Source organism: Candoia aspera, chromosome 1 (assembly GCF_035149785.1).
Source record: "Candoia aspera isolate rCanAsp1 chromosome 1, rCanAsp1.hap2, whole genome shotgun sequence".
Taxonomy (NCBI): domain Eukaryota; kingdom Metazoa; phylum Chordata; class Lepidosauria; order Squamata; family Boidae; genus Candoia; species Candoia aspera.
The window spans coordinates 343,498,443-343,567,881 of record NC_086153.1 but is presented as its reverse complement, the minus strand read 5'-3'; the positions used below and the strand labels follow the sequence as shown (position 1 = coordinate 343,567,881).

Sequence of the window (69,439 nt, the reverse complement as noted above, 5' to 3'; positions counted from 1 at the left end):
CCACTTCCTCAGGCCCAACAGGTTCAAGCCGTTCCCAGATAACAGGGCAAGACTGCGCCCCAGGCATCTCCACTGGACTTGTACCAAAGCTGACATCTAACTGGGAACAAATTTGAGCAATTTTGTCCAACGGATCCTTTGAAAATTCTTCCACATGGCCCTGTAGGTGAACTTCCAAGTCCCCCTTCCCCAGGAGGGCTCGCTTCACCCTAAACAAGGCCACCAGGTGGCTACCCGCAGACACAGTAAGGGCAGAGAAGCATTCTCATGACACAGACGCTGTGTCATAAGAATGGGCACCAGAGGTTTGGCAGAGCATTCGTGGTGCCAAGACAGAGCTGGAGTCCCAGAGTGGTCCCAGAAAACAGGGCTCTGCTGGGAACTCCATCTCTGTGTGCATTGTGTGTTTCACACGCACAACCCTACAATTGCATGGATGGGAATGTGCTGTAAAAGGGGAGAAACATTTCCCTCCACCCAAAGGGGACAATGAACTGGGAAGCAACAGACTTCTGTGCGGGCCATCCCGACTGTGGGCTGCCCAGGGGGAGCACACGACCTGCTCAGCCACATGGAGCAAATGCAGCAAGATACCGAAAACATCAACCCTGGTCCAGCACTGTGTGACCTTTAGGCCAGCCCCAAAATCAGATGGACTGGGCACGTTTTGTGCCACCGCCTCATTCTCATGTTCCCCTTTGCCTCCTTTGCCCCCCCAGCTGCCAACCTTTGTGACCTTAACTGCCTAGCAGTGGGGCATAATTTTTACTACACCTTTGGCCGAGTCTTGGACGGAACCCCCTGCAGCCCAGCGTTGCCAGACCTCTGCATCAGTGGCCGGTGCTTGGTGAGCCACCTCATCCTTCGAAGCATGCCTCCCCGTTTTCGGTCAGTGGATGAATGGGCGTCACGGATCCTCCCACCCTCCCGCATTAGGTGGTCCTCGACCCTAGTTCTCAAAACAGAGCAAGATAAAAACACAAACTCTACACAAGCAAAGCTATTACAAACCTACAAGGCGCTGCAGCAACAGCAGCCTCGTTGAACAACTGGCTAAAGGAGAGCCACAAATATTGTGGCTTTATAGGGGCTCAGGGCTCAGGAGGAAGAGCAGCACAGCCATAAAACAAAACAAGGATTCTTAGCAGCGGCCTCCATGGGGGAAGCAGGACGACAACTCCTTTCTCTGGGGAGGGTCTTCCCTGCCAGGTGAGATGTCCTGCCCCATCTCAGTACATCCCTGTGTGGCACTAGCGATGAAGGGATGGTAGAGCAGGATTGAAACACTGAATGGCAGTGAACTTCCTCCACCCCCCCACCCCCCCAAGTGGAATCTCTTCTGGGCACCTCTAATCACTGCCCCTTTGTCCAATCCCTCAGAGAGCCGGTTGTGATGGGATCCTCGGCTCCGATGCGCTGGCCGATGCCTGTGGCGTTTGTGCGGGCAGGAATGAGTCCTGCGTCTTCGTCCAGGAAGCCTTCTGGGTGGCGTTTCCCGCCTCTGGTGATTGAATGCCCTGTCGTTCTCTTCCTCCATGGGTGAAGCTCTGGCTTTTGGCATTCATCACACCCCCACCCCACCTTGCTTCTTCTCCCCTGGCCCCTTCCTTCCTACCCCACTGCTTCTCTGCTGACAGCTGACCACACATGTGCAAGGGAGGAGCCCAGGCACTAGGTCGGGATCATTCCTTAAGCACATCTGCCCACGTGGAGAGAAATGTGCCACAGCTGGCCAAAGGGGCTGGTGCCTTCCCCACCATCCCACAGACTTCCCCAAAACATTTGCGTGGCTGCTTTTGGAAGTAAGATGTTTGGTCTTGATCCACGGGGGGGCATCTACAGGGGGGTCAATGACCTCAAAATGGTGGTCATCACCAGGCAAAGCCCCACCCTATTTTATGGGCCTGCAATGCATGCAGTAGGCTTTAAGGAGCCGGGCCTTGATTGCCCAGTGACATCCACCATTTTAACATCACTGACCTCCCCTGCAGACACCCCTGACTGGGGCTCTCCTGGAAGGCAATCTTTGCCCATTTGCCACTTAGCACAATTGGCAGGATACCTTCCGGTCTACAAGCGAGGCCTTCCCTCGGTGAGTCCCACCTCCAGGCTTGCTAGCTGAGCACCTTGCACTGTTCCTTTAACAAGCAGAAGCATTTCAGGATGGGCAGCAGGGCACATTGCCCTTTGCAGCTCCTTCTGCTCCCTGGCATCCATCCTGCCCACTGAGGGGGGCACTAAACAAATCTTGGTGGGCACTACAGTTTCAGTGTTCTTTGCATGCTAGATTAAAGCAGAAATACTCCTAGGTAATGGACCGATGCCTCTGGGCCTGCCTAGGATGACTGCGGCTTGGAGCCCAAAAGCCCTAAATAAATGGTTAAGAGCACCAATCGTGTAGGAAAGGCAGAAGAGACATACGGTGATTCTGTCAAGTTTACAGAAAGGGCAAGTACGGAATCGATCTGAATGAAGCGGGCCCAGTCACATCCATCCCGTGCCATCGTGCCATTCTAACAGCAACACGTGCACCACAGCACCACTGTGCAAATGACACAATTACACAGCTGCTGATGTCAGACCCAAGTACATAAGTCCCATTATTTGTGCAATGACTTGTGACACTTGTGTTGTGTTGTCATTGTCCCACCCCCTGCATATGTCTGGCCCAATCTCATAGAGTAGAGTTGACAAATGCATACCAGGAACTAAAGAGCTAATTTTGAATGAGGGGGCTAAAGTGTGTGCCAGAAAGTATGAACTGGGACGTTGGGAGTCTGTGCCTGAAGCAGGTGGTGACAGTTGCTGGTTATGCCCCAGTGAACTGTGGTAACAAAAGAACTAGAGATGCATTTTTGGAAATTGGGGCAACATTCTGAATGAAGGCAAGGGGCCGGGGGGGGATGTCCTTGTCTCCTTTGGTGAATGAAAGGAGGGGGGGAGACAAGAAGTACAGAAAACACTGATTGGGCCTTTCAGAGAATAATGAGAAAGGTGCCTGTTGAGCAAAACATTTGAAAGAAATATATGAATTACATATCTGTACACATGACAAAGGAGTGACTGTAAATCTAAAAACAACTTTGGTTATTTAGGATGAACGCTTGAGAGAGGATGCACAGGTGATGAGAGATTCTGAATGCAGGACAGACCTTATTTTTGGCCCTGCCAAGAGTGGAACTGGGGGAAAAGAGAAAGAAAAGAGAGTGAAAATTGAATGACTGCAGGAGGAGAAAGTACCAACCTTAACCTTCTGACAGACACAGACAGAAAATGGATGCAAGGAAACCAGCCCTTTCTTAGAGCTGCATTCATAGACATTCCTCCATTTCCTTGAACTGGCAGGAAAATATGCCAGCATTATTTGCGCCACCCTGATGGCCAAGTCTAATCCTCCAAGGTTTGCGAGTGATCCTCACCTTGCAGCTCTACTGAGGGACAGTTTAAGGGCAGCAATTGGTAGGCTCCCTGGCTTTACTTCAATGCCAGCAGCCAGCTGGAAAAGCCACCGACCTTAAAGTGTGCCAGGTCAGGCTTGAGTGAACATGGACAGGTGCCCGGGGTGGAGGCTTGAGCCACTTTCCATGTGGCCCAACGGCAGTTGCAGAGCAGAGGTGCTCTGCTCAGCACCGGTAACTCTATTTCTGAACACGGAGCTGCCGATCTTCTGGAAGACCTCCACTGACTCCAGGCTGGAGAGTGGAGCCGCAGTATGGGGGAGTCTGGGGGGGAGCTCTGTCCTGCTTCACTCTCCTGACCCCACTGGGCTGTATTGGTCAGAGGTTTCCTGACCCCATCCCAGTAGGGAAAATCGTGTCAGGCTCACCCGGTTCCTCCCAATACCCCAAGTAAATAAATGCTGCCAGGGAAGAGCAGTGCTGCCACAAAAGAGCACCCCTGGACAGCACCCAGAAGTAGTCCGTAGAGATGCAAGACACTGGTAGAGTAGGCAAAAGGGGACTGCCTCCCACCTTAAATAAAAAAACCTTGGCCGTGCTACCCACCCCCACCCCCATCAAAAGCAGCAGCTGAAAACTTTTAACAGGGTGTTTTAGACAGAACCAGCAACACATCCTTCCTCGCACAACGTGCCTGGAAGCCCAAGTCGTGCAGCCTTTTGAAAGACCAAAGCGCATGCCTTTAACAAGTCTCGTGGCCTTCCAGGAGGACTCTTGAGGCTTGCACCAGAAGGTGGAAAACCCCAGCGAAACCCCAGCATGGCGCACGGGGGTGGGGGGAGGTGCTGTCAGGAAAACCTCAAAGTAAATTGGAAGCCGTGAGAAAGAAGGGGTACCTAGCGCGTGTGCATGTTGAAACAAGGGAGGGTCAAGAAGAAAATGGTGCTGAACTATGAAAAGTGAACACAAAAATGGTAACAGGAGGAAAGAAGCATGTTGACGTGTCTGGATCATGAAAATACATGAGGATTGAATTGAGAAAACAAATTAGGATCCAGTTACACAACAAATACAGAAAGAAAGAGACTGTCTTTTAAGAGAAGGGGGATGATGGTTCGCAGGGTAGGAGGCTGGCAAAGATGAGAAGTTCAGAGGACGCAAGGCAAGGTATGAAGCTGGCTATGGCGTCGCTAGGGGTCGAAAACGACTCGATGGCACATAATCAAAAAATGGAAGTGGTGGAAACAAGCAAGGATAGAAAGGTGTGGAAACGCACACTGGATGACATTTGCATTAACGAATGTAGCTGCCCTTGCTGCCCAGAAACCATGCAAAAGTTTCTTGTGTGCAAGCACCACAAATGATTGTTTGTTACACTTTAGCAACATGCTCTTTCAGTGCAGAGGAAGGGAAGCATGGGGTAGCCCTCAGCAGCAGGAGGAGAGCTGCCAAGGACGCCCACGCTTGGAGGCCCTGAATCCACCAAAGGCAGCAGTCGGGGGTGGGGGGCGTCTCCAAACACGGGGGGGGGGGGAATCAGGTGCCGCAGGAGGCCCAGGAGGCCCCCTCCAGCACAGGTCCTGCTTCCCTGGGCCCCCCTCTTGCCCCCCCTCTTTGCCCCCATCCACCTCCACCTCCTCTCTGACCAGCTCCCCTCTGACTCTTCCAAACAGGTTTCTTTGGGTACAGCAATGTGACCCGGATCCCGGCTGGAGCAAGACACATCCGGGTGACTGACCGAAGCCGCAACTATCTCGGTAGGGCATGAGGTGCCACCTGGGCCTGCCTGCCCTTCCTCCCTGGCTGCCGCTCTCTGTGCCCTCAGAGGGGGAATCCACACCCAGCACTTTCCCCACCCTGGAGGGAGCCTCTCCCCCAAAGCCAGGGGCAGGACCTCAGGAGGAGCAAAAGAGGAGCACAGCCTTGAGGTGAAGGACGGGCAGGCAGGGGGCGGGGATGGTGCAGCAGGCAGGCAGTTCTGCCAGGCGATGATGATCGTGATGATCTAATTCCATGACAGGCCCGAAGCCCCAGTCCTGGGCACTCCCCACCCCCCACCCCCGTAAATATAACGTTAAACTTGCTAGAAGAGAAACGGGACTAATCAGACAAGCTGTATTTAAAGGACTTAAACATAATTGCCTCACATTAAGAAGCCACTGAACTATTTTATTTTTTTGGCCTGGCCCCACTCAGTCCTTTGACCTGGCTGCGCTTAGTTTTTAGAGCACCGCCCACAGCGCGTCACCATGGAGCAGCTCCAAGAGGACGCCTCGCTCAGAAGGTTTAAAAGGAGGGAGGGAACAATCGCAAAGCAGACAAGGCGGTCTGCCAGGTCTGTGGGCCCAGGAGTGGAATGCAGCCTCCACGTCCTAAAGAGCCCGTTTCTGGATGCCTTGATCCCAGTGAACAGGAAAGCCTCCTCCCGTTGGTGGGGTCCATGGCGGATCCTGCCCCCAGGCTCCCCTGAAAGCAGAGGAAGCACCGCCTCTTCCATCGCCTGCTCCCTTCTGCAGACCCCCAGATTTGGTCCCTGCTTTTCGCTGTCTCTTCTCTGTATCGTGGAGTAAGAGAACAGCGAACCGGAAGCCACCCAGAGGCATTCCTCCCACCCCGGGACTTCGGCAAGCTGCTCGTCTTCCCTCACCGTTTTGCTCCACATGGACACAGCCATGGAGCCCACTGTCTTCGCCCATATTCTGACCCAAAGCACCAGCATGAGACAAGCTGAGCCCAAAGAACTCAAAGCATGTTTGGCCTGTAGTGGGGATGCAGCCCCTGGGTTTTCTGCTGACCTGGGTCTGCGTGCTGTGCCAACCCAGCCCTTGGCACAGCAGCCCAGAGGGTCGCTTCACAAGACAACAATGGCATCAGAAGCTAAACTAAGGCCCTGAAAACAGACCCAGCTCTGTCGTTTTCTTCCTCGGGAACCCCAACCCTCCCTTTGCTCTCTCCCCCTACAGCCCTGATGGATGCCAACCAGCACTACGTCCTCAACGGGGATTGGGCCATGGATCAGCCGGGCACATACGAGGTGGCAGGCACCAAGTGGCATTACACTCGCACCACCAACATGCACGAGACTCTGGAGGCGGCTGGACCCACAAGCAAGGACTTGTTTGTCATGGTGAGATGGGTGGGGATCCCCTAGCAAAAAGCAAATTGGACACATCGCAAGGACCTGTTTTCAGCACTGGTGCGCCTCTTCAAGAAAAGCCCACCTCTGAACACTAAACACTGGGTGGGGGGGAGCAACATCAGGGACAGGCCTTCACCCGGTCCCTGGGCCTCACCTAGAGACATGGGAGATGGCACACAGCATGAGTCTCTGGCTCTTGCTGGTTCCTTAAGCTGGCATGCAAGGAAGAAAGTTGCGCAGGACCAGTAGCAGTTTCACAAGGAGAGGAGGCTGGAGAGCGGGTGCACATGCTTGCAAGTATGACCGAGCCTCTGCTAACTCCCCTCCCCACCCCATTGCCAGGTCCTCTTTCAGGAGGAGAACCTCAGCATTGACTACCAGTACTGGGTGCCAAGGGAGCAGATCCTCCATGCGCAGGGGGAGGCCCACGCTCTGCATCAGCCCCAGGCCAGAGAGGTGGAGGCGCACCATCCAGAAGAGTCTGCAGACTTTCCTGAAGCCACTGCAGCCACGCGCCATTTCACAAAGGCCCAGGAGGTGTCGCAGAAGGTGGTCACCCCAGCCCCACTAACGACCTCTACAGTGCCAGGTAGCTCTGGGGCAGGGGCAGGGGCAGGAGGTGGGAGCACCTAATGCTCCACATCATCCCTTTCTGACTCCATTTCTCCAGCAGACTTAGGAGGGGAAGGGGTGGGCAGGGGAGGCATTACAGATTTCTAGGTGGAGCACCTGACCCCACGCTCTGGCCCCAAAGGACCACACACCACCCCCTAACTCAGTAATGGGACCCCAACTTCCCGAGTGCTATTTTATTCTGTTAAAATGCAGCTTGGAAGAAACAGAGCTGATAACCCATTGGAAAGGGCTGCTCCCGAGAGAGACATCTGGCCTTCCTGCAAAGGGGGGACAGCGGACTTTCTAGGCCGCATTGGCAGGTTCAACTGGGGGCGAGTGGAGTGCCAAGTCTTTAGTAATGGATGCTAATGAGGCAGATAGGCCTCAGCCGACATGCCCAGAGACTCTGAGGATCTTATAGTGGGAAGGGGGCCTTGAGGTCATCTACTCTCACCCTACTCAAACACCCAGCAAAGGGAAGCCCGTCACAAGTTCCATGATCAAACTGCTCTTACGGTGAGGAAGTTTTTCCTAGGTTGGGTCAGAAACACTATGCACTTTGGAACAGGAACGAGCAGAACCGGATCTTCCCAAGATCCTTTTGGGATCTCAGGAGTACCACCTACCTCCTTCTCTGCTCAAGGCCTGAACTTCCCCAGCTCCTTCCACCCCCCCCACCCCCCGTGAAGCACAGCTTCTGGCCCCCTGCCATTCTCAGAGCCCGTTCCAGCTTCTCCAAGTCCTCCTTAAAGTGGGGTGCCCAGAACAAGAGGCAGGACTCGGGAAGGGGGGTCTGGTCCCTCCTGCTGATGCAGCCTAAAGCTGCATTTACCTTTCGCTCACACATTTCCAGATTACAAACAACCAGACCTTCTTCACTTCTGCTGCCTGCGTCTTCTACCTGGATACAAAACCCAGGCTTAAACCTCCAGAGAACAGCATTCCCTTTCAGTTTGCTTACTCTCTGGCTGGACCCTCCGGGAGCAGAAGCTCCAACTCTCCGGGCTTCTCCAGCAGTGGAGCCAGAGGCCCATTAGCATTTTAAATTGGCTTCCAGTTTCCTTGCCCGCAATGCCTTGTTAAAACCTCTCGCAAAGACACCTCAGGGGCCTGCCCCGCACAGCCTGGTCTCTTCCTCCCAACAAGGAACGGGTGGACGGCCTGGACAGCAGTCATGGCCACAGGCACAGGCCCTTGACCCTCGGATCACAAGCCCTCTTCACCTTCAGGGACCTCTTTGACAGACAGCGGGAGACCTTCTCTGGGTCAACCTGTGAGAACTCGGGGTTGATTTGTTCCATCTTTACCCATTTCATCTTCAGGAGCTCCTCAGTAACCCAAGATGCCACTGAACAGGGGCAATTTAACCAAGCCCTGGGCTATGACCTCTGCCTTCCAGAGAGATGTGTGGTAGAACTGCCCCCAAATCAACTGGCATCATCTGCCCTGGGGGGGGGGCACCCTCTTGCAGAAGCGGGGGGCGTGAGGTGGGCCTAGGCCATTGGAAAAGCACGCCGGCCCTCCCGCAGACTTCCCGATGGGGCGCTGCCTTTGATCCGGAAAGGCGGCTCTGCCCACCCCAGGAGAAGGAAGGGCCGAAGCGCCCCGGCCGCTAACGCTCTCTCCCCCCTGGCCTCGCAGGACGCTGTGGGAAGTGCGACCCGCCCCGGGGGAAATCGCAGCGCCTTCACTATTACTGCAGCAGCGACTTCGGTAGGTACCCTTCGCCCTTGCCCGAGGCTGGGGCGGAGCGGGGAGACCGGGGAGAGTGGCCGCGCGCCCCGGGGAACGCGGCGCTCCCTCGCCGCCGGCTTCCTTTCTGGAGTCGACGCCCGAGGATCGAGTCGTAGCGGCGCAGCAATCGACCTAGGCGGCCTTGCCGCTGCCGCCGCTGGCGGGACGGCTCGGAAGGGGCGGGTGCCTGTGCTTAAAGCGGCCCTTCAGCTGTGCCACGTTCGCGCACCCGCAAGCCAGGAAGCCGGCAGGAGCCGCAGGCAGGCGGCCCGGGACAGCGGCGGCGGCGGCGCGCGAGGAGGAGCGCCCGGAGACCGCCTCCCCGGGGATGGAGGTGGGGATGAGGGGCGGCTTCCGGGCCAGGCAGGCTGCCTTGCACGCTTGCTCGGGACCGGGAGACGCGGGGAACCCCGGAGGAGGGCCGAGGCGCGGCGGCGGCATTTTGGCTCTTCTGACCGACTGACCGGCCGGCCGGTTCCTCCCGGCAGTCTTCCGAGCCCGGATCCTGTCCAAGAGCTACGTCGGCTCGGAAACGCGCTACGACGTGCAGGTGCAGCAGACGTACCGCAACCGCATCTCGCTGCTCCCGCGGGAGTTCCTCTGGGTGCCCAACACCTGCGACTGCCCCCACCTGCTGGAGCGGCGCGACTACCTGCTCATGGCGCGGCACCACGTCAACTTCGAGCACACCCGCAACCGGCTCCTGCTGCCGCGCGGCGGCTACGCCCGGCCCTGGTCGCCCCGCGAGGACCTGTTGCTGCGCGACGCGGCCCCGCGCTGCCAGCCCCGCGCGCCCGCCTGAGCCGCCCGCGCGCACGAGGAAGCCGCGAGAGCCCCCCGCATCTGGAGCGCGGCCGGGACCCACCTCCGCGCCCCGCCCGACGGAGAGCGCGCGCAGGAAGGCGGCGGCTGGCCGGGGCTGCTGCGCCCCGACGCCAAACTCTGCCGCTGCCGCCGGGCTTCTGAGCGGCCCGGGGACGAATGCGTCCGGGCCGACAGTTCCCGCTGCCGCTGCGCCTTGCTTTGCCGGTGCCCAAGAAGGGGCCCGAGCCTGAGCCCTCTGCTAGGGGAAGGAGCGGCCCTGGCCTGGCAGGGCGTCTGCTGGGTCAGCCCCGAGACTGTCGGCGGTAGGGCCGCCGAGGCCGGGTTGGCTCCCCTTGGCCGGCGTAGCTCCCGGCCAGCCTGGACGCGACCCCCCACCACCCGTCGCCACCGGCTAATATTGCGCTGATCCCCTTGGCCTGAAGGAGAAGCCCCCCCACCGAAGCCAACACGAAGGCGGCGCTTGCCCCCCCCCCCCGGCCCCCGCTGGAAAGAAAGCTGTCAGTCGGACCGGAGGGGGCGAGTGTGCTCTCCGGGTCTTCCTCCGTTTGCCCCGGAGACCCATATTCTCGGGGTGGGAAGGGAAGAAACCCCCGCTTTCTCCTGCCGCTGCAGTCCTTACGCCTCTCTCCGCAAGCCTCCAGGGCATCTCCCCACCCAGCTACTTTGCCTGGTCTCGCTCCTCCTCCAAATTAAGTCCGGTAAGCTCCAGATGTTCTGGCCTTTCCTCTCCTCTCCCACTCATGTCCAGTTCCCCCTTTTGCATCTCTTCCAGCGCTGTAGGTAGCATCGTTTCTTGGCGTTCAGTAGGAGTTAGGAAAACGGTGTACAAAGCAGACCAGATGCAGTTTGAGAGCAGAGATTAACAGAAACTACAGTAATGTATTACAGATCTGAAGAGGCTCATTTGCGGAATCTTGGATGTTGGATAATGCCAGTGAGCTAGTGCATGAAGTTTTAAAAGACCTCTCAGTCAAACAAAAATGGATATAAAATTGGGGTTTTTTTCTTCCAATGTTACTGTTTTTTGAACAATATTATATATACAAACAACATGTTGTTTATTGGTTTAGTCGCTTCCAACTCTTTGTGACTTCATGGACCAGCCCACGCCAGAGCTTCCTGTTGGTCGTCAACACCCCCAGCTCCCCCAGGGACGAGTCCATCACCTCTAGAATGTCATCCATCCATCTTGCCCTTGTCGGCCCCTCTTCCTTTTGCCCTCCACTCTCCCTAGCATCAGCATCTTCTCCAGGGTGTCCTGTCTTCTCATTATGTGGACAAATTATTTCAGTTTTGCCTTTAATATCATTCCCTCAAGTGAGCAGTCTGGCTTTATTTCCTGGAGGATGGACTGGTTGGATCTTCTTGCAGTCCAAGGCACTCTCAGGATTTTCCTCCAACACCACAGTTCAAAAGCATCGATCTTCCTTCGCTCAGCCTTCCTTATGGTCCAGCTCTCGCAGCCGTATGTTACTCCGTGGAACACCATTGCTTTAACTATGCGGACCTTTGTTGTCAGTGTGATGTCTCTGCTCTTAACTATTTTATCGAGATTTGTCATTGCTCTTCTCCCAAGGATTAAGCGTCTTCTGATTTCCTGACTGCAGTCATCATCTGCAGTAATCTTTGCACCTAGAAATACAAAGTCTTTCACTGCCTCTACATTTTCTCCCTCTATTTGCCAATTATCAATCAAGCTGGTTGCCATAATCTTGGTTTTTTTGAGGTTTAGCTGCAAGCCAGCTTTTGCACTTTCTTCTTTTACCTTCATCATAAGGCTCCTCAGTTGTTCGCTTTCAGCCATCAAAGTGGTATCATCTGCATATCTGAGATTGTTAATGTTTCTTCCAGCTATTTTAACTCCAGCCTTGGATTCCTCAAGCCCAGCATGTTGCATGATGTGTTCTGCGTACAAGTTGAATAGGTAGGGTGAGAGTATACAGCCCTGCCGTACTCCTTTCCCAATCTTAAACCAGTCCGTTGTTCCGTGGTCTGTTCTTACTGTTGCTACTTGGTCGTTATACAGATTCTTCAGGAGGCAGACAAGATGACTTGGTATCCCCATACCGCTAAGAACTTGCCACGATTTGTTATGGTCCACACAATCAAAGGCTTTAGAATAGTCAATAAAACAGAAATAGATGTTTTTCTGAAACTCCCTGGCTTTTTCCATTATCCAGCAGATATTGGCAATTTGGTCCCTAGTTCCTCTGCCTTTTCTAAACCCAGCTTGTACATCTGGCAATTCTCGCTCCATGAGTTGCTGAAGTCTACCTTGCAGGATCTTGAGCATTACCTTACTGGCATGTGAAATGAGTGCCACTGTTCAATAGTTTGAACATTCTTTAGTGTTTCCCTTTTTTGGCATGGGGATATAAGTTGATTTTTTCCAATCTGATGGCCATTCTTGTGTTTTCCAAATTTGCTGGCATATAGCATACATTACCTTGACAGCATCATCTTGCAAGATTTTGAACAGTTCAGCTGGGATGCCGTCGTCTCCTGCTGCCTTGTTATTAGCAATGCTTCTTAAGGCCCACTCAACCTCACTCTTCAGGATGTCTGGCTCTAGCTCACTGACCACACTGTCAAAGCTTTCCCCGATATTGTTATCCTTCCTATACAGGTCTTCCGTATATTCTTGCCACCTTTTCTTGATCTCTTCTTCTTCTGTTAGGCCCTTGCCATCTTTGTTTTTGATCATACCCATTTTTGCCTGGAATTTACTTCCGATGTTTCTAATTTTCTGGAAGAGATCTCTTGTCCTTCCTATTCTATTGTCTTCTTCCACTTCCATGCATTGCTTGTTTAAATATATATATATATATATATATATATATATATATATATATATATATTTGTTGTTTATTCGTTTAGTCGCTTCCGACTCTTCGTGACTTCATGGACCAGCCCACGCCAGAGCTTCCTGTCGGTCGTCAACACCCCCAGCTCCCCCAGGGACGAGTCCGTCACCTCTAGAATATCATCCATCCATCTTGCCCTTGGTCGGCCCCTCTTCCTTTTGCCTTCCACTCTCCCTAGCATCAGCATCTTCTCCAGGGTGTCCTGTCTTCTCATTATGTGGCCAAAGTATTTCAGTTTTGCCTTTAATATCATTCCCTCAAGTGAGCAGTCTGGCTTTATTTCCTGGAGGATGGACTGGTTTGATCTTCTGGCAGTCCAAGGCACTCTCAGAATTTTCCTCCAACACCACAGTTCAAAAGCATCGATCTTCCTTCGCTCAGCCTTCCTTATGGTCCAGCTCTCGCAGCCATATGTTACTACAGGGAACACCATTGCTTTAACTATGCGGGCCTTTGTTGTCAGTGTGATGTCTCTGCTCTTAACTATTTTATCGAGATTTGTCATTGCTCTTCTTCCAAGGATTAAGCGTCTTCTGATTTCCTGACTGCAGTCAGCATCTGCAGTAATCTTTGCACCTAGGAATACAAAGTCTTTCACTGCTTCTACATTTTCTCCCTCTATTTGCCAGTTATCAATCAAGCTGGTTGCCATAATCTTGGTTTTTTTGAGGTTTAGCTGCAAACCAGCTTTTGCACTTTCTTCTTTCACCTTCATCATAAGGCTCCTCAGTTCCTCTTCACTTTCAGCCATCAAAGTGGTATCATCTGCATATCTGAGATTGTTAATGCTTCTTCCAGAGATTTTAACTCCAGCCTTGGATTCCTCAAGGCCAGCTTGTCGCATGATGTGTTCTGCATACAAGTTGAATAGGTAGGGTGAGAGTATACAGCCCTGCCGTACTCCTTTCCCAATCTTAAACCAGTCTGTTGTTCCGTGGTCTGTTCTTACTGTTGCTACTTGGTCGTTATACAGATTCTTCAGGAGGCATACAAGATGACTTGGTATCCCCATACCACTAAGAACTTGCCACAATTTGTTATGGTCCACACAGTCAAAGGCTTTAGAATAGTCAATAAAACAGAAATAGATGTTTTTCTGAAACTCCCTGGCTTTTTCCATTATCCAGCGGATATTGGCAATTTGGTCTCTAGTTCCTCTGCCTTTTCTAAACCCAGCTTGTACGTCTGGCAATTCTCGCTCCATGAACTGCTGAAGTCTACCTTGCAGGATCTTGAGCATTACCTTACTGGCATGTGAAATGAGTGCCACTGTTCGATAGTTTGAACATTCTTTAGTGTTTCCCTTTTTTGGTATGGGGATATAAGTTGATTTTTTCCAGTCTGATGGCCATTCTTGTGTTTTCCAAATTTGTTGGCATATAGCATGCATTACCTTGACAGCATCATCTCGCAAGATTTTGAACAGTTCAGCTGGGATGCCGTCGTCTCCTGTTGCCTTGTTATTAGCAATGCTTCTTAAGGCCCACTCAACCTCACTCTTCAGGATGTCTGGCTCTAGCTCACCGACCACACTGTCAAAGCTATCCCCGATATTGTTATCCTTCCTATACAGGTTTTCTGTATATTCTTGCCACCTTTTCTTGATCTCTTCTTCTTCTGTTAGGTCCTTGCCATCTTTGTTTTTGATCATACCCATTTTTGCCTGGAATTTACCTCCGATGTTTCTAATTTTCTGGAAGAGGTCTCTTGTCCTTCCTATTCTATTGTCTTCTTCCACTTCCGCGCATTGCTTGTTTAAAAAAAATTCCTTATCTCTTCTGGCTAACCTCTGGAATTTTGCCTTTAATTGGGCATATCTCCCCCTATCACTGTTGCCTTTTGCTTTCCTTCTTTCTTGGGCTACTTCTAGTGTCTCAGCAGACAGCCATTTTGCCTTCTTGGTTTTCTCTTTCTTTGGGATGTGTTTTGTTTCCGCCTCCTGAACAATGCTGCCAACTTCTGTCCAGAGTTCTTCCGGGACCCTATCTACTAAGTCCAGTCCCTTAAATCTATTCTTCACCTCCACTGCATATTCCTTAGGAATATTAGTGAGCTCATATCTAGCTGATCTGTGGGTCTTCCCTAATCTCTTTAGTCTGATCCTAAATTGTGCAAGAAGAAGTTCGTGATCGGAACTACAGTCAGCTCCAGGCCTTGTTTTTACCGACTGTACAGATGTCCGCCACCTTTGGCTGCAAAGTATGTAATCAATCTGATTTCGGTGTTGTCCATCTGGTGAAGTCCATGTATAAAGCCGTCTCTTAGGTTGTTGGAAGAGAGTGTTTGTTATGCAGAGTGAGTTGTCTTGGCAAAATTCTATCAGCCTATGTCCTGCTTCGTTTTGTTCTCCCAGGCCATGCTTACCTGTAATTCGAGGTGTCATTTGACTGCCCACCTTAGCATTCCAGTCTCCTGTGATGAAAATAACATCTCTTTTAGGCGTGTTGTCCAGTAGGTGCTGCAGATCCTCATAGAACTGCTCTACTTCAGCTTCTTCAGCATTTGTGGTTGGGGCGTATATTTGGATCACTGTGATGTTAGATGGCTTGCCCTGAATTCGAATTGAGATCATTCTATCATTTTTTGGGTTGTATCCAAGCACTGCTTTAGCCACTTTACTATTAATTATGAAGGCTACTCCATTTCTTCTGTGGTCCTCTTGTCCGCAGTAGTAGATCTGGTGGTCATTTGATGTGAAGTGGCCCATTCCAGTCCATTTCAGTTCACTGACGCCCAGAATGTCTATCTTTAATCTTGACATCTCACCAATAACCACATCCAATTTGCCCTGGCTCATAGATCTTACATTCCAGGTTCCGATGGTGTGTTGATCCTTAGAACATCGGATTCGCCGTTCACCACCAGCACCGTCGGCCGCTAGCCGTCCTTTCGGCTTTGAGCTAGCTGCGTCATCACGTCTGGGGCTAGTTGAGCTCATCCTCTGTTCCTCCCCAGTAGCATTTTGACCATCTTCCGACCTGGGGGTCTCATCTTCCGATGGTATACCGACATATCTCTGGTTGTACTGATCCATTTAGTTTTCACGGCAAGAATACTGAGGTGGGTTGCCATTACCTTCCCCAGGGATCGCATTTAGTCTGACCTCTCTGTCATGACCTTCCCGTCTTGGGTGGCCCTTCACGGTTTAGCTCATGGCATCATTGAGGTGCTCAAGCTCCAGCACCACGACAAGGTAACGATCCTTTGCTGAAGATAGATAGATAGATAGATAGATATATATATATATATATATAGATATATATATATATATATATATCTGCTTTACAAAAAATACCATTACCTAAAAATACTACTATGTTGTTGTAAAATATGAAATCTGTACCAAAGAAGAACATACTGTACTTCATTTTCTGATTATTTGAAAATACTGTCTTTTCTGAAATTATACATTTCTAAAAGCCAGTCTTTTATTACTGGAATAATACCATTTTTCCAGTTTGTCAAAATAATTCTTTTAGCTAACATGTCCCCAGTGCCCAACGCAACCGTAAATCGTCAAAGTCAGATTCCAAAGTTTGGGGATGTAATTCAGCATCGCATTAACATGTTTAACATTTAGGGATTTTCCCATAAATCTACTTAATGTACATTAAAATCTTATTCCAGAAAGATACCAGCCATTCATAGGCCCAGATTACATTACCATTATCCTGGTTTCCACTTTTTAATGTAGAATTCTTCCAAAAAGTTAAATATTCATGAGTCTCAATATCTGCATCCCAATAAAGCCACAAGATTTCTCATAGCACGCACCTCTGGAAATAGAAAAAACTTTTCTACTGTATGTTGATACAAGAACTTTCAGGACTGCAAGGGAATCACGTAATAACTTTCCAACAAGGCCTATAAAGGCTGAGATTCTCACTCCACATATCTGTGGCTGATAAAATATAAGCCAAAGATAGTTTTATAAGTCCAGTGAATTAAAACCATCATCATCAAGTGATAATAACTAAGGAAATCCTTGGTCTATTTTCTCAAATAAATGTTCTAAATAAGTCCCTCCAGTGGGAGGAGATGGGCGGTGACAAATTTGATAAAATAAATAAATAAAATCTGAAATTCTGAAGAAATGTATTTGGAAACAACATAGGGATGCCTCTCATAACATAAATCAATTGAGGTACAATTCCAGCTTGTTCACCTGACTCCCAATATTTTAACTTGAGTCTGTTCAGTGAGAAGTCAACCTTACCAGCATAAAATTCACTCAGTTGTAACTTGGCTAAAATAAATGTGTTATAACTCTGTTCCTTAGGGTTTTCTGGGTAATCCAGCAAGTGCTCTTTAAGCAAAATTTCCAACTGTTTATACAAAATATTTTTTCTTGCTTTCTCTTGGAGGTTTGGTAGTAACATAACCTCTCATACAGGCCTTAAACCAAGATTAATTTCAAGGAACTGTAAAGTTAATTGTCTAACTTAAGGAGCCATCATCATGTACCTAAAGTATTAAGATACCACCTGCCATAGAATAGCTTGACATTCCTGAAGGGTTAATATAATTGGAACGTGGTCCGATATAAAATGAATAGAAGGATCTAAACATTCTGGCAGCAAAGGAGAAATAAAGGATCTAATCTAGAACACATTCTAAGAGCATAAGAAACGTAGAGTCTCTTTTGGGAGATGGGCAGTGATAAATTTGATTAATAAATTAAATAAATAAATAAATAGTTCCTACCATGAGGCTGAAGTTTATGCCAAATGTCTATCAAATTAATCTCTCATAAACCTGAAACACTTTCCAATTCTGATTATAAATGTGTTTTCTGGGAAGAATTTTCCAGTCCATTTCTAAATGCATCACTGTTGATATCACCTCCCAGGACGGAATAATCAACTTGAACACCTTGCAAAGGATCTATGAAATAAATCGGGGTCATTTTTATGGCCCATTAAAGTTCACAAGAACTAAATCCGAATCTCCCCAAAAGACTAGAAAAATTCCATAGGTGTCAATATATTCTTGCATCACTTCCAAATTAACATCTTTACTAAGATATAACCCCAGCTGCCTAAGTGCTATTACCACTGTTTGGTAATTGTATCTTTAATAGCAGTTTCCACCATCTTCCCCGGAACAGATGTTAAGCTGAAAGCCCTACAATTTCCTGGATCTCCCCATGAGCGCTTCTTAAAAATTGGAGTCGTGTTGGCCCCCTTCCAGTCCCTGGCTACGGAGGTTGAGGGTTGAGACGGCTTGCATAATTTAGTTAGAAGGCCCACAGTCTCAGCATTAAGCTCTTAGTGAGCCTTGGGTGGGTGCCACCAGGGCCTGTGGATTTGTTGAGATACAGTTTGTCTGTTCTTCTCTTGCCAGCACTACAGGATTGGCTGCATTCTCTGAGCTGCTTCCTGAGAACAGGCACTGGGGCTCAGGATTTTTGTCCTGTGAGCATGGAAGCAACTTTAAGTATCTTATTTTGCATACCTTTTACATTCCAACTCAGCATCCTTAACCTCAAGATATAAAGAATTTAAGTTTAAAATAAATATACACATAAACCAGAGATAATAAACCAGCTTCAGAGGCAATAAATACTACCATTAAAAACATATAAGTATATAATATACTGTATGAGTACAAATTTAATTTAAATAGGTAATCAAACCTGTGACTTAAAAAGATAAGCCTAAAATTAAAAATATTTACGAAACAGAAACGAACAGAAATTAAACCACAAAAAATAGGCAAAAACCATGATTTCCATGGAGAACAAGTTCACCACCTCAACACCCCTCCCCCTCCCCCACACTTACAACGGCAGCAGGCGATAGAAGCCAACCTAAACCTCACACCAGAAATCTAGCCGAAAGTTGTACCTAAAGATAAGCATAGAGCTAACTCATATTACATGTAATCATATAATATGTAATCAGGGAATTCTACCCTCCAAGATAAACCATTCCAAGTAGTAAGAACAGCCCATTAAAAGAAAAAGGGAATATGTAACACTGATTGCAATGCTGTAATCGCCAGCGTGGATGTAAGTGGACGCTTGCTAAGAGAGTTCAGTAGACTCATAAGAGCAAACTGGGAGAAAAGGAGGTGGTTGGTGAAAAACACGGAGAGTTGAGTCAGGAAGGTCAGTTCAATGCCTGTTTGTTGTTTATTTGTTTAGTCGCTTCCGACTCTTCGTGACTTCATGGACCAGCCCACGCCAGAGCTTCCTGTTGGTCGTCAACACCCCCAGCTCCCCAGGGACGAGTCCGTCACCTCTAGAATGTCATCCGTCCACCTTGCCCTTGGTTGGTCCCTCTTTCTTTTGCCCTCCACTCTCCCCAGCATCAGCATCTTCTCCAGGGTGTTCTGTCTTCTCATTATGTGGCCAAAGTTTCAGTTTTGCCTTTAATATCATTCCCTCAAGTGAGCAGTCTGGCTTTATTTCCTGGAATATGGGCTGGTTTGATCTTCTTGCACTCTCAGAATTTTCCTCCAACACCACAGTTCAAAAGCATCAATCTTCCTTCTCTCAGCCTTCCTTATGGTCCAGCTCTCGCAGCCATATGTTACTACGGGGAACACCATTGCTTTAACAATGCGGACCTTTGTTGTCAGTGTGATGTCTCTGCTCTTAACTATTTTATCGAGATTTGTCATTGCTCTTCTCCCAAGGATTAAGTGTCTTCTGATTTCCTGGCTGCAGTCAGCATCTGCAGTAATCTTTGCACCTAGAAATACAAAGTCTTTCACTGCCTCTACATTTTCTCCCTCTATTTGCCAGTTATCAATCAAGCTGGTTGCCATAATCTTGGTTTTTTTGAGGTTTAGCTGCAAGCCAGCTTTGCACTTCTTCTTTCACCTTCATCGTAAGGCTCCTCTGTTCCTCTTCACTTTCAGCCATCAGAGTGGTATCATCTGCATATCTGAGATTGTTAATGAGTTATTGTTAATGAATCTGAGAAGATTCAAAACCACAATAAAGGAATCCCAGGTAGAACACAGACCTCAGATCAGGAGGAGCCCTGGAAAGCCCAAGGGGTGCCAGCAGAGCGATTAAGGAGCAAGGTCAGAGGCTCCATCGGAAACCAGAAGAAGGCAGCAAAAATGAGCATTTAGGCGAGCGTTAGTAAATGATGCAACCCCCGCCCCTCCCCAAACCTGTCAAGGAGTGCCTCACAAAGAACATTAGGAATGAAACTGTCCTAACAACCAGGAAACACACTGAGACAATGAACTGGTCTCTAATATTTATTACTAGTACTTAACAAGAATCCTAACAAACTGAAGAAGCGTGGGAAAAACCCAGACATATAACCCCCAAGGGTTAAGGCGGTCCCGATCTGTGTCTCTTTGAATGGCTGAACAATTCATCAGTGCTACGCATGCGCTTGACAGTCTGGATGGGAGCCCCCTGCTCGCCATCCTTACTCATGACAGAAACAGTGAAAAACCTTCCAATATATTCAGAATAGGCAGCCAATCGGGGGTGCCATCAGGGTGTTCTGCTAAAAGAATTTGGTACCTTCCTTAATCTTGGCAGGCGTTGGCTCAGGAGGGCTTATCAACAGATCTGGATGGATTGGTTTTGGTTGCTCCATTGCCTGTGGCATAATCTGCATTACTGTAACTCTTACTATGTCATTATGTATTTTGATATTTTATTTTGATATTGTTATTTGTGGTTTGAACTGTATGCTGCCCCGCATTGTATGTTGAATGGGTGGCTATATAAATTGACTAAATAAATTTACTCTTTTTTACTCTTATTTTTATTAAGAGTAATTCTATATTTATATAACATATTTATATTTTATGTTTGTTGTTTTAATCAATTATTTTATTGTAAACTGCCCAGAGTCCCCTGATGGGAGGAGATGGGTGGGGACAAATTAAATAAATAAATAATCGGCTACATTGATAAAAGTAAATTAATTCCCGGGGCCAGGTGGCATCTACCCAAGAGTTCTTGTAGCAATGCCATCCTAGGCCGCATCGAACCAAGACTGAAATAAGTCCTTGTTTCTCTCTATTCAGCACTGGGCAGATAGCCTTCAGTCCCAGGCATCGCATTTTAGGAAGGACATTGGAAAAATGGGGCCTATCCAGAGAAGAGCAAGCAAGGTGATATGGGGCCTGAGGAGTTAAAATGGTGAGGAACAGTTGGGGATGTTGGGGTTGTTTAGCCCAGAGATTTCAGACTGGGAAGAGTTTCCTAGTGGTTAGGGTTGCTGAATGCCGAAACCGGCTTCCTTGGGAGGCGTGGGTTGTTTCAAAAGAGGCTGGATGGCCTTCTGTTGGGTAGTAGATTCCTGCCCTGGGCAGGGATTGGAGTAGATGATCTCCAAGGTGCCTCCCATCCTATGACTCTGTGAAGGAATCCCTCCTCGTGCCTCAGGGCCAACGTTGACAGAATTGGGAGGCTCAGATGTCTCCTCCTCCTCCTCCTCCTCCTCCTCCTCCTCCGAGGCTGAACTCCTCTCTGCCCCAAAACTCTCTTTGGAAAGGAGGTGGCACCCCTGGCTATCCCTGTCACGCCCAGGTGTCGAACCTGCGCATAGAGGCCACTCCGTGGATGGGGAGGGGGCAAAGGAGCTTGCGGTCCTCTTCCTGGCACATCTCCTTGTAGGGGTCCAGAACCACCATGTTTGGGACTGCTGCATTCCCCCGCCTCTCTGCCAACAGATAAATGCGTCCATTTGCAGTGCTGCATCCTTCAAAGAACTTCTGAGCCAAGCCATCCTCTACGGGGGTCCACTCATTAGTGCACACGTCGAAGCGAAAGGCCCCCCCTCCAATGGTGTAGATGGCCCCATTCAATGCTGCAACGCAGAGGTCATACCTGAGGGGGACAAAAGCAGGACATCAGGTGCTCAGGAAGCGAGGCACCCGCAAAAGGCGCTGCTCTCTGGAGCCAGTTAGACCCACTGACATATCTGCTCTGCCCCACAAGAAGCTCATGGGGGCCTATGCTGCCAGCCGGCAAAGAGCCTGCTTGGGGCTGTCTGGTCCTGTAGAGAAGAGAGCGAGGTGTCAGCGTCTTCCACACCTGGGGCTTCCGCTTGGGCATGCTTTCAGGAAGCGCCCTCTTCATTTTCTATATGAAACTGGCACAAGGTAAGGAATCATCTGCCAGTAACGGAATGCTGGAGGAAGGGCTAGAAGGTTCGGAATGGTGCCGAAAGTCTCCCCTTTTGTCTGCTCAGCACAGAGGCCCAACTTCCTCGCTTCCTTGGCCACACAAGAAACCAGGGGACTTCTAGAAGTCAGAGGACGGGCTCTCTGCAACCCACCGCCCCCAAAAGACCACAGAAAGCTGCGCCCAGCCTCACCTCGGCAGCGGCGAGAAAGAAATCACGTCCCACATGTCCGTCTCCACGTCCAGCCGCTGCACTGCCCGACACACATCCCCGTTCTCGTCCAGGCCACAGACCACGTAGATCCGCGTCCCCACGCTGGCGGCTCCGGCTCGTTCCACGGGGTGGATCAGGGGACTGGCAGGCTCCCAGGAGGAATCTGCCAGGGCAAGGCGCTCAACGCGGGGGGTGATGCCCTCAGGGGTGCTTCCCCCCATCACATACAGATGGAAGCCAACCCCCACTGCGCAGTGGCTGTTCCGAGCCACCTTCATGGCTGGCCCCTCCAGCCAGCTGTCATCCCAGCTGTTGTAGATCAAAACCCAGTCCACAGGGGCCCAGAAAAACTCCTCACGGAAGTTCCCTCCCGTCACGAAGAGGAAATTGCCTGCAGAAAAGGCACAGGGAAAGGACGCTCTGTGCCAGGAGAAGAGGAGCGGTTTTGCCCTGCTTGGCAAAACCAAAAAGTTCGGGTTGCTCCCTCATGGTATGGAGAACCATGAGGGAGCAACCCCTTCCCTGGACCCATCAGCACAAGCCAGGGTTAGCCGGCCCCCTGCCCCCAGAAGCAGAGCAACTGCCATCCTGTTGCTGCCTCTGCCAGGAACTGCATTCAAGGGCCCTCACCAGAGGGCCCCGATTCTCTAGAGCTGGCAGCTGCTGCAGAGCGCCCACCCATGCTTGGAGCCAAGCCCCTGCTCCAAATCCCAGCTCCCACCTTCTCCCAGTTCCCTCCTTGGGCATTGGGAAGGGAGCCCAAGGCCAAGCAACTGCAGAGCACGGGACCGGACTCAGCACCAGAGCACCCAGGGGCTTTTCTGGTTACAAAGGAGCCCCAGAGAGGATGCTCTGGGGCACGGAGCAAGCACCAGGTGGTCCTCCGCTCAAGATTGCCACGTTCGCCCTTGCCAGTGACTGGGCAAGCCGGGGGATGCTGCGGGAGCTATTCCTGGGCCCTTCCCGCTCAGCAGGAAGCACTTGGTCCTCCTTGTTATGGGGCTGCAGCCCAAAGCCCCCCCCCCACCCCACCCAGGCACCCCGAGGGAAGGAGCATTACCCACTGCAGCCACCGCGTACTGGGTGAAGTTCCTGCGCCTGAGGGGCGAGCAGGCCTGCCACGCTCTGGTCTTTGGCAGAAAGTGGAAGAGCTCTTGCTGCTCCTGGTCACGTTTCCCGGCCACCACCAAGAGGGTATCGTAGCTCCGGCTCGCGCAGGGGGCCCGGGCAACGTCCCTCCAGCTTGGGGGCGGAAAGCGGTCCAGCTCTTTCAGCAGCCGAGCAGGAGTGTCCGGTCCAGGGTGCTGGCTGCGCTTCACCAGGAGGTTGAGGAAGGGGAGGCTGAGGAAGGAGACCCGCACCAGCCCCACCAGCTCAAGGAAGTCCTTGGCCCTGCCTGGCAGGTCTGCCACCACCCACTGCATCACTGTGTCAAAGACCACATCCTCACGGGCCACGCAAAGCTCGTCACTCTGCAGCAGCTCCATCAGCGTTTCCTTGGGCAGCGTCTCGACCTCTCCGTGGGCCACCACGTCAGCCCAGTGGGTGAGGGCCACATTGAGAGCAGCAGCAGCAAGTGCCGCACAGGCGAAGTGTTGCGCGTAGGCCCTCAGGCCAAGGCAGTTAGAGACGTGCAGCTCCCTTTCCAGAAACGCCTCACAGCGCCGCTTGGCAGCCTCGAACTGCAGGAAGTCGGCGGTCTGCAGAAGGCTGGTGACATTGCCAGGAGTGATGTAGAGGCTGCCCGTCTGGGTGAAGTCTAGAAGTGCCTGAAAGGGCTCTGCCTCAATCCCCCAGATCCGGATGTGCCGCTCTGCATACTCCCGGGTGCCACCAAAGAACATGGCCTCAAAATAGCAGCTGTGGCAGGCCAGTGCCCACCGGTTTACAGGAAAGCACATTTCCCCCACCTCCAGGACAGCGTCACATTCAGGATTTGCCTGAACTGCTGTGCTTGGGGACAGGTCCATGCCGACTGGCTGGCTCTAGAGAAGCCACACACAGAACAACACACCCTCCTGCGCTGCGACCTTGGCTCCTGTTCAAGCCTTGGTGGGAGGCCAGCAGCAGCTAGGCCTGATATAGACACTAAAACTCCAATGCTAAAAATAGAGGTCTGCTTCCCTCACCCAGGGACGTCACAACCCCTCATACATACTGGCCATCTGGCGGCAGTATCGTTTGGCTTCCCATTCGGAGCAAGCACATCTGTTCCTATACAAAAGAACAAGGAACACCAACCTGACGTTAGAAATGGCGGCACTCGGTAACCAGTGGGGAGCCAGTCTGATGTCATGATGAAGGTCCTGGCCATGAAACCAGGAGACTGCGAGTTCTAGGCCTCCCTTAGGCACGAAGGCCAGCTGGGTGACTTTGGGCCAGCCCCCCATTCTCAGCCCAACCCACCTCACAGGGTTGTTGTTGTGGGGAACATCGGAGGCAGGAGGATCGGGTATGTTTGCCATCTTGAGTGATATATAAAAAAGGTGGAATAAAATGTAACTGCTCAGCCACCCCAAGTCTTTGACCCTCATCTGAACATTGCAATGAACAGCCTTCCAAAGGACTTAGCTCTAGCAGAAACCATGGACCTGGAGCATATCTGGGAGGCTGCATCTCCCTTTTCAGAGAGAGACGCTGGACATGCAATGCATCAGAATGCCAGTCCTCAGCCCAAAGTGCCATCTCTGACTAAGGCTGACTGGCATAGTCTCATCTTTGCCCCTTCAGCACCCTGATCTTTGTGACCCAGCCTCCTTGGTGTTACAAGTTTTCCCTCTGCAATAAAATTAGGAGTATTTTATGCAGCATCAGAGCAGCCAGCGACCACCACCCAACAGGAGACTACAGTAGATTTTAAAGGTTTTATTTTAGCAACATAAGCATCTCACTTTTATTCTCTCAATCATTCAGACCACACCCTTCCTATCATTGGTCAAGTGGCAAAAGGCCGTGGGAAGCCCCCTTAGAGGGCCAAGATGACCCTCAATGGAACGGAAGACGGGACTTCAGATTTCTCTTCCCTGCAGCTCTCTTTTATAGGCAATGCTGGATTACCTTAGCTTTATTGTTGCGCATTTTTAGCTCATTCATCAATTTTTAGTGGTCGTCTATCCAGTAGTCTGGTTAGTCCTCAAGTTGTTCTTCATTGTGACCATAATGTAATATTAGATACAAAAAAAAAATACGTTCAAAAGTTCTCTATCTCTTCGTGACTTGGCATGGAAGATCTTGCATTCTGATACACTCTTGCACAATCGTTACTACCACCTTTCAGGCTTCTCTTCTAACCACTGCAGCTAGTGGCTTTTTTCTTCAAAGAGGGATGTGTCAGCCACACAAGCTCTCACAACCCCGTGACTGACATACAACTGTCTCCAATCACACACCACCACAGAACCTCTTCTTCCAAGCATACCTGAGGAACCAGAAGGCCCCAAAGGGAGAGCCAGAAGCAGCCCCAACCCCTTTTTCATCTGTTCCAGGAAGCAGCACAGCTTGCCCAAAGAGAGGTGAGTGGCTGGAAGGGGAAGCTAAGCCATTCCTAGTTTGGGCCAAGGAAGCGAATGGAATAGTTTTTTGTTACCAAGCAAGCAGACCCCGACCAGGTTTAAAGTTCTAACCCAGGAATCATTTTAAATAAAATAGCTATTGTATCTCAAGTCCAGCACACTACCTAAATTAACACTGTTTATAGTTTTCTTAACGTGCACTACCCAAGTTTTCACATTCCTTAATATTACAGCTTGTGAGAAGGTTCAGGATGTGTTTTATTATTTGTCAACTCAGAAACTCTCCTCCTCCAGTGAGGAAAGCAAAAGAAAATGAACACATCCCTTGAAGCTGATGAACTACACAAATCTCCATCACCATTTCTTCACGTTCTTATGAAAAAAGTTCACATGGCTTCTATTCAGCTGTCCTACACTTCGTCCTGAGAAAGCAGCACAAAGCTATCAGCAGACAAAGACGAAGGCCTGGTGAAACGGGACCAAACCAGGGAGGAACTGCAGTGTTCATCCAGGGAGTAAAGGAACACGAACCGCCAAAAATAGTCTGTAGTATTTTACTGAACCCTCTTATGTGCTTTCAATTATTTACAGCAGGAAGATGCTCTAAACCCGCCGAAGACAAAAGACATCACCTCATCGCAAGGCTTTTTCCTGGCCAATGTACGGCGCCACACAATGTAAAAAAAATGTTTTAAGGTCCTTCTCCTATATAAAATGAGCATTAAAAAAAAAATTCTCTTGCAAAAGAGGCTTCTTTTCAGGACAACCACATTCCAGTCCTCCTAAGGTTTGAACAGCAGCCCACAGACAGGTTAGCCGTCTTGCTGTTGAATGAAGGGGTTCGGTATAGCTTCCATCCCGTCCTGTGGGCAGATGAGGACCACGGAGGTCCCTCTGCAGACGACCAGCCCAAGCTGGCGCGTGTCTTCCGTGAGCTTGTACTGATCATCCGGATCTGAAGAGGGGGGATTAGGGGGAGTTACCTGACTCGTCCCTCCCGTACGCTGCATCTTACTCCAAAGCAAGCTGCAGATGCAAGGGCAGGCGGCCCAACCCGCAGGCCTCCTGCAAAGCCCCATACGCACCCCGCATGTACTCCACGGTGCCATCCAATACCAGGTTGAGAAGAGGATCAAACCCTTTCAGGACACCGCTGGCTGTTGGGGGAGAGAGGGAGAATTACCGGGAGCCCTCCGCGCGACCGAACGCCGAGTATCGGATCAGCAGCCCCGAGCCAAAGCGGCCGGGACGTCCACTCACCTTCCCGTCCCCCCTGGAACTTCACGCGGATGGTTTTGTCGATGTACTTCGAGAGGTCCAAAATGCTCTCCTTCTTCTTCTTCTCCTTGTCCTGCGCGCGAACGAGAAGGCCAAGCTCCCCGTGAGCCTCGGTCCCTGAAGGGAAGCGAGAACCCCACGCTCCCGCCGGGAAGCCGCTCCCCGAGAGCGGAGCTGCGGCGTCACCCCCGCCCGCCCCCCCCCCCCCCAGCCCCCTGCCCTGCCAGCAGAGGAGCCTCAGCCGCCAAGGGAGAGGCGGCAGGCCGGAATCCCGCTTACCGCCATCTTGCTCTCGGCAGGCATCCCGCCCCTTGACCCCTCGTGGCGTCACTTCCGCCGACAGCTCTCCCGGGACCGCCCCTTCGCTTTTCTCCAATTAGCGGCGAGGGCGCGGTCACGTGGCCGACAGGGACTTCCGGCACTCTCGGACAAGGCTCGGATCGCCTCTTTTCTGCCCCAAAACAAAGGCTCGGCTCGAGAAAGGCTCCCGGGTCGTCCCGGCAACGGTCTCCCCCAGCGGCCCCTGCGAGGCGCGGCTTTCCGCTCACGGAAGCCTCTCTGGGGTGAAGCTCCGCCGGCCAAAGTTCAGGAAGAGGCGGGGCTCCGCTCGGCGGTCAAGGAGGAGCTCCCGGGGTTGCCAAGTAACGGGCTCTCGCTTCCTGCCTGGCCCGGCGACGGCCTTCCCTGCCTGCTCCCTCCCGGCCCCACGGAAGACAATAGGCGGCCATGGCGGCTCGCGGGCCGCGCGGGTGGGTGCTGGCCCTGCTGGTCGCCCAGGTGAGCAGCGGCGGTTCCCGCCCCCGACCGCCCGAGGGCGGGGAGGAGAGCCGCCGGGCCCCGCTGCGGGGGGGGGGCTGGCCGGCCGGCCGGCCGGCGGCGTCCCTGCTGGAGGGAGGCTGGGGCTGGGGAGGGGTCCCCGGGCGGGGGCGAGGAGGCGCCGCTCGCGTGGCTGTTCTGCGTCTGCTCAGGTGTCCGGCGAGTTCGGCGTGGTCCGCGTCTTCCCGGAGAAGGGCGGCGGCGGCGGCGGCGGCGGCGGGAAGGACTACTGCATCCTCTTCAACTCGCAGTGGGCCCACCTGCCGCACGACCTGGGCAAGGCGGTGAGTGCCGCAGAGTGGGGGCGAGGCTGGCCCCGGCCGGACCCTGCCGCCCGCCGTCCCTCCTTCCCTCCGTCCGTCCGTCCGTCCCTCGCTGACGGCCGGCTCCCCCCTCCCTCCTCCCTCCTCCCTCCTCCCTCCTCCCCGCAGTCCGTCCTGGCGCTGCAGGATCAGACGCTGTCGGTCTTGTGCGCTCCGTCCGAGGTCCCCGACGGAGGCTTCGGCAACGCGGTGCCCATGGTGATGCGGGGGAACTGCACTTTCTACGAGAAGGTGCACCTGGCGCAGATCAACGGCGCTCGCGGGCTGCTGATCGTCAGCAAGGAGAGGCTGGTGAGTCCTCGCCAGACAGGCCCGCGGCAGCCCTGAAAGCCCCCCTCCCCCCCCCCGCGAGGCTCTGGGCTGGGCCCTTCCCAGGGGCAGAAGCAGCAGCTCGGGTGGCCGTTCAGACTGGAATCTCCTCTGGTTGTTATTTCGATGCTTTCTGAACTTTTGTTTCTCTGTGTCTGACGTTTTGCTTTAGCTTTTGAAATGCTTTTTTGGTAGGAAGACTAGGTAGAGCTCTTAAGCATCATATAGTACTGCCTCTCAACTAGAGATTTTGTTTAGCTGCTGGGACCACCAGTGTGACAAAAGAGTAAACTAAAAGTTTATGTTCGTATTTTCCTCCTCTGCTCCCACCCAGAAAGTGGATCTTTTTGTTTCACTTTATTTATTATTTTATTTTCCTCAGTATGGCTTTAATCCTTTTTTTTAAGGATTGAGAATGATTCAGGACTTACATTTATTTATTAATTTTCTATCCCACCTTTATTATTTTTATAAATAACTCAAGGTAGCAAACATACCAAATACGCCTTCCTCCTCCTATTTTCCCCACAACAACAACCCTGTGAAGTGAGTTGGGCTGAGAGAGAGACCGGCCCAAATGGTACACTTCTGTGCTGCTTTTTGTATTCTACAAGTTCTGCTATCTTCACAATCCATTCGTGAAGGTTTAAGGTCCTTCAGTTCTGTAGCAATAGCTAAAGAACCTGGGCCTTCTCTCTGTATTGCTCTTTTCTTTGGTCATCCCATAGTCTTTCGTTCCCAAACACACACATCCTGTAACGATTTTAATATCTTCAAATCTCTCAGTAATTCATATAGATTGAACAAAGCTAATCCAATGCTTGTTAAATGGATGCTGCTGAGTTTCATCCTGGGAGCAAATTATTTAGATTTCAGGCCACTGAAATTGAGTTGAGGATGCCTGTGTGGTGTATTTAAGCACTGATTTCCTTTCTACTGGTCACATCAGGTCCCCCCAGCTGGTAACCAGAGTCAATATGAGGAAATCGATATCCCAGTGGCCCTGCTGAGCTACGAGGATATGCTGGACATAGGACAGGTAAGCCCTTCTTGGTGTTTGCATGGTCTTCAACATAGTCAGGGGCAAGGTACTTCTAGGTATAATGTTGGGGAAGCTGAAAAGCAGAATCATTTTTTCAGTGAGAGCAATCTTGATTGTTTAATTGATAAAAGTTAGTAAATAGTGAAACAAATATAAATTCCCTCCCCCACAAGGAGAGAGTAGTAGTTGTTAAAGAAATTTCATGCCTTCTTTCTTAGCAGTGGGCTCTTACCTGGTAGGCTGAGGGTCATAGAATCATTGAATTGGAAAATACATTAAAGATCATCTAGTCCTCCTAACCCCCTGCTCAGTGCATGGTCCATTAGAGCAGATGACCATCCAGCCTCTCTCTGAAGGAGAGCTCGCCCCTTCGCATTCTGCCATTGCCTTTGCTCTCCTCAGGTTTTCTGGGACCTCACCAACCCTCCAGGAGTGGTCAAATATTGCCGATAATTTTTCTCTGATCACTTTTGTAACTCCTCTACGGGGATTTCACTGGCCCTCCTGAGATAGACAACCACAGAGTTCCTTCCGCTCCTACTTAAGGTGGCCCAGTAGAAGCATGAGGACTGGAATCCAGAGTGGACGGCCGTTATTGAACGCAAAAGATCCCTGGTTTGATTCCAATAGCATCGCCAGGTAAAACGGAAGGAAACAATCCCGCCTGCGCCCCTGGAGAGCACCTGTTGCGAGTCAGCGTAGCTGCAACACTGCAGAAATTGTGGGCCGCTTTAGGAGAGAGGAGCAGCTTTGCGCTTCTCGGCAAGTCCGTCCTTTGCACATTCTTGCCCTGCTGCCTCTCAGCCCCTTCAGTGGACAGGTGGCCAAGGAGTGGGTCATGCCCCTTCCCGTCTCCAGTGAACTTAGGCTCGGTCCCCTTCAGTTGCAAGAGCCCGTTGGGCCTTGCAGGATTTTCCATGGCCTCAATAGCTGGCTTCACAATGTGTTCTCCTGCGGAGGGGAATTGATCTTGGGTCAGTTTCTGGCAAAAAGAAAAACCAAATGGCACCGTATACAGACAAAATGCTGCTGTCTGATTAATTGGGCTGGGGGCGGCATTATACACCTTATTTGAAAATTTACATGTCTTTTTAAAACTCATCATACCTGTTCCAGGGAGGATGGGTACTGCAAGCTCTATGTCTATATATTTCATTAAAATGTTTATACTTGTTTGCTATCTCAGCGGGTGGAACACTGAGGTGGTTTGAGTAACTGAGCAGAGTGACTTGGATGAGGGAAGTGTCAAAGCTGTTGGCTAGAGGGGAAGTTGGAAAAACATTCCATAATAATAGTTGTGACAGCCCCAGTACCAGGATCTTATCTTCAGAAATTCTCCAAAGAGTCCGTTAGGAAGCTTAAAGAATTCATTTATTAAAATCCAATTACACAGGACAGTTGCAAAGCTCTGAATAACGTTTTGGCGCCAAAGCATTCAAACTGAATCATTCCTTCTGACATAGTCTCCCCTCCCTGTCTCCAAAACAAGCCTGTTCTCACCCCTGATCTCCACCCCGCCAGTTCCTTAGACTTAATTTGAGTCCAGGTGTCTTACAAGCCCGTCTTTGGCCCCAACAGCTTGTGAAGGAATGTGATTAACAATCCTCTCTGTCTGCAAAGCTGATACGGGTTTGCTTGTGCCTTGGCTAATGCATGTAGCAATAGTTTCATGGCAGGCGTGCAAAGCGAGCCTGACAATAGCATGGCAAACCACTATTATAGCACTGCATGGATGGCATTATCAGTAAAGCTTTATTCAGTGGTGTCTTTGTTTTTTTAAACTATCTTCCATATCTAGTTCATGCTTCAAAAGATTAAAATAACAGTGGCCATAGTATACTAGTAGGAGAGGTACAAATTATTTACAAGGAGTGTTAGCACATGGTTGTGATTGTTAACTCCTGAAGGAAAAGGAAAAGGCCAGGTTTTCACCTGGCATCCAAAAATTGGGAGGTAATCAGAGCACAGACCACTTTGGTCAGGCCATACAGGTGAGGTACAGCTGGCCAGTTGCCCTCTGGGCTTGCAAGATCTTTAAGTCTTGAGTGATAGCAATGAACTCATTTGCTTTTTAAGGTGGAGATTCTTATCCTCCAGTCCTTGGGCTTCCCAGGAACTCTACAGTTTCATATAGATGTCCTAAACAGGGAGTAATATTTCTCTGTGCTTTTTTTTTTTTTTTGACATCAGAGTATTGGTATCAGATGATGAGCTGGTTTCCAAAAATCAGAGACAGTGCCTTGCAGAACACCTAGTAACTTCGAGTGAATTCAAGTCTCCTGGGCGAGATGGATGATATCCCAGCGTGTTAAAGGAACTGACAGACGCCATCTCAGAGTCACTGATTGAAATCTTTAAAAAATCCTGGAACAGGGGAAGTGTTAGAAAAGCCAATCTGGTTCCGATATCCAAGAAAAGGAAAAAAAAAGTGGACCCAGGAAACCACAGATAGGTCAGTTTGACCTCAAAATCTGGGAAAATCCTAGAAAAGATAAGCAGCAGGTTTGCAGGCACTTAGGAACAAAGAGGATGATTACCAGAAGCCAGCATGAATTTGTTCAAAACAGGTCATGCCAGACTAATCTTACTGCTTTCTTTGACAGGGTGACTACATTAGTGGAGCAAGGGAATGCTGTGGATGTAGCATGCTTAGAATTCAGTAAGGCATTTGATACAGTAGACAATAGGCTCCTTCTTGATAAACTAGAAAAACGTGGCCTGGATGGTCCCTCTACCAGATGGATTGGCTGAACAACCGTAGCAACACATGATCCTCAATGGGTCTATATCTGCATGGAGGGAGGTACGCGTTGGGGGTATCTCAGGGTTCTGCCTTGGGCCCAGTACTGTTCAATATATATAGACAAAGCTAAAAAATAAAATTTTAAAAATCCATATAATTATGCCTTTCGCCTTATGTACTTCCACCGAAGCAATTATCATATTAAACTTTTCCCCTACCTCTTTGTCTTTTTTAATCCCCCAATCCCAAAATCATCAATTTGATTTTTTTTTTTGGCAAAAGTCCATATAATGTTTCCAGTCTTTCAGAAAAATCTTTATCATTTTTCTCTGACAAAACTGGTCCGCTTCACTGTTTCTTCAAGTTAATTTTATAATCCAATCTTCCACTGTAGATATTTCATTGCTTTTCCAGCTTTTTGCGTACAATAATCTTGCTGCAGTTACCATATACAATATTAATTTCCTATGTTTCTTTTCTAATTCCTTGTCTATAAAACCTAGTAGAAATAATTCTGTGGAGTCCTTGGTGCTATCTGAGCCTTGTTTTCTTGCAGACATTTCATTGCCAGACTAGGCAACATCTTCAGTGCAAAGAGGGAGTGGGCCTTGCTCTCAGTTTATATATCGTGGCCTGCCCTGCTTGTGTTGGTGGGGGGGTGTTCTCTCCTTGGGAGTTCTTTGATTGGGCTGTTTGCTGCTTGGTTGATTGCCTGAGTTAATAGTTCCTTGATTAGGGTGTATTGTGCTGTTGGATGGTTCATCTGGTGTCAATCCTAGTGTTGATTTTTGCACATCTGGGTGTTGATTGCTGGCAAGGCGGTGTCCTGGTCTTTTGGCTTTTCTACTGTCTCTTTTGAATGTTATGTAAACGTTGTTTACCTCTATGTGTCTGTTGATGGCTGCTTGGTCTGAGTGCCAGGCTTCCAGGAATTCTCTGGTGTTTTTGGATTTGGCTTGGTTTAGGATGCTCACAGTTTCCCAGCTGAAACTATGGTTGAGTCTGTCCATGTGCTGTGAGATTAAGGAGTTCTCATCGTGTCTTCTGACTGCTAATTGGTGTTCGCGGATGCGCTCTGCTGGTCTTCTGCCTGTCTGTCCTACATAGTGGCTGTTACAGTCTTTGCACTGTATGTGGTAGATAACTCCTGTTTTTTCTTCTTGGGCTGCTGGGTCCTTTGGGGTTACTTAAAAGATGTTTTGAAGAGTTTTAGTTGGTTTATGTGCTACGGTGATGCCATGCAGTTGTAACAGTCTGTTGGTGGTTTCTGAGATGTTTCTGATGTACGGCAGTGTTATCCTTTTCCTAGCTTCTGTTGGTTGGGTTGTAGTGGGTTGGGTGGTGAGGCACTTCTTGCTAAAGTTGAGTGGGTATCCATTTTGCTGGAAGATGCTGTACAGATGATCTGTTTCCTTTTTCTGGCGTTCTGGGTTGCTGCAGTGTGTAAGTGCTCATCTGAATAATGTTCTTACACAGCTTCTCTTGTGGGAGGTTGGATTGTTACTTCGGTAGTGGAGCGCTTGGTTGGTGTGGGTAGCTTTCCGGGAGACTTGTGTTTCTAACTTACCATCATTTCCTCTACTGATGAGGATGTCCAGGAATGGTAGTGTGTTGTTTTCTTCTTCCCTTGTGAATTTTATTCCATTGGAGATGTTGATGTTTCATGTGTTTCCTCCAGTTGTTCCTTTTTGAGTATGATGGAAGTGTCATCCACGTACCGGATCCACACTTTGGGTTGTATGCGTGGGAGTGCTATCCTTTCCAGACGCTGCATTACAATCTCTGCTATGAGTCCTGAAATAGGTGATCTCATGGGTGTTCCTTTGATTTGTTGGCCATCATTCTTTATCTGAGGTTTCTCTTCTCTAGAAAGCTTCTTGTGTGGATGTCAATAATAATATCTTTGGACACAGTCTGGTTTTATATTTATTCCATATTCTTAATGATGTGTTTCTCAGGTAATGATTCTTAAAATCTACATTTACTTTCACTTTGTCATACCATGCTACCCAAACCTCAGATTATGACCTTCTTCCTCCATATATTTCACTCTTGGTTTTTTTCCTTGCCATATAAACCTTGATAAATCATTTTGCCATTGTTTAAAAGGTATGTCATTTTTCAAAATACATATAGTCTGAAATAAAAACATAATTCTAGGTAATACATAAATTTTTATTTTTATTCATTCTACCAAGCAATGATAATTTCAACTTTTCCCAGTTTAGAGGTCTTTTTTAATTTCATTCCAAAGTTAAAATAATTATTCTGGTACATCACACAATTCATATTATTCATGGTAATACCTGAATATTTTACCTTCCTTTCAATCTGAAAACCAGTTTTAAATCAGTTTTTGGGGGGGTTCTCCATCTGCATATTTTTGCTCAACATTTTTGTTTTTTCCTTATTCACTTTAAATCCAGCAAGCTCACCAAATTATTTTAATATTTTCATTAGTATATCTATTCCTTCCAAGGGATTTTCTGATACCAAAAGAAGATCATCTGTAAATAAGCTTAATTTATATGTCTCCTTTTTCACTATCACTCCAATAATTCTGTCATCTTGTCTTACATTTCTGGTAAACACCTTCAACACCAGGATTGGGATGAGTTTTGATAATTCACTATTAACTGTTATTTGTTCTGTCTGTGATGAATAAATTGATTTTACCCATTTAATGAAATTATCTCCAAAATCCATTCTTTCCAAGGTTTTAAATACAAATGTCCAGTTCAAATTGTCAAAGGCTTTTCCAGCATCAAGAAAAATCAGTGCTGCTTGTTTATCTCTGTGGTGTTCTATTAATAACATCTCTTATATTATCTCTTAGTTGTCTTTTTGGTAAAAATCCACATTGATATTCACATATAAAGTCCTTCAAAACAGCTTTCATTTTTTCTGCTAAAATTGCTGTAAATGTTTTATAATAATGATATTGGATGGTAGTTCTTTGGTAAAATTGGATCTTGCCCTTCTTTATGCATTAGAGCAATATTTCTGCTTCCCAAGCTTCTGAAACAATTCCTTTTGGCACAACAGAGTCTGTTACTGCTTGAGGGGCAGCGGTAGCTCATCTTCAGAATATTTGTATTGCACGGCATGCAGCCCGTCAGAGCCTGGTGTTTTTCCTGATTTACTGTTTTTTTATTGCTTCTGTTATTTCTCTTACTGTTATAGGTCCATTCAACATCTGTTTCTGTTCCATTGTTTTTGGCAGTTTTGACTTTTCCAGACATTCATCTATTTTCTCCTTTTGAATCTCCTCACCTTTCTATAATTTGGTATAATATTTTTAAAAAATCTTCTGCATTTCCTTATTGTCTAAGACATCTTTTCTTTTTTTGCAACTTTAATATCATTTTTTCCTTTCTTTCCTCAATTTGTCCACTAATAATTTCCCTGGTTTATTTGTTCATTTTTTTTCCCTTTGCAAAACTCATTTTTATTTGTATTTCTTTAACCATCAGCATAGAAAATTGGTGTTGCAAAAGTTTTATTTGTTTTAAAATATTTTTATTTCCTGATGATTTTTATGTTCATTTTCTTTCCTTTGAATCTCAACTACTATCTTTTGCCTCTTTTCTTTGTTTTTTTTATCCTTGTCTAATAAATTGTCCCCTCGTACAGGCTTTACTTGCATCCCATACTACACTTAATTCTGTACTTTTATTCGGATTGAATTCAAAAAAGATCTTTTATTGGTTCTTTACAATCTCTTATTATTGATTCATTATATAACAGGGTTTCATTCATTCTCCATCTGTATATTTCTTCTCAAGAACCCAAGTTACTGGATTCTGATCAGAAAAAGTTCATGGTGGTATCTCTGTTCTGCCAGTCCAGTTAAGTAAATTCTTGGAAATCCACAACATACCAATTCTTGAAAATGAGTAATGTTTCAGAATAGCATGTGTATTCTTTTGTATATCCATTTATATGTCTCCAAACATCTATAAGTGCCAAGTTCTCAACCATTTAAAAAAAAAATCTTAGGGAGTTTACAGTACCTTGTGTTGTTTTAATTTCTTTTGCCAAGGTTTTATTTTTTTATTTTATTTTATTTTTCAAATTTTGCCACCACCCATCTCCCCTCAAAAGAGGGACTCTTTTTATCTCTTTGTGGGCACACCACTCCATTCCAATCCCCAATATACACCAACTTTCATAAATAATCTCCATTAATGTATTCATTAATCCATTTAAAAGTGGATTTATTATTATTTGGTGATGGATACTGATCAAAATAACCTTAGCCACATTCCAAAAGATCTCCACTCCTACATGTCTACCTTGTTATCATTAAAAATCAGTTTGGGTTGTAAAATTAGATCAATATACAAGACCACCCCCCATTTTTTGTTTGTTTCCCCTGCTGAAATAAAATTCTTCTCTCAAATTCTTATATACCAAATATTTCTTATCTTTTTCTTACTGTGTTTCTTGCAAATATATCACATTTGTTTTAATTTTTTCAGATGATGAAAAGCTTTTTTTTTGGTCAGGAGTTTTGTCCATTCTTATTACAAGTTAAGCTTTTAAACTCCAAATCTATATTGCTGGTTTTGAAATATCCGTGGCTGTAGCTCCTATTGATGTGATAGCTCCCTCTAGGTCCTCTCCTTGTTGCAGGCTCTCATCTTTTTCTTTCAGTTGCCCCTCCAAATTCATCTTTGAATTCCTCATAGGATTCTCTGGCCTTTGATACAGAATTGAATTTGTATCTTTTCTGATTATACATCAGAATTATTCCCTCCATTGTATCCCAATGAAATGGGTGCCCTTTTCTTTTAAGTACGTCTTTAGAAAGAAATATTTTCTTTTTTGCAATATCCTAACTGGTATTTAATTCAATACAAAGATCTTTATCATTTATCTTAAGCCTGTTTTTTAAATCCTCTTGAAGAATCTGATCTCTTATCTTCCTTACAAAGCATACAAGTATATCTCCTGGCTTTATTTTTCTTTGCATATCTGGAATTGATCCTGTAAACCTTGTTCATCTCATCCATGAGAGCCAGTATGGTCTAGTGGTTAAGGTGCTGGGCTAGAAACCCGGAGTCTGTGAGTTCCAGTCCCGCCTTAGGCACGAAAGCCGGCTGTGTGACCCTGGGCCAGTCACTTTCTCTCAGCCCAAGAGCCAATCAGGCATGGTAGGAGAGTTCTAGTCCCGCCTTAGGCATGAAAGCCGGCTGGGTGACCCTGGGCCAGTCACTTTCTCTCAGCCCAAGAGCCAATCAGGCATGGTAGGAGAGTTCTAGTCCCGCCTTAGGCATGAAAGCCGGCTGGGTGACCCTGGGCCAGTCACTTTCTCTCAGCCCAACTCGGTGCAATGGAGACTAGCCTCCTAGTGGTGCACCCCGGGCAACGTGACTTGTCACGGCTAACTAGTCTACACATCTGGCTACTGGACCTCACAAGGATTTCCCAGCAAGAAAAAGCAGCATGAACACCGAACTGCTATGCCATTTGTTGTTGTTTATTCGTTTAGTCGCTTCCGACTCTTCGTGACTTCATGGACCAGCCCACGCCAGAGCTTCCTGTCGGTCGTCAACACCCCCAGCTCCCCCAGGGACGAGTCCGTCACCTCTAGAATATCATCCATCCATCTTGCCCTTGGTCGGCCCCTCTTCCTTTTGCCTTCCACTCTCCCTAGCATCAGCATCTTCTCCAGGGTGTCCTGTCTTCTCATTATGTGGCCAAAGTATTTGAGTTTTGCCTTTAATATCATTCCCTCAAGTGAGCAGTCTGGCTTTATTTCCTGGAGGATGGACTGGTTTGATCTTCTTGCAGTCCAAGGCACTCTCAGAATTTTCCTCCAACACCACAGATCAAAAGCATCAATCTTCCTTTGCTCAGCCTTCCTTATGGTCCAGCTCTCGCAGCCATATGTTACTACAGGGAACACCATTGCTTTAACCATGCGGGCCTTTGTTGTCAGTGTGATGTCTCTGCTCTTAACTATTTTATCGAGATTTGTCATTGCTCTTCTCCCAAGGATTAAGCGTCTTCTGATTTCCTGACTGCAGTCAGCATCTGCAGTAATCTTTGCACCTAGGAATACAAAGTCTTTCACTGCTTCTACATTTTCTCCCTCTATTTGCCAGTTATCAATCAAGCTGGTTGCCATAATCTTGGTTTTTTTGAGGTTTAGCTGCAAGACAGCTTTTGCACTTTCTTCTTTCACCTTCATCATAAGGCTCCTTAGTTCCTCTTCACTTTCAGCCATCAAAGTGGTATCATCTGCATATCTGAGATTGTTAATCTTTCTTCCAGAGATTTTAACTCCAGCCTTGGATTCCTCAAGCCCAGCATGTCGCATGATGTGTTCTGCGTACAAGTTGAATAGGTAGGGTGAGAGTATACAGCCCTGCCGTACTCCTTTCCCAATCTTAAACCAGTCCGTTGTTCCGTGGTCTGTTCTTACTGTTGCTACTTGGTCGTTATACAGATTCTTCAGGAGGCAGACAAGATGACTTGGTATCCCCATACCACTAAGAACTTGCCACAATTTGTTATGGTCCACACAGTCAAAGGCTTTAGAATAGTCAATAAAACAGAAATAGATGTTTTTCTGAAACTCCCTGGCTTTTTCCATTATCCAGCGGATATTGGCAATTTGGTCTCTAGTTCCTCTGCCTTTTCTAAACCCAGCTTGTACATCTGGCAATTCTCGCTCCATGAACTGCTGAAGTCTACCTTGCAGGATCTTGAGCATTACCTTACTGGCGTGTGAAATGAGTGCCACTGTTCAATAGTTTGAACATTCTTTAGTGTTTCCCTTTTTTGGTATGGGGATGTAAGTTGATTTTTCCCAATCTGATGGCCATTCCTGTGTTTTCCAAATTTGCTGGCATATAGCATGCATTACCTTGACAGCATCATCTCGCAAGATTTTGAACAGTTCAGCTGGGATGCTGTCGTCTCCTGCTGCCTTGTTATTAGCAATGCTTCTTAAGGCCCATTCAACCTCACTCTTCAGGATGTCTGGCTCTAACTCACTGACCACACTGTCAAAGCTATCCCCGATATTGTTATCCTTCCTATACAGGTCTTCTGTATATTCTTGCCACCTTTTCTTGATCTCTTCTTCTTCTGTTAGGCCCTTGCCATCTTTGTTTTTGATCATACCCATTTTTGCCTGGAATTTACCTCCGATGTTTCTAATTTTCTGGAAGAGGTCTCTTGTCCTTCCTATTCTATTGTCTTCTTCCACTTCCGCGCATTGCTTGTTTAAAAATAATTCCTTATCTCTTCTGGCTAACCTCTGGAATTTTGCCTTTAATTGGGCATATCTCCCCCTATCACTGTTGCCTTTTGCTTTCCTTCTTTCTTGGGCTACTTCTAGTGTCTCAGCAGACAGCCACTTTGCCTTCTTGGTTCTCTCTTTCTTTGGGATGTATTTTGTTGCCGCCTCCTGAACAATGCTGCCAACTTCTGTCCATAGTTCTTCCGGGACCCTGTCTACTAAGTCCAGTCCCTTAAATCGATTCTTCACCTCCACTGCATATTCCTTAGGAATATTAGTGAGCTCATATCTAGCTGATCTGTGGGTCTTCCCTAATCTCTTTAGTCTGATCCTAAATTGTGCAATAAGAAGTTCGTGATCGGAACTACAGTCAGCTCCAGGCCTTGTTTCGACCGACTGTACAGATATCCGCCACCTTTGGCTGCAAAGGATGTAGTCAATCTGATTTCGGTGTTGTCCATCTGGTGAAGTCCATGTATAAAGTCCATGTATAAATGCCATACGATTTTTTAAAAAAATCTCATCCATTTCTTCTTTTTACCAGTCAAGCAGGTTTGAGATAGATTCTACAACTTTCTGCCATAAATTTTCTCCCTGTTCTTCCTTAACACCTCTTAGTCTTAAACAGTATTCTTTCCCTCTTAATTCCGATAGTGTGATATTATCCAAGGCTCTTTCAATTCCTTTGTTGTTTATTTCTGTCTTATTTTCTAAAGCCTCTATTTACTCCTCATTTTGTTTTTCTTTACCATCTTTTCAATAGATCTCTTTATTTTTTATTAAAAATTTAAAAAATAAGTTAAAATTTATTAGTTTCAGAATAGATAAAATACAAAACTATAGAGAAGGGTTAAAGAAAGACTAAAAGAAAAAAGATAAATTTAAAAGTACAGAAATAGAAAGAAATACAAAAGAAGTGACTTCCAAGCTTCTCCAGCACAGACGCAAATACATCATGTAACGTATCTCTTACTCCAGTTCTGACCATAGTAAACGTTTTTTCTATAAACTATAACAACCTAATCACCAAAGCCCAAAATCAAAACTTCATTTTTTTCAGTTACAGGCAAAAAGTCCAAAAGCAGTTTCCACGTAGAAACACATCCAACCAAGTTACTTTCTCTAATCAAGGCTCTCAGCTTCGCCACCTCTGCCAGTTCCATTAATTTCACCGTCCATTCCTCCACTGTGGGAATTTGTGAATCCTTCCACCTCTGCGCATAGAGAAGCCTTGCTGCTGTCTTCATCTACAAAAACCGAGTCCCAAATTTTGTTTCAAGGTGTTTATCCATCAAACCCAAAAGGAAAAATTCTGGTTTCAGTTGTACCTTCTTAAGAATGATACGTATCTGCTCCCAGCATTTCTTAGCTTTCTTTCAAGTCCACCAAAGGTGGTAAAAAGTACCTCCGCCTCGGGAACATTTCCAACATACATTTGATACCCCTTTATACATTTTTGACAGCTTGTCATTATTATTTGTAAGCCACCCAGAGTCATTGTACACAAGATGGGTGGCAGAGAAATTTAATAAATAAAATCAGGTGTTAAATACCAACGGTACATCATCTTATAAAAGTTCTCTTTCAAATTACTCAATGTAAATTTCAAATCTTTGTTCCACATATTCTCCCACTGATCAAGCATCCATTATTTCTTTCTTAAACCCATTTAATCTTTCATCCATCCTTTTAGTGATTCTTCTGGGGGGGACATGGCAGACTGAAGACATGTCTGCGAAGCGCAGACACAACATTGAAGCATTAACGGGGGCAGACTCAACCCCCGAGGAAGTGGAGTTTCCTTGGATCAAGAGGAAGCCTGGAGATCGCCCACCTGGTTCCGCAAAGTGGGGGAGCTCCTCCGAATAGTGGGAGGATCTGTAGGGATCTCACTAATATCCTTAGAGTTGAGCCCTCTAGGAAGTGTGGGAAATATCAAACTCTGTGCTTCAAAAGAAGACTCCTAGTCACCAAAGTCCATTGTTCCTCTTTTCTTAAAAGCCCCAAGTTTTAAAGTTTTGAATTCAATGAATAGGGACCTTCATTTCTATCCAGTGAAAATAAGGTCAACCGGTGAGTAAAAAATATAACCCCTGAGAGAGTCTGAATTATGATTTAAAGAAAGGAGAAGTAGAGAGCAAACTGCATAATTAAGAGTAAACTAAGAAAGATTTAAACAGAATAAGGCAACCAGTCAAACCTGGTTTTTTGAAGGAAGTTAAAAAGGCAAGGAAACTGTTAAATACCTCTGTTGTGTGTGAATTGGCTGCTTACACAAACAAAGATAAGAGACTTGGAGGAGGAGGAGGACTAGTTCAAACAACAGGAAGTCATGGTAGTCCGAAAAGGAAGGGACAACAGTGCGAAGTATTGGGAGATCTGGATGTGAACAGTGATGGCAGCCCCCATGCAGAGGGTGATGAGAACTGCTGAAAGGAGAGGATCAGCCGCTGAACTACAGATAGAAGAAATGCCAGGTATAAAGCAAGAGACGTTAGGAAAAGCGTTAGAGGAAACAGCAAAAAATATCACTAAAAGGATGGGTGTTCAACATCTTATTTGCAGGCCGCCCAGAGTCACTTTTAGAGTGAGATGGGCAGTGTATAAATTTAATAAATAAAGAAATCTTCATACATGACTTAGATGAGGGAATAGAAGGCATGCTCCTAAAATCTGCGGATGAGACAAAGCTGTGGGGTATTGCTAATAGCCTGAAGACACTCTAGATTCAAAAGGGTCTTGGTAAACTTGGACATTGGGCCCTATCCAACAAAGCTGTTCAGTGCTGAGTTCTGCATTAAGTAGGGAAAACCACAGGTGCAAGGTAGGTAGGACTGTTGCTGGCTTAGCAGCAGTAAAATCTTGCAAGAAAGATTTGGGGGCCTTGATAGACCACAGGCTGAGGATGAGCCCGCAATGTGCTGCAGCCACCAAAACCAGCCAGTGCAGCCCTGGGCTGCAGCCACAGAAGGGTAGCGCCAGGATCATGAGAAGCGGCTGTGCTGCACTGCTCAGCCCACACCTGGAATCCTGTGTCCAGTTCTGGTCACCACAGTACAAAAAGGATGCTGAGGAACTAGAAAGGGGGCAGAGAAGAGCAATCGGGATGGTGAAGGGCTTGGAGGCTAAATCCTACAAAGGCTGGTTGAAGGAACTTGGCGTGCTTAAGATAAAGAAGAGAAGGCTGGGGGGAGAGATGACAGCAGTCTTGCGATGCGGGAAGGGATGTCACAGGGAAGAGGGCATGGATGTGTCTGCTGGCACCAGGCTTGAACTGAGGAGGACTTTCCTGGCTCTGAGAGCAGCAGCCTGCCCCCTGGAGGCTCGCAAGAAGAGAGCAGTGGGGTCAGAGGGTTCCTGCCCTGGGCAGGGGATGAAATGGGAAGACCTCCCAGGCCTGTCCAACCCTCGATTCTATGATTAATCCCTGGAGGGAAAGCGCATCAGCTGTTACCTAAAAGCTGCCCGTTGTGCTAGTTCACCACTCTTCCCTTCCTTTCTCCTCACCTCCTTGCCCCGGTCTGTGCTGTCACTGCAGAGCTTTGGCCACTCAGCCAAGGTGGCGTTGTACGCGCCCGGTGAGCCCGTCTTGGACTACAACATGGTGATCATCTTCGTCATGGCAGTGGGCACAGTGGCCATCGGTGGGTACTGGGCCGGGAGCAGAGATGTGAAGAAGTAAGTGCAGAGGCGATGTGGCCCCAAAGGGTGGGGGGGCGTTCTTGGTCTCCTGCCCTTCCTAAATGCTCCGTTTGGTGTTGGCGTGAGGCAGCTGCTCTGAGCCCCTTTCTCTCCGGTGCTCCCATGCCCCCCCTCACACCTCTAGTGGCCCGAGAGGGCCTGTGGCCATAGGGGTGGCATTGCTGCAAGGGAGGGGGTCCAGAGTAGCCGAGCGCTTCCCTCCTAGCCTGGGCTGTGCCATTGACTCCTCAACCCCCCCAGGCGGCCATCTGTCTATAGCCAGCGCTCCAAAAGCCCCTGAGCAGAATGGAAGGGGACGTTCCTGCCTCCTGCCCTGTTGGCAGTAAATAGCCAGAGGCGCTTTGCCAGCAGGACCTCTGTGCATTTCTAAGCCAGGGTCACCAGCACATCTTCTGGAAAGAAATGTGAGAATGACTTGGCGATTTCCAAAGAGCATCCCCTTCCGGCCACCCGGCTGCTTGGAAGGTGGCCTGTGGGGGAGAGGATAAATGGAGCCTGGCTGAGCCGCCCTCCACATCCCCTCAGCCCAGTTGGCTGCATCAGAGGGTGGAGAAGGCTCCCCGCAGGGCCAGCTGAGCCAAGCCAAGCTGCGCCTCCTGCTGTCCGCCCAGCCAGCAAGGAGAGGCGGGGTGCCTGAGCCTTTCCTGGACCCCTGGGACAGGGTTGGCGGCTGAATGGGTCATGCGCGCAGGGGGACGGGGCACGGCCCACCCGATGGCCTGCGGGTCCTGCCCCTGTGGGCGGCCAGAGCCAGCCTTCCCTGACTCAGGACGAAAGTGGGGCCGCTCCACTGAGGAGCCTGTCTTTTCCAGGCGCTACGTGAAGCACAAGCGGGATGACGGGGCCGAGAAGCACGAGGATGAGACGGTGGATGTCACTCCGGTCATGATTGGCGTCTTCGTGGTCATGTGCTGCTCCATGCTGGTGCTCCTGTATTATTTCTACGACCAGCTAGGTGCGGACTGGGAGGTGGGCGCTGGGCGGGCCAGAGAAACTCTGTGGTCTTTTCCGCCCCTCATGCGCTCTGCCCCTGGGGTCGCCTCGGTTGCCTTTCTTTGGCCAAAGGCTGCAAGTTAGATGCTTGGATTCTTCGTCCAGGATCCGAGTCTTCGGGTTCCTGGGGAGCTTAAAAAAGAGGGAAAAGCATGGCTCGTGCAGCTGGGGCTCTGCCTGCTGCTGGGTCCCTTGGTGCCATTTGCCCTGGACAACCCAGCTGCTGAGGGCCAAGGGGGCTTCTCTGTGCAGAGTGCCCCTGGCACCGTGGCCAGCAGGAGCCCTCCAGGTCCTTTCCAGCCCTGTCTGAAGATGCTGTGCTGTACTGAACCCGGCTTCCTGCGTGCAGAGCAGGCCCTCTCCAAGAACAAGGTGTTCCTAGGGAAGGACTGGCTTCCTAGGAGCCTGAGGCTCTGCACGTGGGGGTCCATCCAGCCCCCAGCTGACAGGGGGATCCGTTGGAAGCTGCAGGTGCTTCTAGGCAGCTGGCACATGACCTCCCACTGCCCAACTGATCCTCCAGCTGAGCATGGATCCTCTCCTGAAACAAGCAAGTGTCACTCTGACAAAAGCAAAATGCTGGGTGGTCAGTTTCCCTTCCTTTCTGGCCCTGTCGTGCATCACGGATGTGGTAATTGCCCCTCGCTGGCAGAGGTAATGTGCCTCCTGGAAGTTCGGTCCTGTTTCCATGGCTGACAAGGCTTCCTTTAAAAACCACACCTTCCGCTGCAACCGGCTACGCAGGAAAGCAGCTCTGATCACGCTCGGCTCACAGCAGGACGAAGGCATGTAGAGAGGCTCTGCCCTTCCGCTTCCAGGATGGTGGTATTGCTTCACAGACAGGGATCTTGCACGTAGGCATTCAAAGGCACCAAAGTCCCCTCTTTGTTAAAAGAAAGTCTATCAGACTGTGTGGCTGACCTGGGGCATGCTAGGGCCTGCAAGAAACAAAACCTGCTTTTGGGGTCCCCCTTTATGGTGCTCTTCTGCCACCATAACAAACACTTGGCGTGTTTGCTAGCCATAGGAGGCTGGCTACTTATGAGGAAGGTGTAACGTTGGGGGTTGGGGAGGGGAATAGGGCAGCTGGACCCCCACCCTGCTATAAACACTGGATCCCTCAGGGGCCAAGAGAATTTTCCCTCCAATTATCTGGTTCGGTTTGGCGTCAGGGGCCCCGGGCCATGTTGGCATCTTCCGCCTGAATGGCTTGGGCATTTTCCTAATGCTTTTCCCTTTTTCTTTTCCCTTCCAGTGTATGCCATCATAGGAATTTTCTGCCTGGCAGCTTCCATCGGCCTCTACAGTTGCCTTTCCCCGTTTGTCCGAAGGTTCCCTCTCGGGAAGTGCCGGTATGATGGTCGTTGTCCGTTTCCCTTTAACAGCTCTGGCTGGAGAGGCACTGCTTCCTGGCTCTTGCACCTTGAAGGAGCTTTGGCCTGGGCAGCTCACACAGGGTGGCGAAGAGCCTCTCTGGGTTCCCTCTTTTCAGCCGCTGTTGGACTTTATGTCCCTCAGTTTGAAACTTTCGCTGTTTCCTTGCGTTGCTTAGTTATTAGCCACGTTCAGATAGGCAGCAGGTTTTACCTGCTGAAGACAGAGCAGGAGCCTCTTTTCTCTCAGCCCAAGGAAGCATGTTTATAACCCATGCTGAGCTACCCCATACTGGTTAAAGGGATGCAAGACTAGGTCCTGGGGAAGGTGGGGGCTACAGGAAACCCCTTTTGGGAGGGAGCTGTTTGGAGAGTGTTGCAGACACTGATAGGCTCCTGTCACAAAGCTTACTTCCTCCTGCCGCTGCCACGCAATGCCCATGCCATGCCTCTGCCTTGCTTTCAGCATTCCAAGTAACAACTGGCCTTACTTCCACAAACGCCCCCAAGTCCGGATGCTGCTCCTTGCCACGTTCTGCGTTGCTGTCAGCCTGTTCTGGGGTCTCTTCCGAAATGAGGACCAGTAAGTCTGGGTTCTCTCTTCTGCTTGATTTCCTGAAATGTTGGTGCCACGTGGATCTTTAGGAAGGCCTTGCAGGGTGCCAGGATGTCCCTTTTCTGAAAACAAGGTGGGGAAAGGGGCTGGGATAAAACTAGAGCCCCGGGCCGAGGGACTCTGTATCGGTGTCCAGAGCCCACTGTGGATTCGAGAGTCTTGGTCTCATCCAGCATCTTCCCAACATGCTTTGAGTTCCAGCCTTCCTCTCTGCAGCTAAGGGAACAGAACGACTCTGTTGTTACACGCTTGGCTTGGTAGCAGAGGTTGCGCAGAAGGCAAAAATGGAACGGCTCCAGTCCCTGTGATTTGCAGCCTGCGCGAAGAGCCTTGTTGGACCAGGCCGAGAGAGGTCCGTTTTGTCCAGGAATCTCACAGGGGGTGTCGTCATCACTGTGTGAGCCAAGAGGGAGAGCACAGGGGTGGCCTGCTACTGCCGCTGGGCAAGACAGGGCTTCTGCAGGGAGGATGGATCAGCTGTCTATGGTGGTTCTTCCCCCAGGTGGGCCTGGATCCTCCAAGACACCCTGGGGATTGCCTTCTGCCTTTATATGCTGAAAACGATCCGCTTGCCAACTTTCAAGGTGAGACAGCGGCCACCCCGTTGTGGGCCGCCTGCCTGCCTGCCTTCTGCCCTGGGTTGCAATACGGGCTAGGGAACGGCTGGCTTGGCATCAGGCCTCTCCAGCTGCCCTGAAGCCCACTGAGAGACCCCGGCAACGGGGGGCCTCTTTCCTTCCCTCCCAGCAGCCATAAGGGGGCCCCAGGTCACGGTACGAGGGTGGGGAGAGAATGAAAGGGAGGAGCTTCGCTTTCCTTGCTGGAGGAGGAGAGGATAGGGCTGCAAACGTACAAAGGGTGCTCTTTCAGTGGCTGCAGAAGAGGAATTCCAGGCACGGACATCCTCTGGGTAGGGGAGAGCTCAGAAAAGGCACTTGCTCCTACACAACCCCAAGGGGTTACCAGTTGGTGATTTCCCAGCTCCTGAGATGCTTTTGTGCTGGGCAGAGGGAGCTGAACCAGGCAGACCAACGGGCAAGGACTGAGGGCTGGTTTGGTGGGGGGGCTCTCTCAGCTGCCCCAGAGCAAGAGAGAGTGCTGGAAAATTGCTCCTGTCGCAGGATGCAGTGCTTCTGGGGAGTCTGCAAGGACCCCCTGTTGCAGTCCTTCACCAGTAAGTTTCCGGTCTTCCTTCTTCTGAATAAGCTGCTGGTTTAAACAAGTACAGCAAGCTGTCGTCCGTCTAGTCACACTGAGCCCATCAAAATCAGACTCATCTAGGCTCTGCAGAGTTTCAGGGGGTCTGGGGGGTGATCTTTCTAGCCATCACCCTCACCCCCCTCGAAAGAGATGGAGCTGGGGCAATCTGTAGGTCAAGCTGTAGCTGTTTTGGCTTCGCATGCAGAGCAAGTAACACCACCCTATTCCTCCCTTTTCTTCGCCAGGGCTGCACTTTGCTTCTCCTGGTCCTCTTTGTGTATGATGTGTTTTTCGTCTTCATAACGCCTTATCTGACCAAGGTATGTGCGGTGCTCCTCTGTGAGTGCTTTCTCCTATGAGCACTGAGAAAGGCTGAGATACTGTCAGGAAAGGAGGTGGGTATAGATTAAAGGGAGTTTTAGGGAATGCCTTTTCACCAGTTTCACCACTTGGCTGGCTGGGAAGTCTTGCCTTTGAAGGTCTCCTGGTGTAGGGAGAAAGCAGGAGGGGGTCAGTGATCACCAGGAGAAAAAGTGCCAAGCCAGAGATCTAGTGGTCCACATTCAAAGCACAGGAAGCAGACCTGTGCTGCGCTCTGGTAGTTTGTCAAGATGTTTAAGCATGATAGGTGCCTTCTGGCTGTTTGGACCATTCTTCCCACCATCACCTACCAGGTCCATCCATGCAAACCAAAACTAAACAGAACTGGAAATCTAAGACATCTAGAGGGCAGCTGGCTCATCCCCCCGTGAGGCCACCAGAGTGCCCTTAGTTTCAGGGCAGAATGTCCACGTTCTAGCTTGTCCATCCACTCAGTTCCTCCACCCTGTTTTTTTAGAAATTGAGAAAGTGAGAAGCTCCATCCCTGGGGAGGAGAGGGATAGAATGGTGTTTTTGGTGTGGGCTGGGGGCTGGGGGCTTTCCAGGTCTCCAGGAGGCATTGGGGCATGCTGAGTCCATCAGCATCCTGATGTTGTCCTCCTTCCTGATTCTTTCAGACGGGAGAGAGCATCATGGTGGAAGTGGCTGCTGGGCCAACTGACTCGTCCACTCGTGAAAAGGTGTGCAGAGCCCTTGAGGGCTTTCCGGCTGGTGCCCCGGGGCAAATAGGGAAGAATCATTTCTCAAGAACAGGAAGGGTAAAAGGGCCCGGGAGGTGTCCAGGTAGCTCATCTCAGGAGGCGCAGTCTGCGACATGGCACTGGGGTTCCCTGAGGCTCCCAAGGTTACAGTTCGCACAGGAAAGGAGAGAGAGTTGGATGTGGACAGCACAGTCGGTGAGAGGGCTGAGATTTCGATCTGTTTCCTGATCCAAAAGGCCTTCAGAGCCCCTGCTCTGCTCAGAATGCGACCTTTTGTCCCACCCAGCAGCCCAGTCTCCTCTGGCACCATACAAAGGGCCTGAGCTGTCTCTTAAAAAAGCTCTCTGGGTGCGGGAGAAATGCTCTCCTGGTGTGCGGTTCGCCTGCCTGCAGGATTCATCTGCAGCTGTTGGGAATCCAGTCCCTCAGTGAGGCCTGATGGTCAGGGAGGATTCTCGGGGAAGGGAGGGAGGTCTGCGTCCATCTTCGTGAACAGCGGGCAGTGTGCGGAAGCACTCGCTTGCACTCTTGCGTGGGGGGAGGGGGCTGGTTTGCTTGATCTTGGTGAGGTCGGGAACCACCAAGGGCATCACTGCAGAGTTGATCCATGGCCTCGGGCGGCCAAGTGGTTTTCATGATACCCTGTGGCTTCCAGAGGTCATTAGGGGCTCATGATTTGGCCAAGCTTGCCTTCCCTTTTCTCGCTGCTGCTATCCTTATGCTCAAGAGGTGCTCCTTGGGGTGGGGAAAGGGTGTCCAGTGTGCCAGGCACAAGCATTGAACGCAGGATGGTAGGCAACCCAAACCTGCAAACTTCCACCTGCAGTTGGCCATACAAAGGTGATTGCAAGCAACCTTTGGCAGATGGAGGTACCTGTCGAGTGTTGGGGTGCCCTGGAAGATGCCAGGGGGTAGGACACAAAGACAGGCCAGGTGAAAACTTCACCTAAGATGTGCTAAGTTGATGCTCCTCCTTGGGGGCTGCAGGCAGGCCTTCTGGGAAAAACCCCACCTCCAGGATTCCAGGACTCACCACATCAGTCAGTGCTCCATCGTCATCTCAGGGCGGGGGGGAGGGAGGGAAGCTGCTGCTGGGCCGGCCAGGAGGCAGAACCACTGGATGCTTGGTGCAGAAGGTAAGGAATATGACCTGGCAGACAGAACGCTTACCTCAGCAGAAGGGGCTGAAAGGTTTTTTTAACCCCAGGAAACAGGATAACATTTGGAAATGGCCCAGACAGAGACCTCCCTAATTCCCTGGAGGAGGAGGGGGAGGAGGAGGTGGTGGTGGTCCGGCATAACCAGGCTCGCAAGATTCTGTCAATGTAGCCACTCCCAGCAAACGTGGTTTTAGCCTTCCTGCGGAATGATTCCTGTTCTGGGCTACCTGGTGGGGCTGACCTTTTGCTGCTGGGCCAGGCAGAGGGTGGGGGTAGGAGGGGGAGATCCTGCCCTGCAGCAGTACAGTTGGGGAGGAGAGCTCTTTCCCCAGGAGAGCCAATACCCATTTCCTTTCCGAAGCTCCCGATGGTGCTCAAGGTCCCCCGGCTCAACTTTTCCCCACTGGCCCTCTGCGACAGGCCGTTCTCTCTCCTGGGATTTGGGGACATCTTGGTGCCAGGTAGGAGCCCCCGGCCCCCGATTCAGTCTGATGCGCAAGGCGGCGCGAGCCACTCAGCTCAGGGCCAGAGCACCTGAGTTGGCCTCCAGTGGTGCCAGCTTTAGCTGCCCCAAGGCCTGCCCCCCTTCCTCCCTGCTTGTCCGGAAGGCTCTGGGTGAGGCTGCCCTGTATAGCGGGCAGGGCCATGGATTCTTCTTGGGCTTGGTGTCCTTGCTGGCCCTGAGCTCTGCCCTATGTCGGTCTTGGTGGGGTGCACCCATACGCATATAGCCACCTCAGGAAGCCTTCCACACAGATGTCCTTGGTTTAGTTTGGGATTTAGTTTCGCAGCTGCTTTAAAAAGGAGGCCAATACTGCTCCTTCTCTCTCTTTGTGCAGGCCTGCTCGTGGCATATTGCCACAGGTTTGATATTCAAGTCCAGTCGTCCAGAGTGTATTTTGTAGCTTGCACCATAGGTATGTTTGCTGCCGCCACCCTCTGTATCTCTCGCCAGCAACTGTTGCCCCTTAAGGCAGAGGGGCTGCTCCCACCAGGCCTCAGGGGCCTTCAGCTCTCATCTTCCCCTGCTGGCAGAGCCCCAAGAAACAGCGCCCCGCATCTTGCCTGGCCAGTTTCTTGTGTCTCCAGGTTGGGGACGGGGGTGGTGGTGCTGGGATCTCCTTGTTGCTTTGTGTGAAACAAAGAGGTGGGGGAGAAATGGGCCCTTAGTCACCTACGGAAGAGCTAGAGGGAAGAAAGCCTCTTCTCAAGGGGGCATCTGGCCAAGGTGGGAATCGGTGGAATGCTTCCCTGCATACGTACATTTCTGCATCCTTGTGGCGGGGCGAGCGCTCCATCCTCTGCTCTGCTGTCATTGTCTCTGGCCCAAAGGGCTATGAGGGCTTGGGCCTGGCCTTCAGGGTGGCCCAGCAGAAGAGCGCTCTCTGAAATTGCAGCTGTGCACCCTCTGCAGGATGTGAGCAAGGGTAGCCCTTTGGCTTGGCAGTCCCAGGGGCCAGAAGGTCAGTTGGAAGGAGGAGGAGTTTGACCCTGATGTCCTTAGTTGGATGCTGTGGTTTTGTGATACTCCTTCAAGTTGCCCAAATATGAATATGTAACTGGTCCTGAATCCTTGAGCTGCCAGTGGCATTCGAGAGCCCTTCTTCCTGGGGAGCGTTATCCAGCAGGGCTGCCTTTTGCAAGGCAGAGGCCCCGAAATGCTTCCCAATCTCAACCTATAGCCCGTCTTGCCCAAAGGAGGGCTTTGGGGAGCAGCTGTTGGGGCCGGAGCTCTGCATCTGCCTTCCTGTGATTTCAGTAGTGGGTAGCATAAAAGATGCTGTTGCAGCTTCACTGCCTGGTACTGCCCCTCAGCTTTCTTCTGGCTTTTTGCCTGCCTGCTTCTCTATCCCCATTTCTGATTTTCTAGCTGGAGAATTGATGGGCTGTCCTGCCTAGGCGTTGGCAGGACTGATCTGCAGCCCAGATCCCCGCAGCTTCCTTTTCTCTTCCCTACAGGCTATGGCATCGGCCTCTTGGTGACCTTTGCAGCCCTGGCGTGGATGCAGAAGGGCCAGCCGGCACTGCTCTACCTTGTGCCCTGCACACTTCTCACCAGCCTCCTCGTAGCCCTTTGGCGCCGGGAGCTGGCCATGTTCTGGACGGGCAGCGGCTTTGCGGTGAATACCAGTTTGATATGAATCTCCTCAAGAAATGCTAATACTAGAAAACCCCTAACTAAAATTAAAGTTGAGTAGAATTTTTATCAGCGTTACCCTCCAGACAAGGAAAGTTTTGCTTGTTGCCTTTTTCCTCTTCCTTTGGGTTTAACTTTTCCAGGCTTGGACTCTTTCTTCAAAGCCAGGCCTTTGGGTTTAGGGGCACATGGATTGCCTCTTAATTCAAAAGGGTGGGGTGGGAAAGCATTTTCTGCAAGATGATTCCTGCAGGAAGCAGGTCCACCCAGCAGTACCTCCATTTCAAAGCCCCAGGCCATTCAAAGTTTTTTTAAATTACCAGGGGGCGGGCAGAGTGGTGGGATATGATTAATTTGTAGACCATGCAAAGACTGAGGGAGGGCGAACACCTTGGAATACAATTATCAGCCCTCAGGAGGATCTTGGAAAAGCTATAAAAATTAGCAGCAAACAGCAAAATGAATTTCAGCGGGGGACGAAATCCTATATTGGGATAGGAAAAATCAAAGGCATGCATATAGTTTAGAAAAACCAAATGAAGTATTGGGAATGTTTAGCCTTAAGAAGAAGCAGGTCTGGGTAGACATTGGTCTGAATGTGGAAGATGGGGCAGAATTGTTCAGAGTTGCCCTATGATGGAGTTTTTAAATGTTGATAAAAGAACTCCAAGCAGCAAACAGCAATTTTGCTGAGTAGAAGCGTGAACCAAAAAAGGAACTTGTACGTTAAGCTTAATTATGTTCAGAAATAAATTCAGTCTTCACACTGCAGTTAGATGAAGAAAAATAGAGATAGCTTACTTTTATTCAGTAGATCTGGATACAGGTAGGTTCATAGTAGAAAGCACTTTAATCATCACTGGTTCTTTGTAGGCACTTTCTAAAGTGCAAGAGCTGCATCCTGCAGTAGCTCCTGCTTGCAGATCTGCCAGAAGGGTAATGGAGATTGTTAATCCTCAAGCCCAAGAAGGAGGAGGAAGTGGAAATCAGGTGACCCACGTGACATCCCACAAGCACAATAGAGATGCATTTGCTAGAGCGACCCCCTTATGCTTATGAGAGTGCTGAGTTGATCCCTAATAATTCCAACACCCTAGAGCAGTGTTTCTTAAACATTTTTTTTCTCTCAGGATTCCTTCCTACTTCTAAAAATTATGGAGGACCCCACAAGAGCTTTTGTTTGTATGGCTTATATTTATCACTATTTACTATATTAAAAATTAAAATAGATGCATTTGCTGCAACTGCCACTTCTCAGGGGACGTGGTGGCTCAGCAGTTAAGACTCCAGGCTTGTCGACCAGAAGGTTGCAAGTTCGGCGGTTCAAGACCCAAGCGCTGCGTGACAGAGTAAGCTCCTGCACTCGCCCCAGCTCTTGCCAACCTAGCAAATTGAAAGCATGCAAATGCAAATAGATCGCTTTGGCAGGAAGGTAACAGCGTTCCGTGACTGTCATGCTGGCCACATGACCGCGGAAGTGTCTTTGGACAATGCTGGCTCTTCGGCCATGAAACGGAGATGAGTACCGCCCCCTAGTGTCTGACACAACCAAATGGGAATCTTTACTGCTTCTCATGATTGTTTGATGAGATTTTAATATTATATTTGTCAGCATAGGCTGGCAAATAATTTTAATTTTGCAGACCCCTGAGAGGGTGTTGGGGGACCACCAGGGATCTTCAGACCACACTTTGAGAAACACTGCTCTAGAGGATAGGACAAGAAACAAGGAGGTTGAACAGATTTCAGTTGGATCTTGGAAAAGATTTCTTAAGAGTTGTTTAGGAATGGAACCGGCTTCCGCAGGAGGTGAGGAACTGTCAGGGATGCTGTAGTGGTGGAGTCTTGCACTGGATGGGATTGGACTACATGATCTCCGAGTCCCTTCCATTCTCTGATCCTAAAATCTTACTACTGCAGGGCAAGGCCTCCAACTTGCAATGGCGCTATCACTAGCTACCTGTCCCTAGGATCAAATAGTAATTGCAATTAACAGTGGTCCATGCCACTTGCTTGGGAACATTGGAGACAGTGTGCTGACTCTCCTCTGCAGCTCAAGGCTGCTATGCAGGAGAGGGAGCCTTATGCATGGTCGCTTGGAAAAGTGAAATGGGCGGCCAATAAATTGAGTAAATAAGCAAATAAATAAATAATACTAGAATAGATAGATAGCCTGTACTACTCCATAATCCTGTCCTGAGCACTGCTGTTGTGGCTGCCCTTTCTTTTATTCTCACACACATACACCCAAGTTGGTGCTGCAGTAGACTCATGCTGGGCGGGCAGGGGATGATAGAAGAATGAAAGCTTAGTTAGTTTCTCCCAGTTGCAATGGGTAGGGAACTGATTGGGTGGAATCCTTTTTTTAAAATCAAGAGATGAGCCAAAAGTGAAAGGAGTTGGTTGGCAGGTGAAGACACCTCCTCCTCCCCAAACTGCTGGAAGTTGTGATTCTTTGAGACACCTGTGGATCCTGAAAAATCCTGGGTTTCCTTGTAAGATCACGTGGCCCACCATTCCATGGGAGGGTGGAGAGCAGTAGAACTGAATTGGCTGAAGAACCCAGAAAGGTTTGGCAGGTGGGATGTAGTGTGGTAGAACATAGCCCGGACTTCCGCTCCAGGTTGGAGGTTTGACCTCCCCCCCCCCTGTGGCTAGTGATCAGAGCTGAACAGCCCTCTTCTTTCCTTCACATTCCCCTTTTATTGCTGGTGACTAGCATAAGAAGCATAAAAATGGCCCTGGCTCTTTTGCTGATATTCCTGAAGGACCAGCATGGACCCTAGCCAAGCCAGGTGTTCCGGCAGCAAAGCTGGGGTGCTGCACGGTGCGACATGACTGAACTGGAGCAGGGGAGGGGGTAGGATGGGTGAGAGCAGAGGGAGGCCGCTTTCAAACAGAGCCCCGGTTTGGCCGTGGCTCTGGGCTGACCCTCCCTCCTCCCCAGGTGCTTGCATTTGGGGGCCCTCTCAAGAGCCTCTGGCCAGTCGTGCCCGGGGGCGGCTGGGGATCAGTTCTCTCTGCCTCTTCCCAATAGTTCTGATATCTGCTTTTCTATACACAGAAAGACCTACCTCATCCTCCCTTAGTCATCTCCCCCGTCAGCTGCCCTGCACCCCCAGAAGGGGAGAGTTCTCCAGCATCCCACCCAGAAGCTGATGGAGAAGCAGCTGCTTCTGCTGCCCCCCCCAGAGAGCCAGCCAGCACCCCCCTGGGTGGTGGGAAGCCACCAGCCCCTTTCCTGGCGATGGAGGAAGAGGAAGAGGAGAAGCAGACTGATGCCAGTGAGCCCTGTCCCAACCAGCCACCTGCCAAGCAGCCTGACTCTCCGAAGGACGACGACGACAACGTTCCGGGACGGAAGAGCCCCTCAGCCAAGCATAGTCAGTCTGGCTAGATTCCTCTCTCCCCGCTCCTCCTGCCCACCCCTCAAGTGCAGCTGAGGACCGATTTGGTCACCTTTGCATTTCGCACAGAAACACAACATCCCTTCTTGGACCGTTCGGCATTAGGAGACTTCCAGGCTGGACGCTGGGGGGGCAGGCAATCAACACTTCCTACCAAATCCCCTTCCATTTTGAATATGGTGCTTTTATGAAGGTTCGAATAGGATTTCAGCAACTGTTGAAAAAACAAATCAGCAAGCAGATGCCTTTCCTTTCCCCGTTTCGTTCTGCTGGATAGTATTAATACCTTTTATAAAAAATGTAGGCAGTATTTGCACTTGCGTGGCCATGATAATCGCTTTAGCATAGCTAGGGCTGCGTGGGAAGAGACTCTCCTCCGACCGTAGGCATTTCCTCTTTTTAAAAATAATCTCTCCACGGAAGGCCCTGCATTTTTCCTTCCAATGGGCAATTATGTACTGTCCTGTCAAGGAATGAGCCGGTCTCAGAAAGAATTTGTTTACTGCAAATGGCATCGACTCTGTCTCTGTGGGCTTTTTGTTCTGTCTGTCTCTTGCGGATGCTAGTGCTGCTGGAAGGGAGGGGTGTCAAGACCTGGTGATTTCCCCTTCAGAGAAAAGGCCTTGGGGCGTGGCACCCCCAGTTGCTAGCCTTTAAGCAGAGTTCAGGAGGAGGTTGGGTCCCCTTCAGAGCTCTCTGGGCTGGAAAGAAAGAGACTGCTGTAACTTCAGGCCCAGGCTAGAAGGTGCAGATGTTGTGTACCCAGTGGCTTGTGGAACTCCTGCCTAGTGGCTCCTGGGCCTGTCCAGCCCCTGCCCAGCATTGGGCTGCCTGGAGGCCAGTTCCAGAGAACAAGACCAAGGTTGTGCAAGAGGCAGATGGAGATGATCACCATTCTGGTCTTCCTCCAAATGGGCCCAGGGGTTGCCAGGAAGACCAGGCCGTGTCACTGCTGGAGCCCAGATTATGCCCTGCAGCCCTGAGCTCTGCCCTGCTGAATCGCTGGGGGAGTGGGGGAAATGGAGGCTGCGAGTGAGGGTTAGGGTTAGCCAGGATGGATGGGAACTGGGTGGGGAGCACCGGCTCAAGGCAAGAGGCCAGGGCAGCATGTTTCCGTCCTTCCAACTGGTCGCATGCAGTCACCTTCTCCTCTTCTGGTCCAGCTGGGATTTAATGAGAACTTTCCTGACATGCAGGTCAAGTCCTCGGTTGCTTGGGAAATGTGGCTGCATCCTCCCCTGCCCTCCTCGAACCATGGTGCCCACCTCCAGGGGAGCAGAGGGGCTGGAGGATTGGGGGTTGCAGCAGACCTGGAGTCTTCCAGCAGCACTCAGAGCAAGGAGGAGTCTCCCTTTGTGGGAGTATCAAGTCCCCCTTGAACATCTCTTATTTGGCATCCTGAGCCTGACGGTTTCTATGTTGTCTTTGTGTTTCAGTGTGATGCATTTGCCTTCTTTTGTTTTCTGGACAATAAGATGTAGCTTTACAACCATGCATATTAAAAGTTTACTGGCTTCTGCTGAGTTGCTGGCGAGTCCAGTAGATGCTGCCTGCCCAGTCCCCTTGCCGTTGGCCCTTGCTTCGAGGAGGGAATGCCTCTATGGTCTAACAACCTTAATTCGGAGAGCTTTATCCTGATTCCTTGGTGCAATGTGTGGGTGGTAAGTGGGCCTGGCTCTCACTCGTGCAGAACAATGGGCGCTTGTTTAGACGCTACAGGATTATGCCTTAATTTAAGCCATTTTATAAATAATGTAAACGGAACTTTTATTTTACTGAAGCAGGTTAAACAATAAACTTGATGAAACTTTTTTGGCTCTGTCTTTGTGGGATGAGGCTCCGTCAATGGATGGAGAAGATATGCAAATCCCGTATCTGGGGGATTGACAGGATCATGTTCTGGAGTGTGTGGGGTGGACATTTTCAATCTGAGTCGGTTGAAAAGGGATGACATCAGCACGGGCTGAACAGTTTTGCTCTGGGATTTGCCACATGTCCATAGGAAGCATAGAAATGCAATGTTCTTTCACTGCATTTTTTTTTTAATTTCAACCCTGGATGTGGGGGTGGCTACAGTGATGGGAGCCTGCAGACCCAGATCTGATCCTGCAAACAAGCAGCATAAATCTAACTTGGAGGATTAGCCCCTGGGTGCCGGGTAATTTGGGCTTCAAAGGCTTGCTACCCTTGTATTTTATTCCAGCTGACTGCAGTGATTGATATTCTTTGTTTTTTCTTCGTGGCATCGTCTTACAACTTGACTTCTTCTAAGCATCTTGGAACAGTTTAAGAACATCTCTTGAACTTGCTCCCTGATGCTGTGGCCAACCACCTCACTTCCCTGTCTGGCACAAGCTACGTGCAGATTATACCCAGAGATTCGGGTGGCTTCCGTGAGTCATCAAAAATTTGGGTTTTCCCACAAGCACAGGGCCGACATTGGGTGAGCCCGTTTGGTAAATGACTTGGGTTGTTGGACGTGTTGGGTTTGGCCTCAGTTTGGGCTGTTTTACGTACTGCTTTTGCAGTTACATTCATTGCTTATCTTTTTTGAATGTTTAATCCTATGTTAGCCACCACGTTAATCCTGTGTTAGTTACAATTTGCAAATTGGGTGGCTATATAAAATAATAAACAAATACAAACCAATTCCATGGACAGATATCGGCAAACAAAAGAGTGCTGGAAGGCATTTGGCCCAAGAGATCAGAAAGAAGACACCAGGCATTTCTACAAAAATAAGTGTATTTAAACAAAGCATAGAACATAAACAGTCCAAAATTTGGAGCAAAAGGACCAATAATGTCAGAGTGAACAATTTTTAGAGGTCTAGTTGTAACTGTCACTGTGCTTACAGGAGCTTTTTCTGTCTTGCATTCTTTGCAGACTACACCATCTAAATATTTGTCACAGGGTTTCAACTTCAGGTCAGCAGACAGCTGTGGCATTAGTGCTATATACCTGAAATTAGCATGATCAAATCTTCTATGCATCAAATGTACACACTGGTCATGACCTGGAATGTTGCCAACTACAGCTTTGCAGCTTGGCTTCCTTGCATTCTTCACAATGTACAAAGAAACTTTTTGTACACAAGTTGCGCACAACTTTCCATTCTCCATGTATTTCACAAGCATTTTTCTTAAATGTTACGACATACCCAGTTGCTACTAATTGTGCCACAGATAAAAGGTGGAGTCCTTGGTGCTCTCCGAGCCTGGTTGTTTTCTTGCAGACGTTTCATTGCCAGACTAGGCAACATCTTCAGTGCGAGGAGGGAGGGGGCCTTGCTCTCAGTTTATATACCGTGGCTCCCACACACACAACCCAAAGTATGGATCTGGTATGTAGATGACACTTTTGTCATAATACAAAAGAAACAACTGGAAGAAACCCACAAAACCATCAATAACACCTTTAATGGAATAAAATTCACAAGGGAAGAAGAAAACAACACACTACCATTCCTGGACATCCTCATCAGTAGAGGAAATAATGGTAAGTTAGAAACACCAGTCTCCCGGAAAGCTACCCACACCAACCAAGCGCTCCACTACCGAAGTAACAATCCAACCTCCCACAAGAGAAGCTGTGTAAGAACATTATTCAGATGAGCACTTACACACTGCAGCAACCCAGAACGCCAGAAAAAGGAAAAAGATCATCTGCACAGCATCTTCCAACAAAATTCAAGATGGCGACCGGGAGCAGACGCGGACTGCTGCCACTCCGAGAAGGGGCGTTTGCTTAGCTTTACAGCTTCATGCCTGCCCAGTGAAAGGAGGAGTTTCTTTTGGGCTCTGGGTACCAGGCCCCCCGCCCCATTATTGGTTGGGTTTGGGAAAGAGAAACTCCCATTACCTTTGTCCGCTGTTGGAGGCTGTTGGAGGCTGGAGGGGGACAGCAGACGACAGACAGTGGACAGAGGCAGAGTTCCCTCTGTGGAGCGGCGAGGCGCGATGTGCTTGGCAGGTCCCGGTGGGTCTGGCAGGCTTGGCGGTCTGGCAGCGGAGTTTCTGTGGACTTTGGCAGGCTGGAGCTGGGTGAGCCAGATGATGTGGTGGCCCTGGTGCTGTGGAGCAGTGGCCTTGGCATTTATCTGACCACTGGTTGGCTCAGCGGGGGACTTAGTAGTACTATTTTCAGCGCAGCACAGCGGAGTGGGCTTGGTGACGTGGTGGCCTGCAGTGTGGAGCAGTGGGCCTGGCATTTTCCCTAGACTTTGGACTGGCCGGTGGTGAGACTGGTGGAGTGGGGGGGACTGGCAGAACAAAGAGTCCTTGGGGGACCAGCGGACTGGGCCTGACTAGGCCTGACAGCACAGCGCAGCACAGCACAGCATCCCGACCGAGCGACGTGCGGGACCTGAGGAGGGACTGCGAGTAGACCAGTCTTGGCTGTGAAGTGGACTAAGTGTGAGCCAATTCTGGCCGAGGATATTGGTGGGGACCCGGATGGTGCGATTAACAATAGGGGGCGATGAGTCTTGTGGGCTTTAGACCCCAATGCCAGAGCCCCCCCTGGACGGAGATCTTGGTGGTGGGGAGAGAGCCTTTAGGGCCCAGGGCCCCTACCAAAGCCCCCTAAAGGAAGGGGGATTGAGGGGGGTTTGGTCAGTGTTTCCCAGCTGTAGAAGGGACGTAGTAGGCACGATGGAGGTCGACGTGTGGGCCCCGGCAGTGAGGAGTGGGGATTTAGATCAGAGTGTGGGTCATTCCCCCAACCTGCCCAGAGACGGCCAGTAGCTGAGGGTCCCTCCAGGGTGAGTGTGGGTCTCCCTCCGGGTGTGAGAGACGTGGGGGGAGTCCAGAATTGTGTGGAAGAGTGTAAGAGTGCTTGTCCCCCTGTGTGAGAGACGGGGTGGGCAGGAGTGGATGAGGTGCCCCCCCACTGACCAGTGAGTGAGGCTGAGGGGGGGCGCAGGGGAGTGTGGGGTAGTGGTTAGGCCCTAGCAGCACCAAGAGCATGTGCTGGTGCGCTATGGGGCCTACCTCCACCAGATGGCTGACTGAATGTTGGAAAAGATGTGTGAATGCAGGAGGAGACCCCTATTTCCATCCAGGGTTTCCAGAGGTCTGGGAGTGGAGGCAACTGGGCCTGGAAATCCCAGGGGCTATAGGGCGGGGTGTACTATTGAGGTGGTGACGGGCCAGGGATGTTACGACAGGAATCGGAGGGCGGGCCATCTTTGGGAAAGACACCCCCGGTGTTTGTTACCAGTGGCGTGTGCCGGCCCTCCGCTTTCAGACCCAGGCCCTGGACAGTGGATCCTTGAGGGCCCCGGTCTCCGGTTGCTGCTCCTTAACACCAGGTCAGTTAACAACAAGGCCCCCCTCGTATGTGATTTGATCACAGAGGAGGGGGCAGACCTGGCGTGTATCACCAAGACCTGGCTGGGCCCAGAAAGGGGGATGCCCCTTTCGGAAATGTGCCCAGCTGGGTTTCAGGTGTGGCATCAGCCAAGACACCGGGGAAGGGGAGGAGAGGTGGCGGTTGTCATCCAAGAGTCTCTGGTGGCCTTCAGGGGCCCTGCTCCATAAGTTGTGAGACCCTGTTCTTCAAGTTGGGCTCCCGAGAGCAGTTGGGAGTGTTGCTGCTGTACCAGCCTCCCTCCTGCATGGCAACCTCCCTGCCTGAACTGCTGGAGGCCGTCTCAGGGTTGGCGGTGGAGTTCCCCAGACTCATGGTTCTGGGTTACTTCAATCTGCCTTCCCTGGGGTGGGCCTCAGAGGCGGCCCGGGAGTTCAGGGCCACTATGGCGCCATGGGCCTGACTCAGATTATTCAGGACCCAACTCGAGACAGTGGCCTCACTCCAGACTTGGTTTTCTTGTCGGAGCAGTGGCCATGTGATCTGAGGGGAGATTTACATCTGTCCCCGTTGTCATGGTCAGACCACGTCCTGGTGGCCCTGAAAAACTCTTATGCCACCCCAATCCGCGGGGAGGCAGGTCCCATTCGGTTGGTCCACCCCCGGCGACTGATGGACCCAGTAGGGCTTCAGAGGGATCTGGGGGTTATACCTGAGGATCTGCTGCACAGTCCAGCGGGGGCCCTGGCTGCTGCCTGGAATAGGGAACCCTTGAAGAATATCCGGAAGCTTCAGCTGGTCCAGAATGCAGCTACGCAGGCTATTCTTGGCACCCCTAGATCGGCGCATATATAACACCTTTGCTGCGCAAGCTGCACTGGGTTCCAGTTTGCTTCCGGGTCCAATTCAAGGTGTTGGTTATCACCTTTAAAGCCCTACATGGCATGGGGCTAGGTTACCTGAGGGATCATCTCATCCCCATAACATTGTCCCGCCCCACCCGATCATGCAGAGAGGGCATGTTATGGACCCCGTCTATAAGAGAATTTCATCTGGCGGGGTCCAGGAAGCGGGTCTTCTCTGCAGTGGTCCCCGCCCTTTGGAACATCTTGCCCCTGGAGGTGAGGCAGGCTCCATCGCTCCTGACCGTTAGGAAGGCCCTGAAGACTTGGCTCTGTTGTCTCTCTTGGGGCGGGAAGGTGGGTAGCCATTCTTGGTGGTGGCTTGCGCCTTAGACCCCCTCCCACTGGATTGGCATCTTAGAGCCACTTGGATTTTATATTTATCTACATTGTATTTTATATTGGTAAATTGTTTATTTATTGGATCTTAATGTTATTGTTGTGGTTTAAATTTTATTGTAAACCGCCCAGAGTCCCTCTTGGGGGAGATGGGTGGTAACAAAATTTGAAAAATAAATAAATAAAATAAAATGGATACCAGCTCAACTTTATCAAAAAGTGCCTCACCACCCAACCCACTACAACCCAACCAATACAAACTATGAAAAGGATAACACTGCCATACATCAGAAACATCTCAGAAACCACCAACAGACTGTTACAACCACATGGCATCACCGTAGCACATAAACCAACTAAAACTCTTCAAAACATATTAAGTAACCCAAAAGACCCAATAGCCCAAGAAGAAAAAACAATTATTTACAACATACAGTGCAAAGACTGTAACAGCCACTATGTAGGACAGACGGGCAGAAGACTAGCAGAGCGCATCCACGAACACCAACTAGCAATCAGAAGACATGATGAGAACTCCTTAATCATACAACACATGGACAGACCCAACCATAGTTTCAGCTGGGAAACTGTGAGCATCCTAAACCCAGCCAAATCCAAAAACACCAGAGAATTCCTGGAAGCCTGGCACTCAGACCAAGCAGCCATCAACAGACACATAGAGGTAAACAACGTTTACATACCATTCAAAAGAGACAATAGAAAAGCCAAAAGACCAGAACACTCCCTTGCCAGCAATCAACACCCAGATGTGCAAAAATCAACACTAGGATCAACACCAGATGAACAATCTAATAGCACAATACACCCTAATCAAGGAACTATTAACTCAGGCAATCCACCAAGCAGCAAACAGCCCAATCAAAGAACTCCCAAGGAGAGAACACCCCCCCTACCAACACAAGCAGGGCAAGCCACGGTATATAAACTGAGAGCAAGGCCCACTCCCTCTTTGCACTGAAGATGTTGCCTAGTCTGGCAATGAAATGTCTGCAAAAAAACAAGGCTCGGAGAGCACCAAGGGCTCCACAGTTCAACCCTGAGCTACAAATATTCACTTCGATTGTTACAGATAAAAGGTTTGGCTGTAGATTTGGAACATACAGCACACCTTTCACAGTTTCTTCCGAGCAGGATAAATACATCTCACCTTGACCCATAATTTTAGTTACAGACCCATCAGCCAAAGACACATTTTTTCAGTCAGTTTTAGACAGACAAAAGAGCTTTTACAATTACATAAGTGACAATTGGCCCCAAAATCTAACACCCATATATCAGAAGTACCCTTCTCTGAAACCTGTGCAATGTGGGTAGTCTGCTGCATTGCCTCTTTGTTCTTCTTCCCTGTCTTCCTATTTTTGGGTATTAAGGCACAGTCTTTCTGCAGGTGTGTAGCTGAACCACAACTGAAGCATCGCTGGCTGGCTATTGCTGTTGCCTCAGCTTCATTCCCCTTCCTTTCGCTTGCTTTCTCGCGGTGTGGTCTCCCAGAAGAGATGGGGGAGGAATATTTCCTGTCTTTTCTCCCATTCAGCAAGTAAACGCCCAATTATATACAATGGGGTAAGGTCTGCTTCAGGCATAGCCTCTAGGGTACAAATTAGCGTGTCCCACATTTCATTCAATGAGGACAGAATGATGTAGGATTTTGTCAGAGGTGCAAACTCCAAACATCTCTCTTGTAATTCAACGAACAGCTGCTGAATATGATGCAGGTGCTCAGGAAGGCTATCCCCCTCTGCAAGATAGGCCTTATACAGCTTTTTTGTCAGGGTAACTTTACTCCCTGCTGTTGCCTTCACATACAAGTCTCTCAAAGCATCCCAAAGTTGCTTTGCAGACTGCATGCCACTCACATTCACTAGCTGATTGTCCTCAACTCCCAAAATAATGGTCGCTCTGTCCCGCATATCCTGTCTAAGCCATTCAGCATTGGGATTTTGGGGAATTTCCTTACCGATAGGACTCCAAAGATTTTCTCTGCATAGGAACATTTCCATCTTGAGGCTCCAATTTAAGTAGTTGGTCTCTGATAGACACTCGAGCGGCATCACTGCCTATACCGGTAGGCAGCCATGGCTTCTTTCTTCTTTCACAAGTCACCTCAGCTGGCTTCTTTGTCCTGCAGACCAGCAGTAGATGGAAAGCCTCCAGGTGGCTCCAAGAAATTTTTTCACAGGTCCTTGTTGCTTGCCTTTAAAATACGAATGAGGTACCAAGCTAATCTCTGTGCTCTCTCTGTGTTGCCTGGGTTGCCTGAGCCCATAACCTGTTGGCATTTGTGCAGAGTGCTGAAAGGCATTTGGCCCAAGAGATCAGAAAGAAGACACCAGGCATTTCTACAAAAATAAGTGTATTTAAACAAAGCATAGAACATAAACAGTTTCCTTATCCAGAGCCCTGGATAGGCAAAGTCCTTAAATATAAAGAAGCATATTTACAAGCTCATACACACATACACACACGCTGAGCAAAAGAGCTGCTGCTTGTCATGCCCCGTTCTAAGGCATACATGCCCTACAACGTGATCATGCCTTCCTGTTGGAAGGGAGGGGCAGGAAGCATGCATAGGCTGCCCCCCTCAAGAACAGATTGCACGGGTGGCACGCCCAAGGCCGGGCGGCCATCAACATAATCACCAGCCACTCCAAAGGGCCCCAGGGCATTCACCTGGGGCGCATACAGAAGGAGGATAATGGCGGTTGGACGGCCCCACCCGAATCACCCATCAAGAGGGCCGGGAACGGACACACGGACAGGGGGGGCGGAAAGGGGCAAGGCCTACACACGTGTATATAAAGGGAAGGAGCCCAACACGTGCTCATTCCCGTCTTTCTCTAGTGACCGTATCCTTCTCAATAAACCAGATTTCCTTAGCCAGCCTAAGTTCGAGTCTGCGCCTTATTGGGGAGAAGCTACTCATCACATAAAGACGGGAATCAAAAAAAATTTTTTTCTCGCTAGCACCTTTCCAGGTATTCCTGTGAGGGAAGAACGCAGCGATGACCCATCTCCCGATGCAATGCGGCGGAGGCCCAAGAACCAGCGTCGGCACCCCAACCTTCACAGAAGGGGCCAGCGGACGCCAGGCAGGGGAGGAATCGAGCCACAACCTCACCTTGACGCCCACCGATGAGACGCTGCCAGAATGGGTTACCCTCGATGGCACGGGGGATTCCCTGCCCGTGATCCTCGGGGCGGCATGGGAGCCGTTGCACGCAACCTCAACCAGTGGCAAGGATCGGCGGTGGAGCAAGCAAGCCATGGGAGGCCTCCCGGAAGACGCAAGCGACGGGGCCACGGAAGCGCGCCTGGCGAGGATTGAGCGGCTACTCCACGACCTGGTGGGGGAACGCGGAGGCAGCGAAAGGGGCGCCAGCAGCGCATCCCCGCCCCCACGCAATTCTGCAGCATGGCGGCGGCAGCGGCAGGAGGAAGCCGAGGACGCCGACGCTTACCACGTGGAGGAGAAGGAATTCCCCCCCCCTTCTCAGGGTGTCAGCTGGGAAGAGGCCTACGACGAATCGAGGGCAGCGAATGAGGTGAGTATGGACGGGGCAACAGAAGCGCGTCCCCGCCCCCGCTCGTCCCCAAAGCATGGCGGCTGCGGCGGCAGGAGGAGGCCGAGGGTGCCAGCGCACACGGCGCAGGGCTGCCGGAGAAGGGCTTCCCCCCCCCCTCTTTTGCAGCTCGTCAGCTGGGGAGAGGCTGGAGACGAGCGGAGGTGGAGCCAGCGCCACCCAGAGCTTCATCAAGGGAATTCCCACGCTGGAACCACAGCGGCCTACCAGAAGTAGGGATGGCGGCGCGCCCGGTGGGGGAATCCCCACCCAAAATCTTTGGTGCGGCGCGGGGGCCACCCCACGTGCACACAGGCAGCGGCAGAGGCCGGCGATGGAGCGAGCAAGCAACGGGAGGTGGCCCGGAGGACGCGTGCTGCGGAGCTGAGGAAGCGCGCCTGGCAAAGATTGAGAGGCTGCTCCAGGACCTAGCGCTGGAGCATGGAGGCAGCGAATGGGGTATGACCGGGGTGCCAGAAGCCTGCCCCCACCCAACCCCGAAGCATGGCAGCCACAGCAACAGGGTGTAGCGTGGCAGGAGGAGGCAGAGGACGCCGGCACACACCGCGCAGGGTTGCCGGGGAGGGTTTCCCCCCCCTCTTCTGCAGCGCATCAGCTGGGGAGCAGCTGGGGACAAGGGGAGCCGAAGCCGGAGCCACCTGGAACCTGGCTGGGGGGACCCCCGCATCGGAACCACAGCTTCGCACCGGAGGAGGGAGTGAACAAGCACCCAGAGGTACCCTGGAGCCCACCAACGATGGCAGAGACCTAGCAGCGAAATTCAACGGCGACCCGGCCACGCTGTCCTTCTTTTTGATCAACGTGAAGAACTACATGGCAGAATACGGACCCTGCTTCCGAACGGAAAGGGGAAAGATCAACGCTATTGCAAATAGACTCAGAGGGAGGGCGGCTGACTGGTACGTCCACCTATGCCAGGCAGATGCTCCAGAACTCAAAGACGTGGATGCATTCCTCAACGCCCTGGACTGCCATTTCCGAGACCCCCTCGAGGCCGAGACAGCGAAGAGAGCTCTACGGGGAATCCGGCAAGGGCAACGCTCCGTGGCTGACTACGCCAGCGAATTTCAAGCGCTTGCGGGCAAAGTGCGGGACTGGTCACAATCCACCCTCACTGAAAAATTCAAGGAGGGACTCAACCTAACCACTTTAACGTGGGCATGAACCAGGACGACCCCGCCACCCTCCGCGAATGGATTGGACTCGCGGGGAGGGCGGAGAACGCCCAGGAGACCTTTCGGCACGTCCAGAGGTCCCTGCAACCCGCAGCAATGGCAAGAGGACCCCGACCCAGCGGCGCTCCAGCAAGACAGACACCCCGGCCCTGGGGGGAGGAACGAGAGCGCCGGTTTGCCCAGGGACAGTGCTTCCTGTGCGGCAAAACGGGCCACAAGGCGGCAACCTGCCCAAACGCAAAGCCACCAGATCGGCAGAGACGAGCAGCGAACAAACCGGCCGTGACAGGAAAAAAGACCACAGCAACCAGTGGAGTAGTAGGCGTAAAAGCCCTACATTACTCCACCGAAGGAGATGACAGCGAGGACGGCGAGCCGGCGGGAAACGCCAACCACCTGCTTTAGGAAGCGCCACGAAGCAGGTGGAGCCGAACAGCAGGCGCAGCAGAAGCTGGGTGAGAGATGACTGCCCCACCTTCTACGTAAAAGTCAACCTGCGGAGCAAGGCCAACTCGGTCAACGCATGGGCCCTCATTGACTCTGGCTGCTCGCGGTGCCTCATGCACCCGAGCCTGGCTACCGACTTAAAGCTCCGCCGCCACCCGCTACTGCAAAGCCTCACGTTCACACAGCTGGACGGCTCAGCCGCGGGGGGGGGGGGCGGTCACCCACTGCACCGAAAACATGACTCTGCAGCTCGGCAGCCACCAAGAGAGACTGCAATTCGTGGTGGCACCAGTCGGCCACCCCCTAATAATTCTCGGGATCCCGTGGCTGGTGCGCAGGAACCCGCACATAGACTGGGCGATCAGAACCATTACGCTTCCCGATGGCAGCTACACAGCACCCACGGGTGAGCAGGTCCCCCGTGCGGCAGTGGGGAGGGCAACCTCCACAACGGTACATCCAGTCCCAGAGCCCCTGGAAGGCCTACCCCCCCAGTACGCAGATTTCGCAGACGTCTTCGGGGTCAAGGAGGCGGACAAGCTCCCCCCCACAGGAAAACAGACTGCTCCATACAACTGATCCTGAACGCACCCCTACCTAAACCGAGGATCTACCCGATGTCCCAGAGAGAGCTGTCGACATTGCAGGAGTTCATCGATACAAACCTGGCACGGGGTTTTATCGAACCCGCAAACTCGCCCATTGGGGCCCCGGTCCTCTTCAGGGAAAAAAAGGATGGCACCCTGAGGCTATGTATGGATTACCGGGGCCTCAACGCAGCATCCATTTCTAACAAATATCCCATGCCAATCATAAAAGATATTCTCTCCCATTTGGCCAAGGGCAGGATTTTCACAAAACTGGACCTGCGTGAAGCATACTATCACATCAGAATAAAGGAGGGGGACGAGTGGAAGACGGCGTTCAACTGCCCGTTGGAAGCATTCCAGTTCAAAGTCTTACCCTTCGGGTTGGCAGGTGCACCTGGGGTCTTCATGCAGTTGATCAATGAAGTCCTGCACGAACACTTATACAAAGGCGTCCTCGTCTATTTAGACGACATATTAATCTACACAGAATCAGAGGAGGAGCACGAGCGCCTAGTGAAACAGGTACTCAGGAAACTCCGCAAGGCCGGACTATTTGCCAAACTCTCCAAATGTGGGTTTCATCAATCCCAGATCGACTACCTGGGGTACAGAATTTCAGAAAGAGGTGTCGAGATGGACCCGGACAAAGTCCAAGCCATCCTGGCATGGGAACGCCCACGCACAAGAAGACAATTACAAAGTTTCCTGGGTTTCACGAACTTCTATCGGGCGTTCATACCGGGCCTAGCAGAAATCGTCCTGCCCCTCACCAACTTGTTACGTACCAAGGGTTTAGGGGACACGCGCAAGTCACGCAACCCAGGAGCGCTCCTCAACTGGACTCCGGCTTGCCAGATGGCCTTTGAGCACCTCCAAAAACTCTTCACCACGGAACCGGTCCTCCTTCACCCCGACTCTACGAAGCCCTTCATGGTCCAGGTCGATGCTTCCGACTTCTTGATCGGGACAATACTCCTACAGAAGGATCCCAACGACCAGCTGCGGCCCTGCGCATACCTCTCCCGCAAGTTTTCCGAAACAGAACGGAGATGGCACGTGTGGGAGAAGGTGTCAGGGCCAGCCTCGCTTCGCAATAAGACACAGACTCACTTAATGGGTATTAAGGATTTCTGGTTTATTGGAATGATAGCTGACAGAACGAAAAACGGGAACGGGGTAGGTAGTGTGGGGGTGCCCCTTTTATACCCTCCTGTATTGCCCCGGGCTTCCCCACCCCTCAATGCCCCGATCCCTCTTGATGGGATCCTTGATGGCTGCGTGGGCGTTTTCCCCGGTGTCCTCTTTGTCTTCCTGCAACGGTTGAGTTCTCCGGGGCACCATGTGCTCCTTATCTTCACTCCTCTGACGTCTCTCTTTTCAGTTGTTGATGGGATCATGGGTGTGGGTGTCTTTGGGTGCTTGTTTTAATCCCTGATTGGATTATCTTCTTCCCCCTTTTCCTTAATGATCATGATCCACGTTGTGAGGCTCTTTGTGCCTTGCAACGAGGTCATGACATGCTGCCCCCCCAAAAAATGTTCTATGGTGCTGGTTTCTCTGGGTATGCCTCATGGAACTGTCTTGTTAGTTGTCTAGCCATGACGTGTCGTGCCTGGACCCACTCTGGGTGTGAGAAATGTTTCCATCTCACGAGGTATTGTAGTGTTCCTCTTTGCTTTCTTGAGTCCAGTATTTCTTTTACTTCAAAATGTTGTTGGTTGTCTATCATTATGGGTGGGGGTGGAGGTTCTTCCGTATGCCATTTGGATGTGCTCGTTGGTTTCAGTAGTGCACAATGAAACACTGGGTGGACCCGTCTCAAATTGTAAGGCAGTTCCAGTTTGAACGTAACTGGGTTGATTACCTGTATGATTTTAAAAGGTCCGATGAATTTCGGTGCCAATTTCTTCGAGGGTTGCGAGGTCTTTATGAACTTAGTGGAGAGGTAGACCCTATCTCCCACTTTGTAGTTCGGTGCCTCCGCCCTGTGGTTGTCCGCATATTTTTTGTACGTTGTTTGTGCGTCTGCTAGGGCCGTTTGGATGATTGGCCAGGTTGTTGCCAGCTGTGCCGCCCAATCGTCTGGTGAGCAGGGCAGGGTTTCAGGTTGCGGCAATTCTGGTATCGGTACAAAGTCCCTTCCATAGACCACCTTAAAAGGGGTGTGGCCAGTGCTCTGGTGTACCGCGTTATTATAGGCCACCTCTGCAAAAGGTAGTAGGTCTACCCAGTTGTCC

At 50.1% G+C, this 69,439-nt stretch overlaps 3 protein-coding genes across 7 annotated transcripts; 1 reads left to right on the top strand and 2 right to left on the bottom strand.

Annotated features, from left to right (window-relative positions):
- Positions 1 to 21,865: 21,865 nt before the first annotated feature.
- Positions 21,866 to 23,941, bottom strand: LOC134491023 (kelch-like protein 21). The gene is made up of 2 exons (XM_063294483.1): positions 22,953 to 23,941; positions 21,866 to 22,283 (listed from the first exon to the last, which is right to left on the bottom strand). Exons 1-2 carry the CDS (start codon positions 23,860 to 23,862, stop codon positions 21,868 to 21,870), a joined length of 1,326 nt encoding a protein of 441 aa, XP_063150553.1. The 5' UTR covers positions 23,863 to 23,941; the 3' UTR covers positions 21,866 to 21,867.
- Positions 23,942 to 25,644: 1,703 nt separating this feature from the next.
- Positions 25,645 to 27,069, bottom strand: LSM7 (LSM7 homolog, U6 small nuclear RNA and mRNA degradation associated). Its single transcript, XM_063291027.1, has 4 exons — positions 26,962 to 27,069; positions 26,665 to 26,755; positions 26,490 to 26,561; positions 25,645 to 26,359 (listed from the first exon to the last, which is right to left on the bottom strand). Exons 1-4 carry the CDS (start codon positions 26,983 to 26,985, stop codon positions 26,217 to 26,219), a joined length of 330 nt encoding a protein of 109 aa, XP_063147097.1. The 5' UTR covers positions 26,986 to 27,069; the 3' UTR covers positions 25,645 to 26,216.
- A 122-nt stretch (positions 27,070 to 27,191) lies between these two features.
- SPPL2B (signal peptide peptidase like 2B) lies at positions 27,192 to 56,647 on the top strand. 5 transcript variants are annotated; one of them, XM_063291025.1, is made up of 15 exons: positions 27,198 to 27,459; positions 27,651 to 27,782; positions 27,930 to 28,112; positions 29,080 to 29,169; positions 42,706 to 42,845; positions 43,682 to 43,824; positions 45,118 to 45,214; positions 45,702 to 45,818; positions 46,354 to 46,435; positions 47,297 to 47,371; positions 48,050 to 48,112; positions 49,655 to 49,754; positions 50,133 to 50,210; positions 51,253 to 51,482; positions 54,495 to 54,627. In XM_063291025.1, exons 1-14 carry the CDS (start codon positions 27,409 to 27,411, stop codon positions 51,432 to 51,434), a joined length of 1,533 nt encoding a protein of 510 aa, XP_063147095.1. In that variant the 5' UTR covers positions 27,198 to 27,408; the 3' UTR covers positions 51,435 to 51,482; positions 54,495 to 54,627. The 5 variants fall into 5 exon arrangements, with proteins under 5 accessions (XP_063147096.1, XP_063147095.1, XP_063147092.1 ...); XM_063291022.1 differs by having other exon boundaries at positions 27,199 to 27,459; positions 51,253 to 51,413; positions 54,495 to 56,647; XM_063291024.1 differs by lacking the exon at positions 27,930 to 28,112 and having other exon boundaries at positions 27,201 to 27,459; positions 51,253 to 51,413; positions 54,495 to 56,647.
- Positions 56,648 to 69,439: the final 12,792 nt, after the last annotated feature.

Excerpts from the sequence above, each read along its gene's own strand:
- LOC134491023 (XM_063294483.1), bottom strand. The coding sequence starts at position 23,862 with ATGGACCTGTCCCCAAGCACAGCAGTTCAGGCAAATCCTGAATGTGAC. Across the intron at positions 22,284-22,952 it reads GTACGCGGTGGCTGCAGTGG|GCAATTTCCTCTTCGTGACG; the intron begins GTAATGCTCCTT and ends CCTTTTCTGCAG.
- LSM7 (XM_063291027.1), bottom strand. The coding sequence starts at position 26,985 with ATGCCTGCCGAGAGCAAGATGGCG. Across the intron at positions 26,756-26,961 it reads CTGCCGAGAGCAAGATGGCG|GACAAGGAGAAGAAGAAGAA; the intron begins GTAAGCGGGATT and ends GTTCGCGCGCAG. Across the intron at positions 26,562-26,664 it reads GTTCCAGGGGGGACGGGAAG|CCAGCGGTGTCCTGAAAGGG; the intron begins GTGAGTGGACGT and ends CTCCCCCAACAG.
- SPPL2B (XM_063291022.1), top strand. The coding sequence starts at position 27,409 with ATGGCGGCTCGCGGGCCGCGCGGGTGGGTGCTGGCCCTGCTGGTCGCC. Across the intron at positions 29,170-42,705 it reads ATATGCTGGACATAGGACAG|AGCTTTGGCCACTCAGCCAA; the intron begins GTAAGCCCTTCT and ends CTGTCACTGCAG. Across the intron at positions 45,819-46,353 it reads CTCTTCCGAAATGAGGACCA|GTGGGCCTGGATCCTCCAAG; the intron begins GTAAGTCTGGGT and ends TTCTTCCCCCAG.